The 51,381-nt window shown below is 34.9% G+C and overlaps 3 protein-coding genes and 1 long non-coding RNA gene across 7 annotated transcripts; 1 reads left to right on the top strand and 3 right to left on the bottom strand.

Moving 5' to 3' along the window:
• Positions 1 to 694: 694 nt before the first annotated feature.
• On the bottom strand, positions 695 to 4,099 carry LOC133295376 (uncharacterized). 3 transcript variants are annotated; one of them, XR_009749332.1, is made up of 3 exons: positions 3,500 to 4,099; positions 2,027 to 2,092; positions 695 to 779 (listed from the first exon to the last, which is right to left on the bottom strand). It is a non-coding gene; the product is annotated as an uncharacterized LOC133295376 (long non-coding RNA). The 3 variants fall into 3 exon arrangements; XR_009749331.1 differs by lacking the exon at positions 695 to 779 and adding an exon at positions 1,093 to 1,421; XR_009749330.1 differs by lacking the exon at positions 695 to 779 and adding an exon at positions 1,130 to 1,760 and having other exon boundaries at positions 3,500 to 4,098.
• A 10,093-nt stretch (positions 4,100 to 14,192) lies between these two features.
• On the top strand, positions 14,193 to 15,457 carry LOC133295380 (uncharacterized). The gene is made up of 2 exons (XM_061494207.1): positions 14,193 to 14,747; positions 14,864 to 15,457. Exons 1-2 carry the CDS (start codon positions 14,193 to 14,195, stop codon positions 15,455 to 15,457), a joined length of 1,149 nt encoding a protein of 382 aa, XP_061350191.1.
• Positions 15,458 to 32,530: 17,073 nt separating this feature from the next.
• LOC133295378 (ABC transporter D family member 2, chloroplastic) lies at positions 32,531 to 41,487 on the bottom strand. 2 transcript variants are annotated; one of them, XM_061494205.1, is made up of 10 exons: positions 41,079 to 41,487; positions 40,352 to 40,574; positions 40,102 to 40,169; positions 39,198 to 39,524; positions 38,947 to 39,111; positions 38,220 to 38,448; positions 37,379 to 37,617; positions 36,952 to 37,273; positions 34,942 to 35,210; positions 32,531 to 33,042 (listed from the first exon to the last, which is right to left on the bottom strand). In XM_061494205.1, the coding sequence occupies exons 1-10, from the start codon at positions 41,319 to 41,321 to the stop codon at positions 32,857 to 32,859; spliced, it is 2,271 nt and encodes a 756-aa protein (XP_061350189.1). In that variant the 5' UTR covers positions 41,322 to 41,487; the 3' UTR covers positions 32,531 to 32,856. The 2 variants fall into 2 exon arrangements, with proteins under 2 accessions (XP_061350189.1, XP_061350188.1); XM_061494204.1 differs by having other exon boundaries at positions 32,532 to 33,042; positions 40,352 to 40,583.
• A 2,565-nt stretch (positions 41,488 to 44,052) lies between these two features.
• Positions 44,053 to 45,876, bottom strand: LOC133295379 (uncharacterized). Its single transcript, XM_061494206.1, has 7 exons — positions 45,640 to 45,876; positions 45,425 to 45,537; positions 45,208 to 45,334; positions 44,821 to 45,099; positions 44,617 to 44,736; positions 44,353 to 44,521; positions 44,053 to 44,210 (listed from the first exon to the last, which is right to left on the bottom strand). The coding sequence occupies exons 1-7, from the start codon at positions 45,874 to 45,876 to the stop codon at positions 44,053 to 44,055; spliced, it is 1,203 nt and encodes a 400-aa protein (XP_061350190.1).
• Between the last annotated feature and the right edge of the window lie 5,505 nt (positions 45,877 to 51,381).

Raw genomic sequence — 51,381 nt, 5'->3', positions numbered from 1 at the left:
ACGGTTATGACTTAATAGCTGGAGATAAGATTATCTCAAGCAGCTTGAGAAACAATAAGCCCATATATATATATATATATAGGGAAAAGTGTTTGTCATTTTAAATGTCATAAAGTTATGTCATTTTAAGAGAGAGATAGACACAAGAAATTTTTTTATTTAAAAATTAAATTAAAAAAATTACCCATTTTCTCTCTCCCATGATTTCCATTTCTTGTGTCTATCTCTCTCTTAAAATGACATAACTTATGTCACTTAAAATGACAAACACCAAACATATATATATATATATATATATATATATATATATATATATATATATATATATATATATATATATATATATGGGAAAAACATTTCTTCAACAATTTGAGATAAATTTATCTCCGGCCTCCGCAAAATTACGTCGTTTTTTTTATTTATTTCCTTATATTAATTGATTCACCTTTGAATGGTTATGATTCTCTTTTTCTCTCTCTTCCTTTATCACCATTGATCCATCTTCGTACGGTTATGATTTAGTAGCCGGAGATAAAATTATCTCAAGCAACTTGAAAAACGATAAGCCCAATATATATATATATATATATATATATATATATATCCTATATGAAAATATTAAAAAACAAACCACCAATCATCAAAGATTCAAAATATACTTAACATAATTCACCAATTACAACCACAAGTCAATATTTCACAATCTAATTAAAGTATCAAGATACCAAAGTACAAAACTCATATACGCTGACCCGGTTCTGCCTCTTTTGAGAAGGTCCCTGACAAAAAAAAATTTAAAGGAAGAAAGAATGAGTTTTTGTTTTCCATCGATGATAGTAAGAATTTCATTTGAATGGGTAAAATTCTTTAATTTTCTAGAAGATTCACAGTGAGGTGGAGATTGAAGATGTCTAGGTCGCTGGGAGAGAAGAGAACGATTAGATTTAGGTTTGCTAGCAATTTTATTTTATTTTTTAATAAAATTGTTTCATGAAATTTAAAAAAAAAACATACAGTGACCCCCCTTTGTAACACCCTCCCTTGTATGCATCCAAGAGAGTGGTTTGCTAAGCGGATTAGAGACTTAACGTTATCGTATGAAATTCTCGTTTAGTAAAAACTTTTTCATTTAATATCAATTAGAAAAGCTTGCTTAGACACTGACTTGGAGAAATAAATCAGCAAGAAAATTCAAAAAGGCTTTCGCTGCGAAACTCTGATTTTTCCCGAAAACGATCTGTCTTGAAAATATTATAATCCAAAATCATAATCCAACTGTAATCCAAGTTACTCAATTGAATACAGTCATCCATCAAACATCAGCAACAACAATAGTCCATACAGCTCAGCAGCAAATAACAGCAAATATCCAATTAAACATGTCTTCAAATGCTCTTCCGTCCTCCTGCCATTTTGTAAAACTAGCAGCCCCAAAAGGGTGAGAAAAATCCCAGTAGTGTGGCAACAAAACCAATAATGCAACAGTATTAAACTAGGCACAAAATTATAAACAGTCGCTACAAACATTAAATCCTTTTCATCATATATCATATTGCGTATATAACGCCTTCTTCACGCTCATAGCACCGTCGTGCGCGTGCATACTCAGTGGGAATTCCATGCAACGGCACCTTCATTTATTGAATCCCACTGTGACCTATGCGGACGGATGCCAAGTGTCCCATACCCTGGTACCGAGGGATGCCTATATGATGCGTGCTCAGTCACAGGGATGCCTATAGTATGCATGCCAAGCTATGCTGTCACACACAAACAGAAAAAAATGCGGTATGATGCAAGGTGCATGCTTATATCATCATTGTCATAACATATATTTCATGTATATGAGATATCATACTGCCAAGCCATACTTTCTTTTCATAACAGAATTTCCATAATCATAACATTTCCATAGGCGGAATAATTCATCAATTATGGCAGAATAATCATAAGGCACATGTGAGAAACAATTCACAATTCATACACTGGTTAATAGTCACATCAGGTAATACCACCTAACACATACCTCGAATGCCACAATTATTTATTAAATAGCAGCAACAATCAGCCCACACTCAAGAGTTATTCGCACCTAAGCAAGAGTGCAGTTAAATCAGAATTTTACTCATACAATTAAACAATTCAGCAACAAATATGCTCTGCCTCCTAGTCCCTGTACTTATTCGGTTTATCATGCCTATTTTACTAAATCAAATTCTGATTTCATATTCATTTAATAATTCATTAACAGCAAAAGGACTCAAAGCTTCCAATCTATACAAATTCGGTTTTCATCATTAAAATACATTAAGGATCTTTATTCTTATAATCCTATTATTCGCATGCCATGTCCATGTCTTCCAATCTCTAGTGTTTAATTAGGTCATCATGCTTCTTGCATTATTAATTTTTTGTCCTACATTTTATTCTGTCAGTCGATAAGAAACCACAACAAAATCCCAAGATACTATGTTCAAGCAGATTCGGTTTTAGGCCCTTAAATAGGTGCTCGCTATTTTTCCTATATCAAACTTCTAGTGACATCATTAAGGAATGAAAGATTAACAATTTAGCATGTTGTACTCGGTTCTCCTACACATGCAAGATCACATATTTTTGGTTCTCTTCAAGGACGGTCCAAGGCTATTGAGGAGCTCTATTTCCAGCTCCCAAGGAAATCAATTTCAGTTTGCATAAACTAGTTTCATGGCTGTTCACAAAAATTCGTTTTAAGGCCTACATGCCTTACATTCTTAGGCTGTTCTAAGAAGGCAGAATTTAAAGGAAGTGCCCAAATAAAATGTTCTCCAATTCTTGTAATTTAACCTGTTCTCATAATCCCTAGACTAGATAGGTTGTCTGGCTGAAAGCTAACACACCAATCGGTTAACAATGAAACATCCAAGTGCTCTAATACATCCTTGTTCGGTTTGGACCGTTAGAAGTGTTCATGATTCATTCAATTTTACAACCATTTCTACACTGCCTAAGGTGCGTTTAGAGGACTCCTAAGGATGTTGTACACCTAAGTCTCATACATGCAAAACCTACTTAATTTGGCTAATCCAATGGCAGCCCAATAATAAAGAAACTATCTCCAAACTCACAATTTAATTAAGCAAGATTTATAGGTACTAACTCCAAGGCTGATTAAGTTTTCTGCTTTTAATTTTAATCCTACCACAAGTTATCAAGGTTCATCCTTTTTATTTTAACATAACAAGACTTGCAATCACAAGTTGTGCTACCAAGACCGTACACATGCTGCCCCTAAGCGTATTAGCAATTGCAAGGCCAAATAAGGTTTTCCGATCCAAGAAGCAATCCAACAATTTATAAGGGGTTATTTCCAAATTCAAAATTTTTGGTTTAGGTTCACATGCATCAATTTCTAAGGATGTACCTATTGACAGATTTCAGGGAGGAAATGGCACAAACAAAATTACTTTCCTATCATACATGAGGGGCCGAACAAAGAAGGGTTTAATAATTGACTTACTTCTACTTTTAGCTGTGTGCCCGAGGGAAGGAAGGAATAAAGGTCCAGCTCAATTCATCATTTGCATGCAAAAGAAGGCAACACTAATTCAGACCAGATCATGCGCATGCAAGGTGAGAACCCTTTTTCAAATCGAAATGAATGAAGAAGGGGCAGAGATGTAAAGAAGACAGGTTACCTTCTTAGAGGTTGGAATTTCGGCCGAACCAAAGGATAGGAAAGAAGTAGGTGAAATTTTGAGCTTCACCATGGCTGCTGCAACTCATGCGAACTAGGGAGGACATGACCGGGAACTTAGATGATAGTTCCCCTCTCAATTAACACACGATTTTCCTGGAGCATAAGAGAAGAGAGTGTGGTATTGAAACTCAATCCATGGTTGATAAGCTTAGTGGGTGTACGGTTGGGGTGATGAGAGGGTGGAGGTGAATCAGATTTTGATTTTGTTCTTGTGTTCTTCTCCCAACTAACCTACGGCCAGGCGTGGAAAGAAGGAGGATACAATGCTGTTCACAAATCTGAACCAAGTGACTAACAATTCCAATGGTTTACCTATCCTATGCGTACAAGATGAGGTAACGAGAGAGAAAGGGATAAGGTTTGTGTTACGAAGAGGAGGAGTGGAGCACCTAGTGGGTGAAAGACCTTGTGGTAAATACTCAATAGGAATATAGTGGGTAGTTACAATACATTGTAAAGATTAGTTATTGTCTTTAATTTGATCCAAGTCAGGTCTGACTTTAATTTGATCCAAGTCAGGTATTAAAGTGGGTCGGGTCAAAATACCTGACCTATAAAAATCAAGTTGGGTCGAGTCGGGACCAAAACCTAACCCGACCAGAGAAATATATCTCACGTGACTTGAGATATATGTATTGTTTTTGGGGTCGGAGGGGTCGATATGCATATAGGGTCCAACTTTTGACCCCAACCCTCTGAGAGGCAGAGCCAGGGTTGACCCGGGTCAACCTGGGAGGCGGGTTGGGGTTTTAAAACACTGCTTATTACCTTTTAAGAGAGAGATAGAAACAAAGAAGGTGTGAGTCTCACTAAAAAATGAAGACAAAAAAAATAAAGGTGTGAGTCTCACTTCTTTATGTTTATCTCTCTCTTAAAAGAACCAAAGTTTGTGTCCTTTAAAAGGACACACACTTTTCCCATTAATTAATTATTAATTTTATATAAATGACAACCTTTAGATAGACGAAAATCAATGGCAGAGATGAGAAGTAAGACATGTAAATCTTACACTAAATTCAAAAAATCTCTCATTTATTACAAAAATAAAAATAAAAAAATCTCTCTCATATATATATATATATATATATATATATATATATATATATATATATATATATGAGAAAAATATTTCTCAAGTCACGTGAGATATATTTCTATGGTCGGGTCAGGTTTTGGTGCCGACTCGACCCAACTTGATTTTTATAGGTCAGGTATTTTGACCCGACCCGCTTTAATTTGATCCAAGTCAGGTCTGACTTGGTTTGAATTTTTTTGAACTAGTTCACAACCCATTCGGATCTGACCTCACTTGGTTTCTGAAGTGGGTCTGACTTGATTTCTGAAGTGGGTCAAATCCGACCTGACCCGTTTTTGACTTGATTTCTTCACAAAATTTCGATGAAATTTCTGCGTTGCAAATGACAAAAATTCCGTCACAAAATTATTTTTTCGTCGAAATACTTTTTGTCGAAAAGCGACAAAATTTTTTCTCTTATGAAAATTTTTACAAAAAAGAATCTTCTATCGAAATTTAGTTTCCGTCAAAAGTTTTGACGAAAATGATTTCCTCCATCAAATGTTTTAAACGAAAAAAAAATTGCGTCAAAAATTTTGACAGAATGTTTTTCGTTTAAAATTTAACTAGGAATGTGTTCTGACATAAATTTCGATAGAAATTGTTTTGAGGGAAATGTTTCATTCAGAACTTTTGACGAAATTTAGATTCTCTAAAGAATTTTGACAGAATATTTTTTTCGTCAAAATTTTTTATCGAAATATTTTTTGTCAAAAATTTTTACGAAATTTTTTGACAGAAATGTGTTCCGTTGAAAATTTTGATGAAAATGTTATTTATCAAAACACTTGACGAAAATATTTAGTTGAAAACTTTCGATGGAAATGTGTTTCGCTAAAAATTTCGACGAAATTTTTTTGTCAAAAAGTTTAACGAAAATATTTCCGTCAAAAACTTTCCCCGAAATTTGAATTCTGTAAAGAATTTTGATGAAATTTTTTATGTGTTTCGTCGAAATTTTTGATGAATATGTTTATATGTGAAATATTTTGACAAAATTTACATTCCGTTAAAAAATTTGATAAAAAATTTTCCGTCAAAAGTTTTTACAGAAATTTTGATGGAAATTTTTTCCGTAAAAAATTTTGACGTAATTGTTTTATGTTAAAACTTTTCTTTTGATGTAATTGTGATTTTCGTTTTTTTCACATAATGAGTATGGGTCAAGTTTTGAGTCAATTGGTAATTATTAAAACAAGTCATGTCTAAAACTGCCCCAAATAAAAGTGGGTCATTATTTAAACTTTGTCAAAAAAATAGGTATTTATGGGTCAAGTCAAATCAGATCAAAGGCAGGGCAAGTGAACTAGTTTTTTTGCACACCCCTAACTGCAGATAAGTTATCTGCATTTATTCTCAAAACAACGTCGTTTTGGTATTGAAATCTTAAAAATTATAAATACAAAGACTATTATAACCCTGAAAAAAATTAAAATTACAAAAATACCATAATTTTCGCTCAAAATGACGTCGTATTGGGATAACTGCAGATAACTTATCTACAATAACTGCAGAAAAAGCGAACCCTATATATGTATATATAATTTTCGCTCAAAATGACGTCGTATTGGGATACCTGCAGATAACTTATCTACAATAACTGCAGAAAAAACGAACCCTATATATGTATATGTATATATATATATATATATATATATATATATATATATATATACACACACATATATAGGGAAAGGATATTGTAACAACCAAGTTGTGTTACTACCAAGTTACTACCAATCAATTTCACCGTTAGATCGATTATGTTGATCCAACGGTTATATTTATTTTCATCTTTGTATGGTCATGATTTCCCAAATTTAATATTTTATATTTATTTTTATCTTTGTATGGTTATGGTTTCCCATATTTAATGTTTTCACTTTAAATATTGGGAATCATAACCATACAAAGATGGAAATAAATATAATCGTTGGATCAACATAATCGATCTAATGGTGAGATTGATTGGTAGTAATATGGTAGTAACACAACTTGGTTGTTACAATATTCTTGCCCGTATATATATATGTATATATATATATATATATATATATATATATATATATATATATATATATATATATAAGATTATTGTTTGTTAGGTCACTAGATGGTCAAGTCAAGATTAAACTACGTCGTTTTGTTTATTTATTTCTTTATACTAATTGATTTACCTTTGTATGGTTATTATTTATTTTTTCTCTCTCTTCTTGTTTTACCATTGATCTACCTTTGTTCGATTATGATTTAGTGACTGGACAAAAGCTTATATCCAGTGACTTGACACTTAAAATCATTTCTGCAGCCGCTTTACGTACAACAATGACAGGTGTATGGTTATGATTCTCCACATTTAATGTTTTGATCTTTTGTATGGTTATGATTTCCCGCATTTAATGCTTTCAAGTATATATATGGCAAGTATTTGATTGTTGCACGTACAGCAGCTGTAGAAATGTAAACCCCATATATATATGGGGTGGAATCCTTTGACACTGGTGTCAAACTTTGAAATTTGACACCAAATCCTAACCCTTGATTTCTGTCAATCAACGGTTATTATTTATTGGGAATTAATAGTTAATTAATAAGTTTGATTCCCAATAAATGATAATCGTTTATTGACGGAAATCAAGGGTTATTTGGTGTCAAATTTCAAAGTTTGACACCAGTGTCAAAGGATCTTATCCCATATATAGGTGGCATTCTTTGACACCGGTGTCAAACTTTGAAATTTGACACCAAATCCTAACCTTTGATTTTTGCCACTCAACAGTTATAATTTCTGTCAATCAAACTTATTAATTGATTATTAATTCCTAATAAATGATAACTGTTGATTGGCGAAAATCAATAGTTAGTATTTGGTGTCAAATTTTAAAATTTGACTCCGGTGTGAAATGATTCTATCTCATTTATATATATTTCCAACACGAAATGATGTATTGGGCTCGTCACGATAACCAAAATGACTCTCACAATTAAATGAGAGTGGAATCAAACTCCCACGATCAAAGTAAATGAGTGGAATCAGAAGTAAACTATGTAACTATATGTGCAAAAATATAATTATGATCGGGTTGAGTTGCAATGCAACTCAATGAGTAAATAATAAAATCTATAACAATCGAGATGAGACATCATATCAATGTTTATCTATAATATATTTAATAAACTCTTAAATGTTTATGCCAAATCATTTATAAATATCATAGAAATCAATATTACTTAAAATAATATTTGGTCGTAATCAAACATTAAAGCTAAAAACTATGGGTTTGTTTTTTCTAAAGTTACTTTAGATAACTTTCTCTAATATTCATCGAAACGACGTCGTTTTGGACGGAAATCATGGTGTTTTTGTAATTTTAATTTATTTCAGGGTTATAATAGTCTTTATCATTCTAATTTTTCAATTTTTCAACCTCAAAACGACGTCGTTTCGATGAACATTAGACAAAATTATCTAAAGTAACATCAGAAACTTTTTTCCCAAAAACTATATATCCAATCGAAATCAATTTATATATGTAAAATCTAAAATAGTATATGCTTTCAAGTAGGGGTGGTTAGGGGTGTTAACGGGCCGAGCCGAGCCGAGCTTTGTTCTTAACGGGCCAAGCCTGTATTTAAACGTGTCAGACTGGCCTTAGCATGTTACCTGTTATGAATATAATATTAGCCTGTGGCCTGGTTCGTTTACAAAAAATAAAAACATGTCTCAAGCCTGTGGCATGTTTATTTATTAAAAATAAAAACCTTACCTTCCAATTTGTAGCAGTATTTAGCCCATTAATCATTCACTGATATGTATTTTTTTGTAAGAAAATAATAGTTGTTTCTTTTATAATAAAAGAACATTAATATTAAAAAATCAAAATAACAACAGCACATTTACTTTATTTCACGTTGCTTTTCCTTAATTTTCTTCCACATTCTAGATTTTTTACATTAAATTTTCTTCCACATTCCTTAATATTCTAGATTTTTTACACTAGATTTGAACCCCACCAATAAATTTTCTTCCATATTTTACATTAAATTTTCTTCCACGATCGCCGCCGTAAGCATCATTATAAGCCGTGGAATCTGCATGGCTTATAAAAATAGATGATGAACATGACTTCATTTACCTGTTGGTAGGACGATGACTTAGATCGGGGAGAAGAGATAGAGCAGAGACAGAAAACTGAGAAAAGGATGTTGAAATGATTAATATAAAATATAAAAAATAAATAAATTTAATGTATACGGGCCAGCCTCCAAGGCTTCAAGGCCGGGCTTGGCTATGGAAGCCTGAGGCCTTTTAAATAAAAAGGCTTTTGCATGAGTATAAGTCTAGGCTTAATAATAAAAAAAGACGAGCTGAGCCGAGCCGAAACGGGCCGGGCCTAAGGCCCCTGATAGGCCCCTGGCCTTATTATCACCCCTAGGGGTGATAAACGAGCCAGGGGCCTTTGGCTCGGCTCGTAAAGGCCTGAGCTCTTTTAATAAAAGCTCGTGTTGGAACCAGGCTTGGATTTGTATAAAAGCTCGTTTAATAAAAAGGCCTCAGACTCTAATTCAGAAGCTCGGCCTTAGAGCCTCCTAGGCTAGCCTAGTATATAAATATTTATTTATACTTTTTATACTACTTGTAATAACTCTCTCTCATCAATTTATTTCACCCTATTTTATTGGTTTAACAGACTTTTTGAATGATTTTGTTCTATATTATGCTATTTGGATATATATTGAATTTATGTATATTTAAGGAATTACTAGTTCTGTTCTATATTATCCTTCATCCTCCTTCACACAAACAAATCCACAAAAACTCATTCGTTCCACTGTGCACTACTCGTTTGTCTCAATTTATGTTTTATTTTATTTATTTTACTTTTATTTTTGTTGGCACTTTTTTATAATGGGCTAAGATAATATAACTTGTTATCTACCTTCTCTCACTTTAATTTTATTTATTTATTGTAGACTTTGTAAATTATTGCTGCAAATTGGAAGCTAAGGTTTCTATTTGGAAATTGATTTTTTGTGGAATTCTGTTCTCTTATTTTTATTCTTTAACATGCTAACAGATAAAAACAGGCTTCACACAGGCTTTTATTTTTTGTAAATAAATCAGGCCACAGGCCAATATTATATTCGTAACAGGTAACAGGCTAAGGCCAGTCGGACACGTTTAAATACATGCTTGGCCCGTTAAGATCAAAGCTCGGCTCGGCTCGTCCCGTTAACACCCCTACTTTCAAGTATGGATATAATCAAACAAAACTACATTATATCAATATCATGCTCCTCGTGTGAAAATACAATCATGACAATGTGAGGCTCTCCGCTTTCAATAAATCAATAATATGGTCCTCACCTGTAAATAAATCATGATGCATCAATAAATCATGATGCATCAGGGTTAACATCTTTTATTGTTAGTATATAGTGTTCTGATGAAATCATTGCCCCAAAATCAATTTCAAAGACATAAAACATAATATATACATTTATGAAAACAAAATCAAACATAAAAATATCATAATTTCATAAGACTTAATATTCACATTTTCTCTAAAATTAATTCACCAACAATATTGAAATGCTTCTCAAATATTCTACCACAAAATTATAAATATTTCACAAAAACCATAACATCATTTCTTAAAGTTTCTCAATACCATCAAAATCAAGTCAGATATTATAAAGCAATTTAAATCAAATGGGAATATAATTAATTCTCAAAATATATATTTTCTAATTCATTAAAATAATGAAAATAAAGAATTTCAAATATTTAGCTTCTAAAAATTTAAAGAGATAATGAATTCATAATATAGTTTTATCATTTTACCAAATAGCATTAAAATCAAAAATCAATTAAATAAAACAAACCACCGAACTCCGTTTTATGTCACATCATCCCTTAAACTATTTAAGTATATGAAACATTCTTTACTTTTATTCATAAAGCAATTGTGTGATAAAATTATAAATTAAATTATAATAACAACAAAAATAATAAATACAAATAAATATCTTAACTAAACCATAAAAAAATAAAATAAATAAATTATCTTAAAGATTAAATATAAATTTTACTTGTGTAGTCCCCATTATTTACTCACAATGCGGGTGTAATTGGGCTAGGCCAGCCTACGGCCTAGCCTATATCAGGCTAGACTTGACTCATTACATATAGTCACATAGAGCAGGCTTAAGCTTTTAAAAAAATCTAATCAAAAAATATGCCGTGGGCTTTTTTTTACATATGGGCATATAAGTTTACATGTCGGCCTATATCATATTATTTATTTTAAATAAAATAAATAAATTTATTACTGTAATAATTTTAATAATAAAGTAATATTATTTTAATTATTGAATGTTTAATAGGCTTAAACAGGCTAAAAGGCCTACGCCAAGGCTTTTTCTTTTTAAATATAGGTCAGGTCAGACTTATAATTTAGGCCTACACAAGGCTAACAGGCCAGTTCATGCCTAAGATATTTTGCATAGGACTAGGCTATTTAAATCAAAGCCTAACCTAGCCTAACCTATTTTCACCCCTAACTCACAGTATCCAAAACCAATAAAATAGAACTCCAAGATTGTCTATTGAAGAAACGATTTGCAAAATTGAATATTACACATCATACTATTATCGTGCGCAATAGAGGTGACAAAACAGGCTCAGCTCGTTCCCCTGGGCCGAATTGTTCAACCCTCCTCGCCTAGCCTACCAACCCGCTGGGCTAAGTTTTTTTTTTTTAGTATAAATTGGGTTCGGCCCGACGGACTGAGTTTTCCAATGCACTTTCAAAAATGGGGTGGGCCGACCCTCTTTTTCGCAGGCTGATAGCAGGGCAGGTTGCCCATTTTTCCACCTCCAGTGAGTGATAATTAATATTTACTACACTTATTTGTTACTCTTGATTAGTAATTTTTGGATTGTTTAGTGTGTAAATAATGGTCTTTGGGTTAAATTAGATGTTGGGTTTTTAATTGGGTTTATTTTGAAATTCGTAATAAAAGTCCAGATTTACGTTTCTGCAGTATTTTCACCATAACTCATTTCACAGGTGTCCGATTGACCCCATTCTAGTTGTGTTTTGTAGCTAATTCATAGGGATACAAATGTTATGAAGACATGAAAGCCCGGTTCGAACAATAGGATGGTCGAAAATCAAACCCAAGTTCATCAAGAGTTGCTACAGTTTTAATTAGTTAATTAGATTTAAGTTTGTAATTGGGAACCCAATCTTTTATGAGGCCCAAATCTATTATTTATCTTTTATTTCCTTTTATACTAGGTCAGACTTGAAGAGCCTATAAAAAGGCATGTTTATGAGACCTTGTCATTCAGTTTTAGTTTTAGTTTTCGTTTTGAAAGTTTATGTTTTTACAGTTTCAAGATTCAATTGCAATTTACGTTTTCTCTCTACTACTCTTTTGTTCTTCTTTATTTTCTTAAATTCAATTATGGTTTTAAACTTAGCCATGCGAGGCTAAGTGTTCTTTAATCAATCCAAGAATTAAGGATTCTGCAGTTGAATCCGGAGGACCTGTGCTTCATCTTGATCCAAATCGTTTCTCTTCCTTCAACTTGGATTCGAGTTTTGCGATTGTAGCTAAGGTAAGTGATTGAATGTTAGAATTAATGTTTAGGTTGATTAACCCAATGATCTTAAGTCAAACGGGATGAAGTAGATTCGTCCTGTTGATCAAACGCTAGGCGATCGTCTAGAGAGGGGTTCCTAAGCAATTGCAGGGATTCCAAATTGCTCACGATTTGGTAATCCTTTGTCCAATCATGGATATCATGGAATCCTAGTTCTTGGGTTGATTTCTTTTAATTGATAATTTCAGTTTTTAAATCCTTGTTTTTACTTTCTATTTGTAATCAAACAGATCCCCCTTTTTACTTCTTATTTTTAATTGATCGATTAAGATCCTTACAAATTCCTTGAGAGACGATTCAGGTTGCCCACTTTATTACAAATCTTTATTTTTATAAACCTGATTAATTTAAGTGAGTTCGACAACTAACGTCAAATTTGGCGCCGTTGTCGGGGAATTTTCATCGTTCTTTAATATTTCTTCTTCTTTCTTGAATCTTTCTTCTTCTTTTTTTAATCTTTCTTGATTCTTTCTTTAATTTGTCTTTATCTTTCTTTAATCTTTCTCTATTGTTCTATTTGTCTTGTGCTTTTCGTTTTTGTTTTGTTTTTCTACGTTCTTGTTTCTTTCTTGCTTTCTTTTTCTTTTTCTTTCATTCTTGCTCTGTTTTCTTTTTTAATCTTTCTTATTCATTCTTTTATGTTATACTTCTTTGTTTCTTTACAATTTTGGGTGTTTTTGTGATTGGGAAAACGAATGTCTTACCCAATTCGATCTTGGGAATTCGATTCTCAAAGGAATTTGACCTTCTAAGCAAAAGTCACTCCCTAACAGGGAGTGAAGGCGCCCTTAATTTTGCAAAATTCTGTCGAGTATTTCTGCAGTTGTTCGACTTGCTTTGATTGCTCTGAAAATTGGTGAGCTGAAGGAGACGATCATTCCTGTCAAAAGTCGTGAGGCATAGGTTATGCCTCACGAGTCAGGCTCTGGTTTAGCCAAATTCCTTCGTTTACTATTTTATTTTATTTTTGTAAAAATTTATTTTATTTTTGAGTTCGTAGATAGGATTAGAATTTTTGTGTGGTGGTCCCATAATTTTTAAAAATCGTTTGATATTTTTTTTGTATTTTTTGAGTCAATTTTCAGTGTTTGTCATGATCTTCGTATGATTCGCATGCTTATGGCGATTTTACCTGCTGTAGTACCTTATGATGCATGACTAGGAGTAGTGGTAGTCCTCTGTTAGAACTTTACCTGAGATAGAGAGACAATTGCATGCTGCTAGGAGAGCTCGTAGGTTAAGTTATAGTAGCGCTATTGAGCTTTATTCCGTTTCTGAGCATTTTGAACATACTGAAAATTCTGATTTTATTTCTTCTTCTTATTTTCTTAGTTCTTCTAGTATAGTAGATTTTAATTTATCTAATAGTAGTATCATTAATTCAAAAAAAAATGGACAATAGAAGTTTAAAGCAGTTAGTTGCACCTGAGCTTGACTACCAACCTTTATGCATTCGTTATCCTGAAATTAATACTGCTTTTGAACTTACGTCTGGTCTAATACATTTGCTACCCAAGTTTCATGGCCTTCCTGGTGAGGACCCTTATAAGCACTTAAAGGAGTTTCATGTGGTCTGCAGCACCATAAAGCCGCAAGGAGTTGATGAGTAGCAGGTCAAACTGAGAGCCTTTCCTTTTACCCTCGACGGAGGAGCTAAGGATTGGTTGTACTACCTTCAACCTTCAACTATTGAAACTTGGAATGACATGGCCAGATTGTTTTTGGAGAAGTTTTTCCCTTCCTCACGAGCCACTTCAATCAGAAAGGAGGTAAGTGGCATAAGACAAGCAAATGGGGAGAACATACATGAGTACTGGGAGCGATTTAAAAGACTTTGTGCAAGTTGTCCACATCACCAGATTCCAGAGCAATTGCTGATTGTCTACTTCTACAAATGCTTGCTGCCTATGGACATAAACCTTTTGGATGCAGCCAGTGGTGGAGTCCTAGTCAATAAAACACCTGTTGCGGCAAAAGAGTTGATTGCACAGATGACAGCCAATGCTCAGCAATTTGGCGCTAGAGCGAACAACAGTGCAGTGTTCCAAGTACAAGCATCTCTTGTCCAGAATTCAGTAGTAGTAGTAGCAGCAATGACGTTGAGCACAGATAATCAAAGGAAAGAGAATAAGCTTGACGAGCTGACTTCACTGGTGATACAGTTGGCAGTAACAATAATAGTTCAACCTCCCGCTCCACAAGCAAGCAACCCATGCGGTATTTGTTGCACCCCACTGATGCCTGCCCCAGTCTACAAGAAGGTACCCCTCCAGTAGACAAGACAGTTGCTGTAGCAGTAGGAGTCTTTCCTGGTAAACCACAATACCAACAGCAACAATAATACAACCCATTCTCTAACACCTATAACCCTGGCTAGAAGGATCATCCCAACTTGAAGTGGAACCAAAATCAAAATCAAAACCAGTACCAACAGAGACAACATTTTGTACCTCAGCAACAGAGGCACAATTTCCAACCTACTGCACCTCCACAGCAGCCACCAGCGCCGCAACAGCCCAGTAGTGGTCTTTCTCTGGAAGATTTACTTAAACAGCTTGCCACTAGTAATATGCAATTGCAGCAGCGGATTGAGTCATCAATTCAGAACTTACAGACTCAAATCAGGCAATTAGCTACTTCTGTGAGTCAGACCCAACCTCAAGGGCCTAGTTCTCTTCCTTCCCAGACAGTCCCAAATTCGAAAGGGAATGTCAGTGCTATAACCCTAAGGTCTGGCAAGCAACTGGAAGATCCCAAGCTAGCTACAGGTAAGGCTGAATCATCATCAGATCAATCTAAGAATAAGGAGGCCTCGAAACAAGGTGAAGATGAGTCTGAACCCGCCATTCCTCTACCTTTCCCTCAGAGAGTCGTTCTGTCCAAAAAGTTGGCAGAAAAAGCACAAGAGAAGGAGATTCTCGATACATTCAGAAAAGTTGAATTGAACATTCCACTCTTGGATGCAATCTAGCAAATACCTAAGTATGCCAAGTTTCTGAAGGAGCTATGCACCAACAAGAGGCGGCTAAAGGGAGATGAATGAGTGAGCGTGAGCCACAATGTCTCAGCCCTCATCCAACCCATGCCTAAGAAGTGCCAAGATCCAGGGACATTTACTATTCCTTGCATTATTGGAAATTGTAAATTTGATGATTGTATGTTAGATTTAGGTACTGCTATTAATGTCATGCTTGAGTCTGTTTATAAATCTCTTGGTCTTGGTCCCTTGCGTGCTACGGGTATTGTTGTCCAGTTAGCCAATAGAAGTAGTGTTCACCCTTCTGGGGTGATTGAAGATGTGTTAGTTAAGGTGAATAATCTGATTTTCCCTGCTGATTTCTATATTTTAGGATGGAGGGTGAGACTCTTAGTGGTACAATCATACTTGGTCGACCTTTCATGAAAACTGCTAGGACCAAAATAGATGTGCATTCTGGCACTCTTTCCATGGAGTTTGGTGATAGTATTGTCAATTTTAATATTTTTGATGCTATGAAATATCCTAGGGAAGAGCATTCTATTTTCTGCATTGATGTTATTGATGAGGTTGTTGATGATGTTTCTGCTAGATTAATTGCTGATTATACAGATTTTTCATCTTACCATGACATTGTTGTTTATGGCTGTGCTGATAGTGAATGGTGCACTGTTTGCACCAATTTTTCAAGTTTTTCCAGTTTCAGTGATGCATTGATTCAAGATTCTGATATTAATTTTGTTGATGCTTCCAATTTGATTGGGGATCCCGCTTTGCCTGTTGATATTTGTTCTGTTAATAATTCTATTGTTGAGAATTTCGTTTCAGGCATGGCTGATGTGCATACTACTGAACTGGTACAACCCACCAGACTTTTCCCATCCACCGAGCAACCCCCTAAGCTAGAACTGAAGGTTCTACCAGATCACTTGAAGTATGCCTACCTAGAGGAGAATGAGTAGTTGCCAGTCATTATTGTAAGGGTAAAGTGTGTGTCATTTTAAAGGATGTAAAGTTGTGTCATTTTAAGAGAGAGAAAGAGATAGATAAAGGAGGAGAGAGAATTGACAAAAAAAATAAAGGTGTGGGTCCCACTTCTTTGTGAGAGTGAAAGGATATAAGTTGTGTCATTTAAAAGGATAAATACTTTTTCCTTATTGTAAACACCCAATTTTATTCCAAATATTAAAATACAAATAAAAATAATAAATTGTGAACTCTTAATTTTATCTTTTGTATAAAGAAAAAGAGAAAGGAAAAAATACAAATAAAAATGATAAATGGTGAACTCCTTATTTTTAAACATATTATTATTATAAAGTGAGTAAAAAAGAGATATTAAAAAAGAAAAAAGAGAAGTAGTTCAGATTTTATCATAATAATAAGATACCTTTCATAATGGAAAGGAAACGTTGTTGGGCTGTTCTCAAACCCTATACACCCATCACCATTCATGATAACAATTTATCCCACTTGCCAAGCTGCATTACCTGGGGGAAAACAAAGCAGAAGGCGCTACAGAGCAGAGATAAGGCCATGTAAGACTGACCGCAAAAGGGTTGAAATTAAAACAAAAATAATATTATTCTGTTGAAGTGCCACCGCCTTTGTCAATCAATTGGATTGTCTGCAGATGATCCCACGTGAGTAGCGTTGAGGAAACAAGGTTTAGGATAAGAAAAACTAGGGAGCCGTGTTCAGGAAGAAAGGAAAAAATCAGAAGAAAAACAGGAGAGGTTTATTGTATAAATAGGAGAGAGACTTCGATTGGTAAGGGACCTTTTTTTTTGGGCTGGCAGTTTTCGCAAGAGAGGAGATGAAAATGAAGTTTTAAGGAGAGCGACTTTGACTTTGGGGAGAAGAACAAAAATTGGGAGCTTGAGAATTTCTTTCTTTTCTAAAAAAAAAGAGAGAAAGCTTGTATCAGTTAGATTCTTTTGTGTGGAAGATACTCTAATAAAGGCAAAAAGAAGAAAAAGGAAGGGGGCAGAAGCTGTTTTGGAGAAAATCTTATTCTGGTAATTTCGGTTTGTTTTTAAATTTATTTCTCACTGTTGTTTAGCAATTGATAACTCATATTCGGATAGTATGATGGTTGATTTATAAATTTCACATATCCAAATACCTTATGCTTGCTTCAAGGATTTTATCCATTTGTTTATGTGTTGCTGATGCTGCTGAGAATGTTTCTTCTGATAGAGTTTGGTTTGCGTACTAAATGGAAGATGCATACTGCAAAGTTTGTTATTTTGTTTTAATGTTACGTAATGTTTGACATAGTTTCTGACCCGAAGATGAATCCTTGTGAATCGATTTCTTTTTGTTGTGCGGGAACCTCAAGTAAGAATGCTTGTGTTATTTTTTTATATTATAGCTAATGGTTTTTATCAAATGGAAAGCTGTCATGGATTCAAAGTTAATGTACATAATCAGATTTCAATTTTCAATGCATAAGTGCTATTAGACCATTGCATGCAGGCCCACATCGTTTTGATCCTAAAGTCTAAATATTCTTAGATAATCCTTGCTATAATACATTTATATGATAGATGTGGGCTGTATGTTTTTTCTCCTTTCGCCTGAACGTATCATGGTACCAAGTGTTTATTATTTTTATATTATCTATATGATTACGGTTCCCTATGTATTTGATACATAACTATAAAATAGTTGTTCTTTAGTTATTTGTTTCATCCCATCGTTTCCCTATGTATTACCTTTTCTTTTTTTCTTTTTTCTTGTTTTTTATATAATATTATTTCATTCACTATATGTTAGCTACTAGCTAACGGGAGTTCACTCTTTTTCAATTACATCATTATTATTATTATTATCAACTATGTAGTTGATTATGAAAACGAATCACAAATTATATTTATAGTAAAAACGAGATTAGCTGAGCTGTGACAACTTGTTAATCCCATTATTTTTTTTAAATCATTTCGATTGTGACTATCTGATGATTTTAAACCAATAACCTTTTTTTGCCATCAATTAAAATAGAAGTCAGCTGAACTGTGACAACTCGTTAACTCTATTTTTTATTTTGATTCATTTTAGCCGTGACGGCTTGGTGATTCAAAATTTATTTAAATTTATCGTAAAATTTATAATAATGAAAGAATAACATGAACTCTATTTTAAAAGGATTAGCTGAGTTGAGACAGCTTGTTAATCCTACAATTATCATTTCGGATTATATTAGCTGTGACAGCTTGATAGTCCGAAACTATCAAACTCAAAAGGTTTCAAATGATTTTCTTTAAAATTACTCAATACACAAACATTTCTAAAGAACGATGTGGCTTTGAATTCCTCACTGCACCGTAGGGTACGTCGGAGCGGAACTCTTTCCGTCAAGCTAAAATAAAATTTTAATATTTCAGTCTTCATCCTTCTTAAATAATCATATTTATTTTAAGGGATAAAACAAATATTTTTAAAAATTATTAATAATTCGCATAATTGATTTAAGGTTACCGTTTTTAAACGGATGTGTCAGGGGTGCAGTGGGATTAAGTTTTCACCCTTCCCTGCGCATAATTAGACTCCCGAACCTTTGATCTAGAATTTTGAGAGACCAGTTCGTGACAAAAGGTTTTCCAATTTTTCCAAAGTAAATAAAATTGGTGGCGACTCCATTGTTATTATTTTTTAATTTCAGGTCGTTACAATTATAGCCAAAACCTTCTTCTTGATTAAGAAGAGAAGTTGCTAAGCTTGTTGAAAGAAAATAAGAAGGCGATTGGTTGGACTTTAGCTAATCTTGTTGGTATTAGCCCTTCTATGTGCATGCGTCGAATATCATTGGAAGAAGGCGTTAAGCCAGTGCGACAACCCCAGAGGCGTTTGAACCCCCTCATTCTAGATGTGGTGAAGAAAAAAGTGACTAAGTTGTTACAAGATGACATTATTTACCCCATTTCTGACAGCCAATGGGTTAGCCCAGTTCAGGTGGTTCCTAAGAAGTCTGGTGTAACTGTTATAGCTAACCAGACAAATGAGTTAATCCCCACAAGAGCTCAGAATAGTTGGAGAGTTTGCATAGACTACTGGAAGCTTAACCAAGCCACCTGCAAACTCTTTACCTTTTATTGATCAGATGCTGGAGCGGTTGGCTAGCAAGTCTCACTACTGCTTCTTGGATGGATGCTCCGGCTAGTTCTAAATCCATATTGCACGTGAAGATCAAGAAAAGACCACCTTCACATGCCCCTTCGGAACATTTGCCTACAGACAGATGTCGTTCGGGCTCTGCAATGCGCCTGGTACTTTTCAGCAGTGTATGGTAAGCATCTTTTCTGAATTTTTAGAGGATTGCATGGAAGTATTTATAGATGATTTTACTGTTTAAGGATCTTCTTTTGATGTATGCTTGTGTAGTTTAGCCAGGATTTTGAGTATATGCATCGAGACTAATCTTGTTTTAAATTTTGAAAAGCGTCATTTTATGGTTGAATCAGGGATAGTTTTGGGACACATAGTGTCTAGAAAGGGTATAGAGGTAGATCCTGCTAAAATAGATGTTATTATTGCTTTACCTTACCCCACATCTGTGCGGGAAGTTCGTTCTTTTCTTGGTCATGCAGGATTCTACCGGCGTTTCATTCAAAGTTTCAGCAAGATTGTCCTGCCCTTGTCTAACCTTCTGCAGAAAGACACAGATTTTGAGTTCGGTGATAAGTGTAAGTCGGCTTTTGATCAGTTGAAGTGATACCTAACCATTACTCCAGTGATCCAACCATCAGATTGGTCTCTTCCATTTGAACTGATGTGTGATGCCTCCAACTTTGCTATTGGTGATGTTCTTACTCAGCGGATTGATAGAGCCCCACATGTTATTGCCTATGCGTCAAAAACCTTGGATTCTGCCCAGTCTAATTACACCACCACTGAAAAAGAACTTATGGCTATCATTTTTGCACTTGATAAGTTTAGATTATATTTGCTTGATACTAAAGTGTCTTTTCTGACCATGCAGCCTTGAAGTTTCTTTTGAAGAAGGCAGATGCTAAGCCTAGGCTTATTTTGTGGATGTTACTGCTCCAAGAATTTGACATTGAGATAAAAGATAGGAGTGGAGCAAAGAACTTGGTAGCTGATCACTTGAGCCGTGTCACTCACGTTCCATCAGACCTTCCCCCCATTCGAGATGACTTTCCTGATGAGCAGCTTCTGCAAGTTACACTTCCCTGGTACGCCGATTTAGTAAATTACTTGGTTGGTAATATTTTTCCTACTGATTCCACTAAGGCTCAGATTCTGAAATTAAAAAATGAGTCTAAACACTATGTATGGGATGATCCTTATTTGTGGAGATTTTGTAGTGATCAAGTAATTAGGAGATGTGTACCTGATATTGAGTTTCAATCTGTTTTTCACTTTTGTCATGCTTCTGCTTGTGATGGTCACTTTGGACCCCAAAGAACTGCTAGCAAAGTGTTAGACTCTGGTTTATTTTGGCCTTCTTTATTCCATGATGCATATTTATTTTGTAAGTCATGTAATAATTGTCAGAGGGCAAGGAGTATTTCCCGTAGGCATGGGATGCCCCAGCAACCTCCATTTCCTGTTTCTTATGGTTTTACTTATATCTTGCTAGCTGTTGATTATGTATCCAAATGGGTTGAGGCGAAAGCTACCAGGACTGATGACTCTGCTGTGGTTGTAGATTTTGTCAAATCTAACATTTTTTGTAGGTTTGGCATCCCTAGAGCTATCATCAGTGACCAGGGCTCTCACTTTTGTAACCGAAGCATGGATGCTTTGCTACGAAAGTACGGAGTGACTCACAAGGTTGCCACTGATTACCACCCACAGACCAAGGGTCAAGCTGAAGTCTCCAATAGAGAGATCAAGCAAATCCTCCAGAAGACTGTTAATTCTAACCGGAAGGATTGGAGCAAGAGATTGGATAACGCTTTATGGGCGTATCGGACTGCTTATAAGACTCCGATCGGGATGTCTCTTTATCGGCTTGTCTTTGGTAAAGCATGTCACCTGCCAGTTGAGTTGGAGCATTAGGCTTATTGGACTATTAAGCAGTGCAACATGGATTTGATTCAGTCAGGGGTAAAGCGAAAACTGCAACTACAAGAGTTAGAGGAGCTTCGACTGGATGCCTATGAGAGTTCGCGCTTATATAAGGAGAAAACAAAGGCATTCCATGATAAGCAAATTCTGCGAAAGGAGTTTGTTGTGGGCCAGAAAGTCCTCCTATTTAATTCCCGTCTAAAATTTATGCCTGGTAAACTTAGATCTTGATGGGATGGCCCTTTTGAGATTACTAATGTTTTTCCTTATAGTGGAGTTGATCTATGTGACAAACAGACTGGGAAGACCTTCACTGTGAATGGACACTGCCTCAAGCTTTTTCATGAGGGACCCCAGCAGCAGCCTTTGGAGGCAGAGCTCAGGCTCACTGATGCCACTTATCCTCCCTAAGGAGGACAGGGAGTCTTTCTTTGCCTTTTTCCTTTTCTTTATTTTAGTTTATTTTGTTTTGTCTTAGTTTTAATTTTAGTTTTAATTTTCAATAAGTAGATTTTCCTTTTCTTCCTTATAATTGTTGAGTTATATATAGTGTAAACTCGGATATGTTGTTCTTGATGGATCATTCTAATTGAGCATAGTTCTTGATTGTTAGAATAGTTGGCTTGGTAGTTGAATTCATGATGTTGATTGCATGGGTTGGTATTAACCTTGTGAAAGATTGAGCCTTTATGAATGGAATTTATCTTTCTACCATTCTTTCTTTCCGATGTATTTTCCCTCATGATTTTTGTTCTCTAGAACTTGCTCCTTTTCTTTTTAAAACTACATTTTTTCACTTGCATGCATAAATATTCTTTCTTTTATTTCCCAACTTTGGCCAGATAGTCACCCATTGCATTATATTCTCTTTGGTTAGCCCCTTTGTGCCTTTTTATCTCATTCTTTTCTTAGCCACATTACAAGTCTAAGTGTAAAGCCATGTAATCTCGCACCTTGAAAATTTATTGAGAATTGGTTTCATCTTAGTTTTGTGTGTAAGTGTGGGGGGAGGTATTTTATGTCATTCATCACTTGGCATTGCATTTGTTGTTCATTGGATTGTGAAAAAGAGAAATAAAAAGAAAAAAAGTGCTTAAAAAAATGATTGAAAAGTAGCACTAACAAAATAGAGAAAAAAAAAGCAATAAAAAAAATAAAAAAGAAAAGAAAAGCAATAAAAAATATAGAAAACAAAAACAAAAACAAAAAGAGAATGTGTAGTTTAGTGACTTTATGTTCTTGGTTTGTCTTTGTCTTATTTTTTTACTTCTTTTAGTTCTTATTTTCTTTAGTTTGGTTCTTAATTAGTGCTCTTTCAAATTTCTTGGGTGCTTAGTGTAACACCTCGTGTATACCCGGTTTGTTAGCATGTCATGGTATTAAGCCACGCTTAATTAAAAATGTGGAATATCTTTTTCTTTTCAATTATGACGTCATTATCATTAGCCAAGTTGATTATTAAAATCCTCTTTCAAAACATTGCCTGTATGTAAATTGCAAAACACACCTAACTGAAATACCTCAATATATAATTAACAGTGAGTATCTAAAATCACAGAACTACAACACGTAGTCCGGACATAATCCTGATAAATTATTACAACTCAAATCTAACTAAGACATAGTCAATCAATGTGGCATGGACAATCCCCATGCTCACCAAATAAGGCAACATAGCCAAACAAGGTCTCAACAACAATAGCAATATAATCATAAAGCTAACAGCAAGTAGCAACAAGCATAATCCGGCAGCCAAGCATAATCATCATATAAACAGCAATATCAGCTAAGCTTCGGCCTCCTGCCGCTAGAGTTCTCAACCCCCGCATTACCTGAACCTGAAATATGTGCCCCAAACGTGGGGTGAGATCTCTAAACAGAAATCTCAGTAAGACAAGGGGTCCTCAAAGATCTTCCACCCCAAGCTCACTTACATGTGCAATATAAGTTCAAAAGCATTTAACAATATAAGTTCCAAAACTATGCAACGCAACAGATATTCATGCCATGTGTGCTTTAACTATTCTACTGGCCAGAGAAATGCAGGAATACGTTTATTACCTACAGTTAGTACACAGAACATCGCTTGCACCTCACCCACAGCCTCACCCTCTTGTATGTACCACATACTCAGGCTTACCGTATAGGTGGAACACCACATGCATATCATAAAGGCACTCGCATATAACAGTTCAACAACATTTCAACAAATCAATATATCATGAAAACAATGTCATGCATATAACCATACCCCCATGGGACATGGTGGAACCAACAATGGCTAAACTGAGGACACGAAAGCTTACCTTGCAAGCTAACAATCCAAGCCAAGACTCCAACCAATCTCAAAGCCCAAACACAGCAGAATCACAATCTGTTTTGGACCAACAATCATATCAAAAATCATACTCAACAAGTATAAGACACAAGGACAACGTCTTTCCTTCACATTTCATGTCTTAAGGCTTCTCACAAAGCCACAAGCCTTTAATCACTTAAATTCTGACTTAACTAATCAATACAGAAGCTCAACTTAACCAGTCTAGGGTCCACGAACCCCAAACATCATTCTGTATGAACAGTGCAGCTACTGTTCTTCGAAAACCCAGAATATCCGAATATTTGTCGGGGGCATATCCGGATATCAATATCTGGATATCTGACTTGCAATATCTGGATATCCATATCCGGATATTCAGAACCCTATATCCGGATATCCATATCTGGATATCAATATCCAGATATTTCTAACCCAATATCCAGATATTTCGCGGCAGAACTCAGAATCTGCTTTTCACGAGATATCAATCCAAAAGTTCAACTTTTACCGATTACAGAAGCTTAAACATGTATTTCTAGGTGTGTTTAACCTTACCCAACCTTAAGTTATGATCTTTAGCTTGTTACATGCATCAAGGTTCCATTTTTAACCAAGAAAACACAAGGTCATGGTTGGTGACACTTACCCAAGACTCAAACAGAGTAGCAAAGGCTCATGGAGCTCACAAGCCAGTCTACAAAATCTGACTTCAAAGGTAAACGAAAATGGTGCTCAAAGGTTGGTTCTTTCACACCAAAGATCCTTCCTTGAAGCTCAAAATACCAAGAGACATGCTCCCCTACCATTCAACTCAGAGGCACCACCTCCAACCTCCACAAACAGCCCCCACAACTCAGCAAGGCTGACCTTCACCCTCACAAATCACTCTACTAAGTGTTTACAAAGATTGAGAGGGAAGAATCAAGAGAAAGATGACAACTTGGTGATTTTTCAAAGAGAGAAATGCATGAACATGGAGGAGGCTGGTCAGCAGCTCCAAGGACTCACATAGGATTGCACAAATGACCTAGGATCATGTGCCACTTCGCTATTTATAGACAGATTACACTTAATCACACTGTATTAGAATTAATAGCTACGCTTAGCATTTTAATCCCAAACTTAGGATTCTGAACCTACTCATTTTCTAAGATTTATTATATTTTTATTATATTTTTCGCAGCACCTTTTCGGTATGCGCTTTTCCATAGCCAGTATCAGTTCTGGCACCACTTCTCGTTATTTTAACTTGAAACTTGATTTACAGGTCCTATATATTATTGTAGGAATATTCATGCACTTATTATAATTTTTCGAGATACTTCATCGGTACGCATTTATACCGAGTAGCATAACCGGTATCTGCATTTTTCATCAGAAAAATGACTTTTAGCATTATTACTCACTTACTATAATTATTAAAGCCTCATAATAATTATTAGGGTCAATTATGGAATTATTTTCTAATTTCTCTTAATTAATTAATTAACTTCCTTAATTAACAGTGTGGGTTCTTACATAGCCTCTTATTTTCATATTTTTCCATACCTTCACCCTAGCCCCAATATAACCTTGTAAAAAGTTCTCTTGATTTTTGCATGCATGTGTTTCGAGTAGTGGAGAAGTAGAAATTGAGCAAGCCTATGGTAGGGCAATTTTCTTGAGTGGAACTTGAGTGATACACTGATTTACCCTACACACTTGAGAGATTGATTGAGAGCATCCCATGAGAGACCATCTTGTGTGATTAGCATTATTGAATGAGATTACCATGTTTTGTAATTTAAGATGAAAGAATGTCTATCTTAATTGGTTGATCTTTTGAAGCTTTATTATCCTTGTTCAGATTATTGTATTCTTAGCAATTGTTAGAAAGCATTGGTTATCTTTTAGTTTTTTGCTTTGTTTTGTCATTCCTTTAATTAGTTTTTGTTTCAAGTTTTAATTTTGCTCAGGAGTGCAAAAGGATAAGTGTAGAGGAATTTGATAATTAATATTTATTACACTTATTTGTTACTCTTGATTAGTGATTTTTGGATTGTTTAGTGTGTAAATAATGATCTTTGGGTTAAATTAGATGTTGGATTTTTAATTGGGTTTATTTTGAAATTCGTAATAAAAATCCTGATTTACGTTACTACAGTATTTTGACCATACCTCATTGCACAGGTATCCGATTGACCCCATTCTTGTTGTGTTTTGTAGCTAACTCAGAGGGATACAAATGTTATGAAGACATGAAATCCCAGTTCGGACAATAAGATGGTCGAAAATCAAACCCAAGTTCATCATGAGTTTCTACCGTTTTAATTAGTTAATTGGATTTAAGTTTGTAATTGGGAACCCAATCTTTATGAGGCCCAAATCTATTATTTATCTTTTATTTCCTTTTATACTATGTCAGACTTGTAGAGCCTATAAAAAGGTATGTTTAAGAGACCTTGTCATTCAGTTTTAGTTATAGTTTTCGTTTTGAAAGTTTATGTTTTTACAGTTTCAAGATTCAATTGCAATTGACGTTTTCTCTCTACTACTCTTTTGTTCTTCTTTATTTTCTTAAATTCAATTATGGTTTTCTACTTAGCCATGCTAGGCTAAGAGTTCTTTAATCAATCCAAGAATTAAGGATTCCACGGTTGAATCCGGAGGGCCTGCGCTTCATCTTGATCCTAATCATTTATCTTCCTTCAACTCGGATTCGAGTTCTACGATTGCAGCTAAGGTAAGTGATTGAATGTTAGATTTAATGTTTAGGTTGATTAACCCAATGATCTTAAGTCAAACGGGCTGATACTTCGCGATTGCGTGAGTAGATTCGTCATATTGATCAAACGCTAGGCGATCGTCTAGAGAGGGGTTCCTAAACAATTGCAGGGATTCCGAATTGCTTAGGGTCAACCACGATTTGGTAATCCTTTGTCCAATGATGGATATCTTAGAATCCTAATTCTTGGATTGATTGCTTTTAATTGATAATTTCAGTTTTTAAATCCTTGTTTTTACTTTCTATTTTTAATCAAACAAACCCCCCTTTTTACTTCTTGTTTTTAATTGTTCGATTAAGATCCTTGCAAATTCCTTGAGAGACGATTCAGGTTGCCCACTTTATTACAAATCTTTATTTTTACAAACTTGATTAATTTGAGTAAATTCGACAACTCACGTCAGTGAGCAACTTCATTGATCTCCTAGTATTATTATTATTATTACTATTAAAATTAAATGTAATCTCAGGTATAGATCAATACCCATCGTTACCTACTAAAGTTTTGGACCTGTGTACGTTGAGCATATTTTCTTCCATTATAAGGTATGACACCATGACATGTACTCCACTGCCACCACTACTATATTTCGATCACTACTCCTTCAAATGTCATTGAACCAAGGTCATAAAATCCATGAAAATTTATAATAAAAAAACCGAAATTGAACCAAATCTCATAATAACAATATTCCATTCAGCCTCCATTTAGGGTCCTTTAAAATCTGAATGAGCTTTGAGTATCTTTAAAAAAGTTGTAAATCTTTTTGAAACAATAAAGAATGTAAAATTTCATAATTTGTAGCTCACAATATAAGCAAAAGACTAAAACCTGTATAGATCTTATGTCAACACCATTGTACTTATAACTGCATGTACAATTTAATTTAGCTAATCTAATATCATAATTTTATTTTTACTTCTTCACAAAAGTTTTATGCCTGAGCTATAGCTTTCCAAAAGACCAGAGAATAGCAAAATCTGATGTTTATAGCTTCTGATTTAACTGAAACTCCAAAACTGTGTCAAATTCTGTGACAGTACCACTGTTGTACTTTCATGCTCTATTTAAACTCCAAATCATGTCTTGAAATCCACATGAAAGTTGTAGATACTCTTCTCAACTTTTCATAGCACTACTAGAAAAAACTTGTATAGTGACGAAATTGTTATGAAAATTCTGTCGCTAATTTCATCCTCGCTATTACTTTTTGTCACAAATTCCCTCGCAAAATAATTTGCGAGGAAATTTGTGACGGAAAGTAATAGTGACGATGAAATTAGTGACGGAATTTTCATAATAATTTCGTCAGTATACAAGCTTTTTCTAGTAGTGTAGAACCAAAGAACATCAATATCCATGGTGGAAAGTTTAAGTTATAGCCAAAATACCAAGACTGAATCCATTTCCGAGACATCACCATTGCAGTAACTTTAAAGTTAGCTAAAGATCTTTTAACTAGTCTTTTAAAATTTTATATTTTATCGATAATAGGGTGAGGGTAGTAATAGCTTTATGTATGCGTGGTACAAAACTGTAGTGGTTGAGATTTTTTTTTCTTTTACAGTTTAATTTTTTAATATGTGTAAGGTCCTAGAAGATCGTATGGTATGCGCTCAGAGATACCCTAGAGATAGATATCTAGATTGGCTTATAGCCTGTTGGGTATGGCTCATACTTCGCATGCTGATGAGGGCCCTAATTGTCGAGGTCAGCAAAAAGGCAACTGGGGCCCTAGTTGGCAGCGCCCCCAGGCCAGTAGAGGCTAGGTACTGTTGTGGGCCTCTGTTTTATTGTAATTTTCTTAGCAGTTTGGGCTTGGGCCCATGAATAACTGCTATTAGGATTTAGTAATCCTATTTATATTTGCCTTGTAAACCGAGAGACTTGTAACGAGTGGCGGTGAGGAGAATATAGTACAGACAAGCTGGACGTAGCCTTAATTGGGTGAACCAGGGTAAATCATCGTGTCAATCTCTGTACTCTTATCTCTTTTTCTGTTTTCTCGATTTTGTGTGATTGTCGATTTTCAACATAGCCAACACTCCAATCATTGCGCACAAGCAATAGGCTTATAGCCAAGACGTGGGTGTGTGCACAGTGTTGGCAGCAATAGTAAAGTAGGTCAAAAAGTCTGTACATGGGGTCTTTAACCTCTTATTTATAAAGTTACCTCTTGGGCTTGTGTAGATCTTCCAGTTGTAGTGAGATTCAACTTCCTTTCTGTTGGGATAAGGGTTCTATCCTGAGCAGCCCTACTATTTTATTATTAGGATAATTGGATGAGTATCCTTTAATGGATTCTTAGATAAGTAGTTAAGATATGGTATATATCCATAACAATATGATATGTTACTCCCCTCTTGAACCACGAGGAGGAGATGTTACAAGTGATCGCCTCCCCCTTTTAAATTTATATAAATCTTTAGTTGTGAGGATTATTTCTATTGTTTTAATTACATAAATAGGTGTAACTTTAAAGAAATATATATGTCCTTATAAAATTTTATGGCTTTGTCATCCCCCGAATTGAAGTCATCCATATAATTTAGTTGCCCCTCTTAGTATCATTCCCAATGATCTACTCGATGAAAATATTATAAAGAAGGTAGAATTCATTTTTTTGTTATACAATGACGACACTAAGATTTGAATTTATAACCTATCCAAGTTATTCATCACTAATCCACTCCTAGAAAGTAAAATACATTAATACCACACAATTAAGATACTTGACTCACATAGATTAGTTTACTACATAGAGATGAATTTAGTAAAGTATGTGAAAATGAGAGAGAAAGGGTAAAGCCATAGTCCCATCCCCGTAACTAGGTATGTGACTTCATTGCATTAGCAACACTTCATCTTAGTGGAGTAAAATGAGAGAAATCATTGTAATCATATGTCAAGTGATTAAGACAAAGAAGTGTAATCTCCATAGATATATCCCAACTTATATACATCTCAACAATTTGGGATCACAAGGTATAGGATGGGACAACAACTAAAATGCCACACTATTCACAAAAAATTACCTCAATGCTACGGACCAGAATTTTTTTTCAAAAATGCTATGTCACCTAACTCATTACAACACCTAGCGAGTTAGGTGTGGACACGTGGCAGTAGGTTCATGCTCACGTAAGCCGCTGCACAGTGCAACGAGATTACGGGTCACACTCGCTATGCTGCATAGCATGTTACGTGGCAACTGGCGTGTTACATGTCTGACACGTATCAAACTCACTATACTGCATAGTATGTTACGTGTCAGCTTTACTAACACGTGGTCATACATGTTGTGCTGCATAGCATATTATGTGTAATTAGCCTAGCAGTCTAGCGTTTTTGGTCTACTAAATTCATCATTTCCCTTTTCATTTCTTGCATCATTGTGGTCTAATAAATTATAGGATAATTTTAATTATTGAATTCTATATTTTAAAATAAAAGGATTTAAGGAAAATTAATATTGGTTTGAATATTTTAGTTTTAAATAACTTATGTTAAAATAATTTGATTTAGGACTGTTAATTTAATTTAATTTATGTGTGTTAATTAATTTAATTTAATGTAGGAGTGTTAATTAATATAATTTAGTTTATGTTAAGTTAAATTATTTTTAACTGTTAAGTAATTTAATTTAATTTAGAACTTTTAATTAATTATTTTTAGGAGTGAGAATTTATTAGACCAAAAGCGCTGGAGATCTGGGCTACTCACACATAATAGGCTAAAATATAAGTTACTCCCTTGAACTTTGATCATGTTTCAAATTACCCCCTTGTACTTTTAGTTGTTTCAATTAACTCCCTGTACTTTATAATTGTTTCAAATCAACAATTCTGTTAATAATTTTACAAACGTTGTTAAACCTCCCCACATGCCCTAAGCCCCAAATCTCAAAAATTTCTTTTGTGATTTTTGTAGTTGTGAATTCCAGAACTGGTCAATTCCCCTTCTCCTTTCGAGAACTTTCTTCTATAGGGATTCATATTCTATTTCTATTGACTCTCCGTCGTCTACAACACAGAAAATTTTGGTAACTTACTTACAGATTGTATCTTAAATAAAAGAAACATCAACATCCTTTAAGCGAAGACTAAGGAATGGGGGAACACTACCGATCCCGAGACAGACGACGAAGCTACATCGATTACAAAAAAATATGAGTCAGTGGTGGCAGACCCTTTCCCGGCCCTTACAATCAAGCAACCTCACCAATCAATGTGAATGAAAGAAATGGCACCACATACATCTCGACTAGTTCATGCCTGCAAAGCAAACAAAAACCTTTTTTGAATTATTATTCTGACTCCGAAGTCCGGCTGATTGTCTCCCCTTCGTAGAAGATGTTAATATGTACAAAAAAGACAATGGGAGAACATAGAAAAAAAGAGACACATTGATCTTCTCTGATCCAAATCAAAATCATCCCAAAGTACTGAGAAAAGATCCAAAGAAAATTGTAATAAGAGATGGGAAAATATAGAAGAAAAGAGAAAATTTTGAGATTTGGGGCTTAGAGCATGTGAGGAGGTTTAACAGCGTTTCTAAAATTTTTAACAGAATTGTTGATTTGAAACAATTATAAAGTATACGGGGTTAATTGAAACAATTAAAAGTACAAGGGGGTAATTTGAAACACGGTCAAAGTTCAAGGGTATAACTTATATTTTAGCCCACATAATATGCTATGCAGCACAACATGTATGGCTAGGGTTGGGAAAACGGGCCAACCCAGCTAGACGCGGCCCAACCCGCATGTAACTCGAAAAAAAAAGTCGGGTTAGGGTTGGCTCAAAAAAAAATGAGCCAGAAAACTCAACCCGAGACGGGTTAGGGTTGGCTTGCAGGTTGGCTCAAAAATATGGCTCATGGGTTGCCTTGAAGAAAGAGCTCGTGAGTTGGCTCGAAAATTGGCTCGCGGGTTGGCTCGAAAATTGATCGCGGGTTGGCTTGTTTTCAAGCTATTTAAATGAACCTGTAGTATTAATGCACTGGCTATGTGGCTTCCATCAGCTTAAACAAATGGTTACAAAATGAGAAATAAAATCAAAATATTCTAGTTTCGAATTTTCTTCACAATAAATTTGCATCAATATCAAGAAACAATCAGAACCACTCGCTACTAAGTGGGTAAGATATTTGAACCAAATAGAGCCAGCATAGCCTAACAATATAAAAATGGGAGGGATGTGAGAAGATTAAGGACTTAGGTTTAGAGAAGGAAGAAAGACGATAACAATATGTGCGGATTTTGTCCATTTTTGTATATTATATTTTGTATTTTTTTATAAAAAAAAAATACTCAACCCGCGAGCTGGCTCGTTTGACCCGCGGGTTGGCTCGTTTTTTTCCAAACTGGCTCGGGTCGGGTTGGCTCGGGTTGGCAGCTCATTTTTGACAGGTTATCAGGTTGGTTCGTTTTTGTCACCCCTATGAATGGCCACGTGTCAGAAAAGCTGACACGTAACATGCTATGCAACATAGCGAGTTTGACACGTGTTAGTAACACGCCAAGCTGACACGTAACATGCTATGCAGCATAACGAGTTTGACACACTGTCTGCCACGTAAGTGCAGCGGCTTACGTGGCCATAAACCTACTGCCACGTGTCCACACCTAACTCGTCAGGTGTTGTGGCGAGCTAGGTGACATGGTATTTTGAAGAAAAAAATTTCCAGTCCGTGGCATTCAAGTAATTTTGTGTGAATAATGTGACATTTTGATCGTTGTCATCGGTGGTAAGATGTGGACTCTAGTCAGAACTTCTTATCATTTTTCTTATCATTCAATTAAAATCAAATCAACAGTTATAAAATAATATTAAACAAGAGACGTTAACTTAATTTTGATCTAACTAAATGGTTCTAAAAGATTATAACGGAAAAAAGTCATAAATATGACCTACCTCTTAAACAAATATTACATTATGTAGAATGTGTATTAATAATTTGTCAATACTTTATCAACTTAGTGCATGTAAATTGGATGCACTGAATCAAAACCATAATCTATGAAAGATGCATTACTTCAAAAAAAATTGAATTGAAAACAGAAAGACTCCTAAGTTAAAAGAAACATTCTTCTATTAGTGTTTCTATCAACCTGTATGAATTAAACTTGAACGTTATAGCAGCTAGTTGCAAGGGAAAATCTACAAATTGACATCCATATACATCAAAACTATTGTTCAATGAATTTGAAGCATAAATGTCTTCTGAGAATGTATGCAGCAAAGCTTTGCAATCAATTCTGAAGCCCTCTACCATCATAGATTTGTAAATTTTAAAGTGGATTCACGTCTAATGGATTCAACGCACCAATTTTGCTGTTCTTGGTTAGAATCGATTGTGGATATGCGTAAGACCCTGTTGTGGTAGTCACGTAAGGTTGAGCGATGGCCAATGCTGATGTATGTTATGCCTGCTACTCCAATCTTTTCATACAAATGAACCTGTAAGCCAAAGCACAAGAAAATGAATTTTAGTACCACATGTAGCCTGTAGGCATATATCATGATAACATTCATTAAAATCCTACACTCTTTTGGATCTCCTTAGAAGATTGCTCAAGTTTAGCATGTTTTGTTTTTGTTCAACTTTTATATATAGGTTTAATATTTCTCGTGCAAGCTCGAGATAAAATTATCTCTTGCAGACACACGGAAATAGGTGGGGTCTTGTGAAGAGGAGAGAAAGAAAAAGGGGACCCCACCCATTCCCTTATGTCTGCGCGAGATAACTTTACCTCCAGCTTGCAAGACAAACATCTTATATATGTATATATATATAAAACTTCTCAGCCAAAAGTTCTCCCTATATAACATTTGGATTTTATGCTTTTCTAAACACACAATAAGCTAATCCAAATATGTATAGAATCAGTTAAATTAGTATGGTAAATTAAATTAAAAAAAAAAATGAATAAAGGCTTAGATCATTTGGCCTTAGCTAAAGTTCTTCACAAGAACATGAATCACCATTAAATCCCAAGTAGTGAGATGGGGTGAAGACAATCCTTATATACAATTTTACCCTTATATAATTACAAAGAGATTATTTTGCAAATTTGAATCCGTGACCTTTCAGTCACAAAATAATAGTTTTACCCAGTGTTTTAAAACTCCGCTCGAACCGGCCAGGTCAACCCGGAAACCGGTAAACCAGTCCCTTCACCGGTTCGAGTTACACGTCATATCGTACATGCATTCGAACCGTTTTGACCCGGTCATAACCGGGTTCGACTGGCCGGTTCTGTAAAAATACGAAACCCGCGAGGTTGTTTTTACCCATCAGCTGATGACAATTAAGCAACGCAAGTTGTACTGTGTTCATCCAAAATGGTTTATAAACTGATATCTTTCTTATGTACTGGTCGATGTGGAACCTCCTCAACCTTCAAACCAAGCTCGCACTGTCAAATCTTCATTAAAGAGAAAATGGGTGTCGAAAATTTGTGAGCCACGCACCAAAACCAGAATCTGGTTACGGAGCTTCAAGACACAGCTGCATATGATGTCTCATTCCATGAAATTAATTGCATTCCATGAGTCAAACACTCTTGAATTTGAATTCTTAAGTGAGGATTTCAGGTTCAGTAGAATTTGACGCTCCTCAGATTTGACACTATTTAGTAGTGAGAAGAATGAGAGGAGAAGAAGAAGAAGTGGATAAAGGACTCGCGGGGAAGCAAAGGCGACGAACATGTTTTTGGAGAGTGCAGCAGAAAAAGAAAAACAATGAGATAGTTTTTATTTGGGTCTTATTGCGTTAAGTAGTAACATAGAAGACAAAGAAAGTGGCGTTCATTGGAGCAACAATGCTGACCTTTGGACTCACCTAAGATGTGGATGCAAATGACGTCAGAAACGTTTACTTTGGATGATCAATGCATGATGTTTTAACCATTCTGGGAAGATAATGAAGAACAGGTAACTGTTTCATGGAATAAACATTAATATTTATCCATCTTCAATTGATATACTTCATTTGATATTTGTTTAATTTAAAATTAATCACTATTCAATTTTTTTGTACACGACTTGTTTGAGGAAATGTCAAAAGCACCATGAGTTGTTAATATGAATAATATATTTATATAAATTTATAATATATTATTTTAAAATCCGGTTGAACCCGGTTGAACCACTGACCCAGTGACCCAGTACCTCGACCGCGTCAATGACCGATCCGAGTTTTAAAACACTGGTTTTACCACTACTCCAGACTCTCCCTTTTATAGTGTCTCTATTAGATGCAAGAAATTACAGAGGCAAATTTATTGAATAACAAGAACTTCCATATGATATATCACATTCACATATATGTCAGATGAACTTGGAATTCAAGAATACCTCATTGGCTTCATCAAGTGCACTTGTAGATTCATCCAACAAAGCCAATTGAGGTTTTGAAATCAAAAGACGAGCAAACGCGAGGCGTTGCTGCTCTCCCAGTGAAAGAACACTAGACCATTCATGTGTTGAATCCAAGCTGAAACGACCCAATAAATAGCCAAGACGGACATCCTCTAAAATCTTTATCAACTCATCTGTTGTTGGCTTCATAGGCTTATCATTCTTGTTATCTGAGTTTGGCATGTTTGGCAAGAAAGGAAGCATATCTGAAGACAAACTTTTACACTCAATCAGTAAAGCTTACACAGAATTGCAGCCAATCAACTAATAGCATAATAGTGATATAGATCAGGTTGGATTTTTCTATTACCCCAGATAAAATAATAGTATTTATTTGACAGAGTTATGTGTCTCTTCAATTATAATATGGTATAACAATACTATTAAGAAAGATGAATTATAAATTCTCAATCAGCACTTGTTGCAACCTAAAAGTCTATGCTCAGAATTGATCATTTTGATTGAATTTGTTCACTTGATTACAAAGTCTGCATTCTATTCAAAGGAGAAAGACATACATAAGAACATACATTCATTTACATTCATCTTTTGGGCCTGGGTTGATCCTCACAAACAAAGAGGGATTAATTTAATGCAAGTCTCAAGTACAACCAAGATCTACTGTTTGCGTAACATCTTAAAACCACTCCCCGTTAAATCCCGACTAAAGAAGATGGGGTGAGAGCAATTCACGTATACAATCTTACCGTTGCATATCTGCAAAGATTTTGAATAGCTACGGCTCCATTTCATTGAGCTCAAGGAAAGTTATATTCAGATTCAAGAGGTGTTAGTTAGGCTTGGTTATCTGTTAGATTAACTTTGTGAAGGAAGAGTTTACTCTACCAAAAATATATCAATAATTTACTTGTCTATAAGAGCCTGTTTGATTGTATTCTATATTTTTTTGTTCTTAAAACTGTTTTGTAGAGTAGATAATAAAACGAGTGTTTAATGTGGTTTTTTTTTTAAGTTAAAAGTCAAAACACATTATAGAAACAACTGAAACGTGTTCTCTAAATTTGATTCTAAAAATTAAAAAATAGATATAATTTTTAGAACTATTTTTACAAAACAAGCATTATCAAACAAGTTTTTTTATTTTCTTATTCTGTGTAAAGAACCTTGGGATACACCACCCCAAAAGCTAGCTCAAGGGGTGGGAGTGCCCAAGGCCTTATAAACTCCACATTAGTTGCACATACAACCAATGTGGGACTATATTTCTCAACACGCCCCCTCACACGAGAGCCCACTGGGCTTGAAGGGTGGACAACATACAAGCCCACTTACATGTGAAAATTCCACTACAAAGAAAGTGGGAAGCGGTGAGATTTCGAACGCTCTGATACCATGTAAAGAACCTTGAGATACACCACCTCAAAAGCTAGCTCAAGGGGTGGGAGTGCCCAAGGCCTTATAAACTCCACATTAGTTGCACATACAACCAATGTGGGACTATATTTCTCAACATTCTGAAAATTAAAACACTGTTTTTGGAAACAGAATTCAAACAGACCAAGTCTCTTTACAGTTGCATCTTCATGAGAACTTAGCTTATAATACCTCATGCATAACAATCATATATTGTCACCTTTCCTATATATAAATTATCTTTGTAATTAAGCCTCTCTATTGGATCAGATTTTTTTTCCCCTTATGCCTAATCATTATAAAGCCTCCCGGAAAAACTAAAAGAGCATTTCTGGCATTCCTACTGAAAAATACATCCTCATCATTTCAGCATCTCCTATGTCAAATCCGCAACTGCAACAGTATTATAATTTCTCTGAACAATTGCAATAGAGTAAATCAGAGCAAATGAGATGCAGACAGAGAAACCACAACAAAAGACATATTTTTTAATAGAGAAAAGTATGGAGTTTGCATAGGAATTAATAACAAAATGTGTAGGTATGTGGGGAAAAGAAACTAGAAACCACATACCTCTTGGTTTAGTACTATCTGATATAGGAACTACATCTTCGGCCCAAGTTGGATATAGTAATTGTTGACGAAGAGTACCCAAAACCATATATGGCCTTTGAGGAAGGAAAAATATTCTGGATTTTCTGCTTATAAACTTTCCATCTTCTTCATATGTGGCATCAGCAGTATTTACTAAAGGAGTATTTGCGTCTGAACAAATGGTTTGCTCGGGATCTTCTCTGCCTTTGACATAGTATATGATCTTTCCAGTTCCAGTTTTCCATAAACCAGCCATAGCTCTTAACAAAGAAGTCTTGCCACTTCCACTCGGTCCCATTACCTGTTAAATCGGCTATATTTAGAAATAAATGCATTTGTAGAGCCCTATAGTCTTATGAACTTAACAGTATAAACCTCAACTCTTACGGGCCAGTGGATGTCTTACCAGTAAGTTATCCTTTTCCTTGATCGTCAATGACAAGTCTCTAATAAGTGTGGATTCACTTGGTGTCTTCAGAATCAAATTTTGAATTTCCAAAAATGTTTCATTCTTTTCTTGTGGAATCGATCCATTAGATTCCAATACAGATGAACTACTAAAATCTTTGTATGTAATATGTATGTTTTCCAAAGTATCAGAGAGAGACTTGGAGCTGCCTCTGTCCAAAACATCATCAAATTCACCTGCATATGCAATACAGAAACTATTAGTCGGTAGTTTTCATTATGTTCGAAGCAACAAATCTAGCATGCCAAGTATACATACGTAGATGGATTAAAGAGAAAGTTTCAAATGCATACATAAGACCAGAGATGGGACAGTTACATATCTCAAAGACAGGAGAGTATACCTACTTTCTTGCAATACACATTGCAGCGCCCAAAAAGACAGAAGATAGAGAAAGAAATGGGCATAACAAATTAAATAGTTAAAATAAAAAAACAAGAGTTATCAATCAAAGACAAAATTTTCAGAAACTTTCCTATTTTATTAAGCAGCCTTGTCTCGTAGGAATTTGACTGTGCCAGTACATATGAGTCAAATTATATAAAGAGGAAAAAGACAGTTATAGTTGTCTTACATATAACCTCTTTAACACGTTAACATATCTTCTTTTCTTTTCTGGATCTTTTATTTATGTATATGCAAAATAAACCACAAACTAACTTAAAATGGCTCCCTCTTTTCAGCAGAGTAAAAGTTCAATCTTTTATGCTCGTATCTTTCATGAGATCCACAAGTGTAAAGATGTAACAGGAAAAATAAGGGAAAAAGAATGCTGTACCTAACCGATTAATAACAGCAGAAAAAGCACTTATAGCTTGAAACTGGTACACAATGAGGGAAAAGTCACCAAGGATATGATTAAAAGCAGAGACAGACTGATTGATTACACCAAACTCAATTTTTCCAGAGAAATACATTGGAGCAACAACAGCAGCAGGAAGAATTTGAATGAGATACCGGTAGCCACTGGTGAAGAACTCCAGATTTCTAGAAGAAATCAACAATTGCTGTAAAGTAAAAAAAAAAAATTAAAAAAAATGTTATAACATTCATCATCATGTTATTGTAGGTTAGAGGATGAAACTGCATTACATAATAAAGAGAAAGAACAAATGCAGCAACAAGGTTAGATTTGGTACTTAATAGAGTAGCCCAATTCCAAAAAACTGGCCAGTCCACATGGTTATGAAATAAGAGTCGTGATTAGCTTTCAAACGTAATATTCTGTGACCTATATTGAAGTCTAGATATTTCATATTGCTTATGTTTCTTCAATCAAGAAAATGATAACAGACAAATCGATATCCTTTTACATTAAATGCAGCTTATGCCATGTTGATTATGCAAAATCTAGCAGTTTAAGAGGGAGATATAAATGCAATAAAAACTCAAGAAACAAAGTAAGTTGGTTGGAATGAACATAGATAATTAGATACTGGTAACATCTTGCACAATAATAGTTTTAAAAGAGAAAAAAAAGTAAACATAAAGAAGAAATATCTCACAGTCAGATTTTCAAAAGCACTTCTGAAGCGCTGCAGAAGAAGTTGCATTTCACTATCTTCACCACCATAGAAAGCAATCGATTCAGCATTTTCTCGAACCCGTACAAGCCCATAACGAAAGTCTGCTTCCTTTTTCTCTTGCAAGAAATTTAAAGTCACCAGTCCCTGTCATTTTCACAATTTCCAGTTAATCAAAATGGTGGTTTTGCCTCACAATTTAAACTATCACTATAAAAAGAAAGACTCAGTACCCTTCCAAGGAAAACACTGATAGCTGTCCCACCAATAGAGTATATGAGAAGAACAACGAAGAGGGGAGGATAGATTCCATACAAGATGTTACTGAACGAAATCAAGTCTACAGCAGCATTAAAGAGTGTCAGGGAGAAAGAAAGGGCTGTCCCAGTAAAAGAACTTAGATCATCAACAATTCGCTGGTCCGGATTATCAATGATTGACTGAGACTGAATTTTATAGAAAGTCTGATTCTTCAGATAGCGATCCATGTAATAGCTCGTCATCCAAGATCTCCATCTCAAAGAAAGAGTTTCTCTTGCATAATCTCTCAATACAAAAAACTGCAACACAATGATGAACAAGGTAAGATACATATGTAGAAGATCAGAATAAGGCACGTCAAAACAAAAGAAAGGCATCCATAGAGCTTGTTTCTATTCACGATAAAAAACTTTAGAAAAAGAAAAAGAGAAAGAAATGGAACGTCAATGTAATTGTATTACAGACCTACATATAACCTGTTGATAGCTGCTTCAAAATTAGCCATGTAGTTCACTTAACATTCGTTTTCCCCTTTGTTTGGGTTAAAATCTTGATGTACTCAGCATTAGATCCAGGAAGTCATTCATTTCAAGATTAATTACAGATTTAGAAGAAACGGAATTACTTCCGAAAAGACCAAAAGAGGAAAAATAATTATGATGTCTAAGTCCTCATATAACAGATAAAACCCCAAAAAACATGAAAAGGGTGTGCTATTCAAGTCACATCTAGACAATTCGAATTTGACCTAGTTCTCTTTTTAACTCTTGCTTCTTTCCAATTACCATGCTGCATCAGATGACAATACTCATTATTCTAAGAACTAAAGCAAAGTCTAGCAGAGCTATACCTAATAAAGTGCAGCAATGTGCTCACCGGGATTCCTCCAGCAAAGCCACCCAAGTAGTAAAGTAGTTGCTTTGTGAATTGCTCTTGATCCTTATCTTGCATTAATAAACTTAAACAGGTTCAGTTGCTTGTTGCTGCTTCATACTAGAGTAAATAATTAATTAAACAAAAACAGCATAAAATCTCATATACAAGCAAACTCTGAATGCCCAAATAGATGGCAAATGGAAGATAACTCAAAGCAGTTATGTCCATATTAATATACACATGAACTTACTGGCAAGTGCATTATAGAAGTCTCTTCCTAGGAAATTGAAGCCAACACTGATTCCAGTAGTAGCCAAAGTGAGAGCAAAAACACCAGCAAGCTGCAATCTTGCTTGGACCTTGTCATCTGAAGACCAATAAGGGGCTGCCACTTTCCAGAACCTTCTAAAAAGCGTCTTCAGATCAGGACTCTTACCCTGGGCAACTACTCCATCACTTTCTTCCCTCACTTGCTCTTGTTGCTGCACTTCCAACACAATTTTCCAACTTTTTAATACTACACATTGACCAATTTTTTTACAAAATCCATAGAAACACATGGAATGTATTCTCTCATATCTACTTTTAATATTATCATAAAAAATAAAAATAAAAATCACTCCCATTAAACCCTGACCAATAAGGTTATGCATGAGGATAAACCTAATGCACAGTCTTACCCCTTATAAATATTTACAAAGAGGTTGTTTTCAGATTCGAACTTGTGACTTTTTGATCACAAAAAACACGCTTCACGCTCGCCCTCTTAGTTTTAACATTACCATATTAGTGAAAAATCATAAATCAACCGTTAACAAATAAATTAAAAATGACTATTTCCTTTTTTATTTTTTCCTCTTACGAAATTTATTATTAAAATTGTGATGATTGATGAATGAATGAAATTTTTATTGTTAATTTAACAATATACTTATGCTAAAATAATAGATAAGAGGATAATAAGAACACAATAAAACCTTATCTGGGTCAGGGGGCAATGGAGCTGGTGCTGTTGAAGAAGAAGAAGAGGAAAATCTGTTCCAGTTCCTCCTCCTGCAATCCTTTCCTGTGCAAATGGGCATGATGGGCACATGTGAAAATGGGGTGAACACATTAAAACCAAGATGAAGTTGGACATGGTGATATGGAGTAGGGTTGGACTTATAGGTAGATGAAAAGAAGAAAAGTGGGTGTGGTTGTTGTTGAGTAAGCAAAATCATTTTTTTACTTTCTGGGTATTCTTAAATTGTTCCAAAACTATGAAATATGCATAATCAATGCTTGGTTTCCATATATTTTATTGTAACCAACCCAACATTCTGCTACTATGTGGCTATGGCTTTTGAAAATGAAGGACTTTGTATTATGCTGATTGATAGAAGTGTGTGCAGTGTTCTCGGTGAAGAGGAAAATTGGGAACCGCATAGATTATTGTTGAATTATCCATACGGTAAGATTTCTTGCGATCCACATGTTGCCACGCAGATAATGGAAGCTTATGCTCTCAAGTCTCAAATTACAGGTTACATTAATTGATTTCAGATGTTAAACTGAGTAATGATATATATATATATATATATATATATATATATATATATATATATATTTAATAATTAAAAAATATATTAAAGCCATGATTTAGAAACAAAAAAAATATAAAATTATTCTTATTAATGTAGTAGTAGTGAAGGTCAATTGTATACCAAGCTCATTTTTGCATTTTTATTATCTAAAAATGGAGGTATAACTTTCTGATCACAAGGAAGAATCTTACTCTTGCTCTAAGTTCGTTCTCCTTATCAAACATTTATTAATTATTAATTCTATAATCTTGTAAATGTATTAGCTAAGAAATATTTAGTATATTTACTAATAAAAAAGAAATTTTTTTTATTTTTTATCAAATAATTTTATTATTTAAATATCAATAAATTTATTTAAAATTTTTAAAAAAAAAATAATTTAATATCTCTTTGATATTTTTTTATTATTGATTTCTTAATCAATATTCTAAAAACATTTGTTAACAATTATGATAATTGCTTGAACACATATAAGGGAAAAATATTTCTGGTGTTAATGCAGATAAGTTATCTGCATTTACTTTCAAAACGACGTCGTTTTGGTATTGAAATCTTAAAAATTATAAATATAAAAACTATTATAACCTTAAAATAAATTAAAATTACAAAACACCATAATTTTCGCCTCAAAACAACGTCGTATTGGACTTACTGCAGATAACTTATCTGCAGCAGAAAAAATGAACCTAAGTATAATTAATAATAAATATATAGTAGTTAACCATTTATGGTTGAATATAATAATATTAAAAAGGGTTTAATATTTTTCCTAGAGAAACTAATTTTATCTCTTGGACTCACATAGAGAGATAAAAGAAAAAATTAACTTACAGAAGAAATATTAATCCCAAATCATTTAAAGTATTTAATATTTTTCGTCAAATCTTAAAACAAAGTATTAATATTTTTTAAATTACCAAAACACTAAATACTTCAATACCTCCTCCAGAATATTCTATTGGATGTATAAAGCATTTGCCGTTCTTAAACCAACTTTTCTTTGTAGAGAATGTAATATCATGTGGTAAACCACAATGGAGGCATAAGACATAATGTTTATTTTATGAAAGCAGTATTTTATGAAAGCAGTTCTATTACGGTATTACTTCTATGAAAAATGTTCACTTTTCTCACCCCAAAAAAAAAAAAAATGTTCACTTTTGATGAAATAAGTCTTTCTAATATCCACACATACATGTAGCTGAAGTAGGCATTAACCATAAACAAATTGGTAAAATAAAATGTAATTAGGTGATTTTTTTCAGCAATGATATTATGAAGATACTGGAAAAAATTTCGTGTCCCTTAAAGTCTCCTATAAAATAAGATTAAGTATTATTTCCTATACAACATAAAATAAAGAATACATACTATTTTTGGTCTCTAACCAATTTCACGATATCCTCTTTGATCCCTAGCAATAAAAGAGGACACTTGTGGTCCTTGTAATTTGACAAAAAGACCACGTTAGTCGTTTTGTTAGTTGGCATCCAACGGCGTTTGTAACGTTGCACACGTGGAACGTTAGTTTGCTTAGTTACAATGTGACACACTACTAGAAAATTCACAATCAGCAAGGGAAAAATTCCCTTGCAAAACAGCCTAATTCCCTTGCAAAAACTGTCTGCGACGGAATTTGCGAGGGAACACCGTCCCTTGCTAAAACCCTCGTCGCAAATAGATTTGCAAAGGAAATTTGTCATATGAAAATTCCCTCGCAAATTGCTACGGAAAAGTTCCCTTGCAAAAAAATAAATTTCCCTCGCAAATAACAGACATATCTACAATGTTTTTCCGTCACAGATTGCGACGGAAATGTCGAGTATAATTTCCCTTGCAAACTTCCGTAGCAGAATTTGCAAGGGGTGTATTAAATTTCCGTTGCAAAATTTGCAAGGGAACATTTTGATTTTCCCTCGCAAAATGCTACAAATTTTGCAAGGGAATTTTAAAAATTTCCGCCACATATTCTGGAATTAAAGTAAAAGAAATAAAAAAAATGTATTAAACTTTTCTTAATTTTCCTGTAAACAACAAGGATTCCAAATGAACATAAATACATAAATTGAGCAACAGAAATCCAAAAAAATACTGGATAAACAATTAAATTAAAATTAAATAGTATATCAACAAAAGTGAACAACAACAACCATCAAATCTACAACTAAAATGTCTCTAAAGTTCTAAGCAAAATAAAACATACAAAAAATATCGGATATATCTCTGAAGTCCTAAAAGAAGTAAAACATACAAACAACAACTAATATGCCTCTAAAGTCCTAGCAAAGTCATCATCATCATCTGGGTCATCATCCGGCACCGGTCCCTTCGACTTGTTGCAGTTGGCTTCCTTGTCCTGCATTAAAAGTCAAAGTTGTTCCTGCATTTGTTTCATAATGTCAGCTTGCTGCTTCATAAAGTCCGCTTGCTGAGTTAGCTGCTCTGTCGTAGCATGCAATTGCTCCTTCTTAGCATGCAATTGCTCCTGCATCTGGGAGTGGGACACCCTCATCCTTTTAAGCTCATCTGCAAATACATTATTATAAAACAGTAAGTTAAATTTTTAAAATAAAATATTAATAGAATAGAGATTGAAAATATAAAAGAATTAACTATGCATTGAGTTTCCCTGCAGAAACACTGTCAATCTGGGTAGAGGGCCGCTTACTGGGCTTCAGTCGGCTAGCATATCCTCCCAGCCCGACCGCCCTTCCTTTCTTGTTGAATCCACCTGCAGCTGTAACCAACATGTTCCCATTATCGGAATAGGAGGAGCTGGATTGACCGTCTGTCGCCACCTGTGCGGACATCTCCTCTTCAAGTTTTTGATAATTTTCCTGCAAGTAAAGAAAAATCAGCACACATATGGACATGTAAAACATAACATAAACCATCATAGAAAAAACAAACGTCAAATGATAAATGATCAAACCGCTATTAGCTTCACTTTGGGGCCTAACCAACGCCTTTGACCAACTTTAGGCTGCTGGGAATGAGTTTGCTCGAAGGTAGCCCAATCAACCTTTTCAGGCAGCACTTCTCCAGAAGCCTCCTGGAAATACAAATGAAAATCATTAATTCATTAGTTGCAAGTACGAATTGTTGAATACCGAACTAGAAAACTTTTTATACTTACTATCCTTTGTCGATGCTTGCTGATTGGAATCGACCCTCCAGCATTTGTGGGTGTGCCCTGCTTGGCCCTATTTTCCTTATTTTGAGCAGATCTCTTTTGAAACTTAGGACAATTTTTCCATTTTTCTTTCAATTGGATTTTTAATGATTCACTACACCATGCATTTTTACCCATGTCAAATCTTACTTTATGCATTTTATCTACGAACATTGTGGTGGCTCTGTGATGCCAAGCTCTTGCCAGGTTATGGCGATCCTCGGGCAACCACCTATAATGACTCTGTAAATTGCCAATTTTTTCGATTAGCGCACAAATTGGTCACAAATGTGTAGTTAGTATACATTTTTGTAATAAAAGATTAGCATTAACGAGATATACATAACTTACCAGAAATTCATCCATCCAACCATCTCGAGTTTTTTTAGGAACGTCTCCCCAGGTGCTCCATACATGTTTAAAATTACGGAATATTTGATTATCAATGTATTTCATGATCTCATCATAAGGTTCGAACCTGACAATATTAAATCAATTTATTTGATTATAACGATTGAGCAATGCTAGAAGCCACATTAGTACATCATTAGTAACAATTACAACTTACTCTGTGGTGCCTAAAGGACGAACCCATATACGTTTAGTCTGTGGATCACACCTCCCCCATTCTGGCTGAAGTGCCGAAGCAGCATCTCCTACCTCGCTTGCAGGGGATGCAACCTGCAAAAGGGAAAAACTGTTAAGCATTAAAAAAGTTAGTAGAGAGATGCTTAAAAGAAACTATAATATATATCTAAATCACAAAATGATGGTTTACTTAACCTGCTGTGTCGGCCCTATCGGGTCAGTGGGAGTATGAGGAAGTTCTGCACTTCCCATAACAGAGTCGGTGGTAGATGGTGATGATCCTATCCAAAGTGGAGGGAGGGATGAGGAAGCTGTACGACCTCTACCAGAAGGGGTAGATGATGTCGTCCTACCTCCTCTGCCACCACGGCCTGTAACTCGACCTCTACTGACATTACCATCACTACCAGTACGCCCATCTGTATGAACCATCTGTGAAAACTTATAAACATAATGCAAAAATATATATAAATATAATAAGTATGCAATACGACGTCTACCGTTATGGCCATCCATTTGTCACTAATGGATGCATACACCATACAGAGATCCTAAAAGATAAAAAATATAAAACATAATTGTATAATACATATAACATGTGGCCTGTGAATAAAAATTATTTATTTAGTACAACAGATAAACTTAAAGAAAGAATAATTGAAATCAATCGGACGATTCCTGTTCTTTGAATTCTTCTTGCCCACCTTCCTCTGGACTCTCATAATCATCGAATTCAGGCTCACTATCTGAATAAATATCTTGTTCATCATCGTCTGATTCCTCATTGTCCAATATAACAGGAATTAACTCTAACTCTCCAGCAGAATCAAAAAGATTGCTTGGCACATCATCCTCTGCAACATTTACAGGCAGTTCATGTTCCCCATCATCCTGAAATGGATCAGTCACATCATTTGAGTCTGACTCCATCGACTTAGGGATAATATTCCGGGCTTTGGTTTTGATAACTCCTCTCCACCCTTGTTGGGAAGTAGGGTATAATGTGTAAATAACTTGTTCCGCTTGTTGAGCAAGTATAAATGGATCGTAGCCAAGTGCATAACTTCTTGACCAATTGACCTCAACATTTCCATACTGGTCAACTTTTGTCCCACGCGAGGTGTAATCAAACCAATCGCATTTAAAGAGAGTAACCGACTTGCCCAACTTGCAATCCAAAAGAATGATATCAATTAACTTCCCGTAGTAATCGCCCTCAGAACCGTCGACTTGCCCACCTCGACAACATACACCATAATTACAACATGACATATTTTGATTCGCTTCTACAGTTGCAAATCTATATCCGTTGACTATATATTTTCTGAATCGGGTGACAAATCTTGCAGCTCCACTTGATAAAATATATGCAACATCATGGACAGCCGATTGGTTTTGTATGAAGTACTCGTCAAACCATTGAGGAAATTCAGACGTAACGTGTTGATCAACTTCAGAATCTGACCATAAAGGATTATTCGAACGTGTCCATTTGGAAAAGTTTCTATAAGGAAAAAAATATTATAAAACTCATGAGGATAACTACTCATAAACCAAATATAGTCGCGTAATGGAAACATCATCTCTAAGTTCAAAAATGAAATCTTACTCTATGTACGGAGCGGCCTCTAGTGAGTTGTTTAGAATGTACCACTCTGCAACGTTCTTATCTCGTCCCTCTAGAATTGATGCCCTTTGACTTCCCACGAATCGGCCTGGATAATTAAATAGTGATATCTGACCACTCGTATCACCGCCATCATCATTTCGAGGGACTCCTCTCCAAGTTGATATACATTCAGGAGGATAATAGTACGATGCAAATTTACCAGTCTCTTCAACGAGATACGCTTCGGCGATAGATCCTTCAACATGTCTCAAGTTACTGACCTTCATCTTCAGTGTGCGTACAAACCTATGAATAGATATTACGGTTCTGATAATTTGTAGCATCGTGTGAAGCAATTAATATATTCTACCATTCTTAGAATAAGAAAATAAAGAGATAAAAAAAGATCATATGTTATGAAAAATTAGAATACTTTTTTTTGGTAAATGAAAAATTAGAATACTTAATAAAAGACTAAAAGAAAAAATAGTAAAAAAAATCAAATGTATCTAAATAAAAATATATATAAATAGAATAAAGAATAAGATCAAGTATATTAAAAATCACAGCACTGACAAAAAAGATTAAAAATAAAAAATATAACAATAGTCTAAATGAAATATATATATATATTGAAGACAAAAAAATAGAAGAACAAATTAACTGTAAGTTACACTCTCAATATTTATCATCGATCCCACTTATATCTACGGGCTATAATTTTTTAATAATGTGAGCCATTAGATACAAGTGGATCAATAATCAAGAATGAGTGAAAGACTTCTAACTCTTACTCTGCTGCAAGAATATCATATCTCATATATATATATATATATATATATATATATATATATATATATATATACGTATGAGTGACATTTTTCATTCATTTGTACAGTGATGACGATAAGGATGGATGGAGCGTGTTCTTTACCAGACTCCATGAGATGTAAACAATTGAAGAATATGGAAAGACGAACACAATCCCAAATGTCACATTAAATAAATAACTCAACAAGTACTTGTACCAAAAACTGATGAGGTATACATATAAACAAGCTTATGTCCAAAATATATTCCAATTACCAGAAGTAACAACTTCAAAATCGCAACAGTCAGATTAATTAAATACAAGATAGGAGGACACTTGCTAATTTTGAGAACAATCCAACGGTTGAGCAAAGAGATATTCCCCTTTGTATCTCATTGCCTGATACAGAGCAGGAATACCGACATCCTCTGTTTGTAATTGCACAAGTCCCTATTCAGAGCTCCAATCGACAAACTGACCGTTAGTACATGAAGTATAATGAGTGTAACCCTTGCTTAAAGTATTTCAGCACGATCCAACGGTGAACTTAAGAAAAAAAAACTTTCTCTCAAGATCGTTGCCTACAGTAGAATCGTACACAAAAACCACCTTGGTTTGGAATTTTTGGTGATGTTACAGACCTCCAACCAGAAAAGCCACCGTCGGATATGAAGAATGATGAGTCGGGAATATGCCAACAAATCTCAGCTCGATCAGACGGTACATGAAGGAGATATTGTAGAATGATCAAAGACTGCCCCTTCCTCAATTATCCTGTGAAGTTTCTGAAATGGTTCCCTCTCTATTTTCTTTTATAGTGATTGATTTTTACACTCCCTTGTCTTTAAAATGATATTCACACACATTAAAAATGGCCTGCTGAATATCTTGAACTGGGAACCCTAGCTTTTTTTATTGGGCTGAACTTGACTTTTAATTAAGTGGTTAAAGCCCAACTACAAAGACCAGTGCCCTTTTTGGTGGCATCAGAAGCATGCGTCACTTTTCATTCATTTGTACTGTGATGACGACGATGATGGCTAGAACATGTCTCCTTAAGACATTTTCCTCTGCTTCTCACAACCAATTCATTTGTACACACACATTAAATTTCAACATAATCTTATTTTTCCTACGATTAGCTGACATAGGCACTACTATCACTACATGAACTCAATGTCTGCCATAAAGGATGCGACAACGCATTTAATGACTTTTTATTGTACGCATATTGCATATTTTCTATATAGTCTTCTCCTACCTATAATGGCAAATTCCTAAATTAAGCCCTTTTAAATTTGATTTATATGTTATTTTTGAATTTTGTGAGGGAATATACATCCCTCGCAATTTGCGAGGGAATACTAGTCCCTTGCAGTTTGCGAGGGAAACAGCGAGGGAAATTGTGAAATTTCAGTTGCAATTTTCAGATCCTAGATTTTTCAAGAGAACTTACGTCGCCAATTTTTTCCCTCGCTGTTTCCATTGCAGAGTTATGATTCTTGCGAGGGATTCAATTTCCCTTGCAAATTGCGAGGGAATTGCGACCGAACTGCAAGGGATTCTGCGACGAAAATGTAGTAACGAAAATCATACTTATTTTCCCTCGCAATTGTTTTTCCCTTGCAAATTCCGTCACAGCTTGCAAGGGAATTTTTCCCTCGCAAATTTCCCTTGCTATTCGCGACTTTTCCAGTAGTGACAATCCACACTGGACAAAGGATGGTGTCATTTTGAATATGACTTGAATGTGTGTATTACAAGCAGACGAAGTCGTTGAACAACATTACTCATCCACAACCTTGGTTGTTACTGTTGTGACACACTTACATTACTGCTTACTTGCAAAAAACCTCAGGCTTACTCGTGAGCTACATTACTAGTGAACCTTGTGACTTAGGGTGGTTTCTGAGTTGAGATTGCGTGTGCACTTGCAATGACTTGGAAGTGGGCTGCTTTTTTGGTGGTAGTACAAGAATACGGTTGTAGGTGTTAACTCGTTCCAGTAAGGTACTTGTTCTGAGACATTGTTTATTATCTGTGCCCCCCTCACAATAGTTCTGTAATTTATGTTGAATATGGTCCCCCATGTGTGGTCCCTGCTAAAGTTAATGTTAGGGTTTAAAAAATACAAACCCTTTAGTATGTGGTCCCCGTTTGAGTAAAGTGTTTGCATTTTTTAGTGTTTTGTGGACCCAAGTGTTGGATAAATCAATTGCATGCCCATTTTTTAAAGCATTATGTTTTTGTATGTTTCCACATTTTAGTGTATGTTTGTCCCCAAGTGTTTAGTAATAAAAGAAAGTTGATGTTGTATTAATAATGCGAATAGTGTCAAATCAAATTGTTTGGTCATGTGGTAGTGTCAAATGATGGCAATGTGGTCTGTTTGTTTTACAGATGGATCAATATATAGTGATAAAGTATCATCATGGAGGTGTGTTGGTGAGAAATGCTGAATGGGTGCTTACGTATGTAAATGGTATAATAGACTATTTACCTAAGATGGATGCTGATTATGTGAACTTGCGTGACCTTGAAACTCTGTTCAAGGGATATGGGTATGAAAAATGTAGATAGATGATGTAGCTTAAGCCAAATGAGGCTGATTTAGAGGTAGGTTTATGACCTCTTAGTAAGGACTCAGATATTAATGAAATGGTTAAGACTGCCTTAGCTAATGGGAATAAGATAGATATATATATTTTGAAGAATGCATTGCAATTCCTGATATTATAGCACCTGCACCTGCAAAATGGAGTGATTGGTTAGAATATGAGTGGTGATGATGAAAGGGTGTATGGTGATTCATTTGGCAGTGGAGATGATCATAGGACCTCTGGTGATGGATATGATACTGGAGGTGGCAATGGTTTGTCTAGTGATTCACATGACAGTGTAAAGGATGAGCCATATAAGCCTCATCTCCTAGGTTTTGAAGACCAAACGGAGAATGAAGAGGAGTATGATTGTATCCCTCAGAAGACTGGGAAAAAGAAGTCCGACAAAAAGAAGAAGAAAAAGGATGTTAGACAGCAGGCTTGGGAAAAAATATGAAAGAGGAGGACCACCAAATGTCATTTGAAAATGATGGGTATGTATATAATTCTAAAGAGCTGAAGACTCCTCATTCAAGTGGTGATGAGGAGGTTGAGAAGCATGTATTTCCAAAGTTTAATGAAGATAATACATTTGGTCATGATCAATTAGAACATGGAATGGAGTTTGTGAGTTTAGAGCAATTTAAAAATGTTGTCAAAGACTATAATATTAATCTTGGGAGACAATTCAAATGGGTAAAAAAATGACAAGATCAAAGCATGGGTGAAATGTAGTACTGAAGACTGTGATTGGATGATATATTATGCTTGGAACAACAAATTGACTTCTTTTCAAGTCAAAACATATAATGATTCACATTCTTGCTGCAGACTATTCCAAAATAAAAGGGCCAGTAAAGATTGGGTGGCCAATAAATTAGAGAAAAGGCTAATGACACAGCCCAACATGACAAGGG

This window comes from Gastrolobium bilobum, unplaced genomic scaffold (assembly GCF_033153095.1).
Source record: "Gastrolobium bilobum isolate Gb01-03AN ecotype WA unplaced genomic scaffold, APGP_CSIRO_Gbil_v1 utg50313, whole genome shotgun sequence".
In the NCBI taxonomy this organism is placed as follows: Eukaryota; Viridiplantae; Streptophyta; class Magnoliopsida; order Fabales; family Fabaceae; genus Gastrolobium; species Gastrolobium bilobum.
The sequence above is the reverse complement of the archived record's forward strand: the minus strand, read 5'-3'. Positions and strand labels throughout refer to the sequence as shown.

Bases quoted from the DNA above. Each gene is read 5' to 3' on its own strand.
- LOC133295380 (XM_061494207.1), top strand. From the start codon at position 14,193: ATGGCCAGATTGTTTTTGGAGAAGTTTTTCCCTTCCTCACGAGCCACT. The intron at 14,748-14,863 runs GTACCCCTCCAG...AACCCTGGCTAG, and splicing joins CTGCCCCAGTCTACAAGAAG to AAGGATCATCCCAACTTGAA.
- LOC133295378 (XM_061494204.1), bottom strand. From the start codon at position 41,321: ATGATTTTGCTTACTCAACAACAACCACACCCACTTTTCTTCTTTTCA. The intron at 40,170-40,351 runs GTAAGTTCATGT...TATTAATGCAAG, and splicing joins CTTCTATAATGCACTTGCCA to ATAAGGATCAAGAGCAATTC. The intron at 35,211-36,951 runs GTATGTGGTTTC...GTTTGTCTTCAG, and splicing joins AGATAGTACTAAACCAAGAG to ATATGCTTCCTTTCTTGCCA.
- LOC133295379 (XM_061494206.1), bottom strand. From the start codon at position 45,876: ATGGTTCATACAGATGGGCGTACTGGTAGTGATGGTAATGTCAGTAGA. The intron at 45,538-45,639 runs GTTAAGTAAACC...TCCCTTTTGCAG, and splicing joins CGATAGGGCCGACACAGCAG to GTTGCATCCCCTGCAAGCGA. The intron at 44,522-44,616 runs GTTTGATCATTT...CTTTACTTGCAG, and splicing joins CCAAAGTGAAGCTAATAGCG to GAAAATTATCAAAAACTTGA.